Source organism: Aquarana catesbeiana, linkage group LG02, assembly GCF_042186555.1.
Source record: "Aquarana catesbeiana isolate 2022-GZ linkage group LG02, ASM4218655v1, whole genome shotgun sequence".
In the NCBI taxonomy this organism is placed as follows: domain Eukaryota; kingdom Metazoa; phylum Chordata; class Amphibia; order Anura; family Ranidae; genus Aquarana; species Aquarana catesbeiana.
In genome coordinates this window covers 38,049,038-38,121,126 of record NC_133325.1, presented here as the reverse complement: position 1 = coordinate 38,121,126, position 72,089 = coordinate 38,049,038, and the positions used below count along the sequence as shown (strand labels likewise).

General features: G+C 45.5%; 2 protein-coding genes across 2 annotated transcripts; both read left to right on the top strand.

Moving 5' to 3' along the window:
* Positions 1–656: 656 nt before the first annotated feature.
* Positions 657–1,580, top strand: LOC141126519 (odorant receptor 131-2-like). Its single transcript, XM_073612456.1, has one exon. The coding sequence runs from the start codon at positions 657–659 to the stop codon at positions 1,578–1,580; it is 924 nt and encodes a 307-aa protein (XP_073468557.1).
* A 47,794-nt stretch (positions 1,581–49,374) lies between these two features.
* Positions 49,375–50,298, top strand: LOC141129732 (odorant receptor 131-2-like). The gene has a single exon (XM_073617821.1). It carries the CDS (start codon positions 49,375–49,377, stop codon positions 50,296–50,298), a length of 924 nt encoding a protein of 307 aa, XP_073473922.1.
* Positions 50,299–72,089: the final 21,791 nt, after the last annotated feature.

The following is a 72,089-nucleotide window of genomic DNA, read 5'->3' as shown; positions in this document are numbered from 1 at the left end:
CAATACAGGTTTTTCTATTCAGGATGTAGTTGCTTTTGAAAGAAAACAAACTGTTATGCTACACACGATCGGACTTTCCGACAACAGAACCGTGGATTTTTGTTCGAAGGGTGTTGGCTCCAAATTGTCTTGCATACACACGGTCACACAAATGTTGGCCAACAATTACGAACGTAGTGACGTACAAGAGGTACGTGATATCTCCATTATGAACGCTTAGTTTTACAGGACCGAGCGCTTCCGGCTCGTACTTGATTCCAAGCATGCGTGGACTTTTCTGGGGCGGACTTGTGTACACACGATCGGAAAGCCGACAGCAAACAATTGTTGACGGAAAATTTGAGAATCTGCTAGCCAACATTTCTTGGCGGAAAGTCCGACAACAAATGTCCGATGGAGCGTACACACGGTCGGACTTAAAGCCAACAAGCTCACATCCAACATTTCCCATCTGAAAATCCGATCGTGTGGACACGGCATAAGACTTTGTCCACCTTTGGGTTTGATGCACCAGGAAGGAATTTAGCTGATTTAAACAGAGAGTTCAACTGGGCTTTAAATGATGTTCATGCTCACTCTAATTAGAATTTCTTTCTTTATTTTTTGCATAGAGTTGTGGGATTCCAAAAAACAAGGCAAGTGCAATACTTTCTTCCATGGCGAGCGCTTCTCTTCTTCAAAGCAACATGCTTCAGCTGACCTTCGCTAACAACAAAATTGCCACTTACATTCACTTGACTTTTATATCCTTGATCACTATTTGCCTCTGCTTCTTCTTGTACTTCCTTGTGGTGGTGCTCAGCATCTTCTTCACCAGTCCACCTCTCCGGGAGAATGCTCGTTATGTCCTCTTTGTCTACATGCTTGTGAATGACACGTTTTTTCTCCTGTCTGGTTTCACTTTGATGCTAGGTGCAATATTTTTTCTGTACATGCCGGTACCAGTTTGCTTCATTTTGTCCACAGTTTCATCAATGGCTTTTCGAGTGACCCCAACCACCCTGGCAGCCATGGCACTAGAAAAATATATAGCCATATGTCATCCATTACGACATAAGGAACTGTGCACCCCGCAAAGAGCCAATGTGGCTTTCACCCTCATATGCACGGCACTGATAATTCCAAATGCTGCTGACTTAGGTCTTATGACTTCGTCATATACAAATATATTCAATATTTCTGTCATATGTAGAAAGGAAAACCTGTATGTGAATCCATTTCAAAATTTTTTAAGGTCCCTTAGTCTTGCATTGTGTTTTGTTTTGGTGGCCATTATCATATTATTCACATACATCAAGCTCACGATGGTTGCTCATAGAGTTAGCTCACAGTCTTCTAGTGCCTCCAAAGCCAGGAAAACCATCTTGCTCCACGGCTTTCAGCTACTCCTATGCACAATGTCTTTACTGTCGACATTCACTGAAGCTTTGCCTGCCAGCCAAGCCATATTTTTACCTGGGTTCAACTTCTTTGTGTTTAGTTGTGTGCCAAGGTTCCTCAGTCCAATCATCTATGGAATCCGGGATGAATATTTGAGGAAACTTATTAAGAAGACTTTAACAAGACCCCTTAAATACTAGATGATAATGAGCTGTGGGTAAAATTGTAAGCTTGTCCTGATTTGGCCTTGATGAGCTATATAAAACAGATAGGCTCCTCCGTAAAATGGTACAAAGAAGAATGCAGATATGAAAAAAAATCTGGCCCTTGGTTTTCATGGACTTAACTTCAGCAAATTGGCTGCTATGGTTCTTTTCATTCTTTCTCGTTTTGCTGTCTAATTGCCTAATATATCAAAAATGTGCTAAACTCCGGGAATGTGAAAGAATCTACCCTTGTTGTGGGGCTTCCCTCAAAATGCAAGGATTAAATGCACGTTTTGCCTAGGGCAGGGGTCTCCAAATTTTCTAAAGAAAGGGCCAATTTGCTGCCCTTCAGACTTTAGGGGTGCCGGACTGTACCCAGGGGGAGTAAACAATGTCAGTCTTTGGTATAAGGGGGAGAAATATTTGGTGCCATTTAGAGGAATAGTGCCCCATTTTTGTTGCCAGTGGAAGGGATTATGCCCCATTGTTGGTGTCAGTGGAAGGAATAGTGCCCCATTGTTGGTGTCAGTGGCAGGAATTATGCCCCATTGTTGGTGTCAGTGGAAGGAAGAGAGCCCAATTGTTGGTGTCAGTGGCAGGAATTATGCCCCATTGTTGGCGTCAGTGCCAGGAATAATGCTTCAAGGCCTGGATAAAGACAAGCAAAGGGCCACACCTGTCCCAGGGCGGCAGGAGACCACTGACCTAGAGTATCTGTAAAAAGTACTTGTACTTACATTATCCCTCACTTAGCAGCAGGTGCTTACCACTCCCCTCCAACATCTTGGGCTGTGGCCCAGCTATTGGCATTCTCACTTACAATGCAAGACTGATGGTCCTACACTGTACATGATAATGCTACAACCACCAGCTGGGGCATTAAAGAAAAGAGGCTTCAGAGGTACCGGTCATATGACAGGAGGGGCTAAGGGATAAGGTAAGTAAATGCACCTTTTATTGGTACCCTAGACAAAAGTGAGCACTTAACCCTTGTAGTGCAAGCTGAGCCCCAATACAAGGGTAGTTTTTTTAATATTGCTGGACTTCAGCTTTAAACGTATACAGTACATACACAAAACAATTATAGGGAATGCACTCTACCTACTGAGTAGCTGTTTATCCCTACATAATCGAGTTATAACAGATAATAAATAATAATTTCGTTTAGAAAAGCACTATGTGCCATAAAAATCGCCGTTGTTTAAGAAAATAGTTTTTTTTTTTTTACCTTTATTCGTCTTTTTGCAGCCACTTCCTGTCTACATGTACTCCAGCGATGGCTGCATGGTAGTTCTCATGGTATTTACTGATGGTAACATGAGTGGATCATGCCTGCATAATACTGTGTGTATGTGGAGATGCCCATTTGAAATGTCCATTGGAAAGGGTAACGACCAAGTGCATATCTCTGTGCAGCCATCTCTGTGCAGCAAAAAACAAAATTATATACTGTATATCTCAATTCCAGGGAGCTAGCCAGCACGGATATGTGTTTTCACAGCCACACAAATAAAGAATACATAAAAATAAATATGTGCAATGTTCCTGGTTACCAAATATTAAGTAAAACTATGTAAAACACCTAAATCCTTCCATATGCATACATACAAAAAATGTATTACATACTCTTACCACCCAAAATGAATAAGTAAAATAAATTACAAAAAAAAAAAATCAATTCAATGAATGTATGCATCAATATACAAACGGTGATCAATATCAATTACTTCTAAAATTGTATCAGTGTTCCCATACTGTGATAAATCACATTATTAACCACTTCAATACCGGGCACTTTCACCCCCTTCCTGCCCAGGCCAATTTTCCGTAAGACTGACAAAAAAGGGGCTTCAGACTGACTGCATCAGAGGTACTTGCCAACACCTGGGTTAAATGAGCAACGCTAGTAAAGTAGATTTAATTATCTATTTGGCCTTTGGCCAGCATATCAATCTAATATATCCTGTTGTGCCTCTTGGAATTTAGGGAATAGATACATTTAGGCAATAAAGATTGTTGTTTGTGTAGCAGTACCCCCGTGAGGGCTGCTGATTGACTCTATACCCCACTGGCTACCCCGACTCTGCAGATTCTCTCTTACCTCTGACACCTTGGGTTCCATTCTGCAATATGATGTTAGCAATGAGAAACTCACACAATGTCACTGAACCACTCAGAAAGTTTACTAGAGTGAATAATGGAACACAATGAACAATATGAATAAACACAAGTGATAACTGACAATTAGTATCAATGGATTCAGATATGCAAAACTTATAACCCTCTAAACACGTCTGAGAGTATATGTGAACAGGGGTACAGAGGGATAAATACCCAATATCTTTGAAACATATATTAGATACCTTCCCACTGAGGCCTCAACACACAGAAAAATTATAATATAATATTCCTTAATTCAAGAACACAGCATGAATTCTAACATGTACTCAATGGCTCCCCCTAAACTGTAATTCAGAGTTCAACCTATACATAGAGCAGCAATGCTTGGTAGAAAAGGAAGATGGTAAAAGTTCTTTAACTCCAGATATCTTCAGCTAGCCTGTTGTTTAAACTGTAGTATTTGTAATCCACAAAGCAAAAGAGAAGAAATGACTGTAGAATAAATGGTATGTTGCTTAACTGAAGAAATATAGCACTTGTAAATTCCTCCTTACAGTGCCTTGCAAAAGTATTCACCCCCCCTGGCATTTTACCTATTTTGTTACATTACAGCCTTTAGTTCAATGATTTTTTTTATCTGAATTATATGTGATGGATCAGAACACAATAGTCTAAGTTGGGGAAGTAAAATTAGAAAAATGTATACATAAAACTATTTTTCTGAAATAAAAAACTGATAATTGGCATGTGCATATGTATTCACCCCCTTTGTTATGAAACCCATAAAAAGCTCTGGTGCAACCAATTACCTTCAGAAGTCACATAATTAGTGAAATGATGTCCACCTGTGTGCAATCTAAATGTCACATGATTTGTCATTACATATAAACACCTTTGTGAAAGGCACCAGAGGCTGCAACGTCTAAGCAAGAGGCACCACTAACCAAACACTGCTATGAAGACCAAGGAACTCTCCAAACAAGTAAGGGACAATGTTGTTGAGAAGTACAAGTCAGGGTTAGGTTATAAAAAAATATCCAAATCTTTGATGATCTCTAGAAGCACCATCAAATCTATCATAACCAAATGACACAACAACAAATCTGCCAAGAGACGGCCGCACACCAAAACTCACGGACCGGGCAAGAAGGGCATTGATCAGAGAGGAGCACAGAGACCTAAGGTAACCCTGGAGGAGCTGCAGAGTTCCACAGCAGAGACTGGAGAATCTGTACATAGGGCTTTATGGCAGAGTGGCCAGAAGAAAGCCATTCCTTTCAGCAAAAAACAAAATGACACGTTTTGAGTTTGCGAAAAGGCATGTGGGAGACTCCCAAAATGTATGGAGGAAGGTGCTTTGGTCTGATGAGACTAAAATTGAACTTTTTGGCCATCAAAGAAAACGCTATGTCTGGCGCAAACCCAACACATCACATCACCGAAAGAACACCATCCCCACTGTGAAACATGGTGGTGGCAGCATCATGCTGTGGGGATGTTTTTCAGCAGTCGGGACTGGGAAACTGGTCAGAGTTGAGGGAATGATGGATGGTGCTAAATACAGGGATATTCTAGAGCAAAACCTGTACCACTCTGTGTGTGATTTAAGGCTAGGACGGAGGTTCACCTTCCAGCAGGACAATGACCCCAAACACACTGCTAAAGCAACACTTGAGTGGTTTAAGGGGAAACATGTAAATGTGTTGGAATGGCCTAGTCAAAGCCCAGACCTCAATCCAATAGAAAATCTGTGGTCAGACTTAAAGATTGCTGTTCACAAGCACAAACCAACTTGAAGGAGCTGGAGCAGTTTTACGAGGAGGAATGGGCAAAAAACCCAGTGGTAAGATGTGGCAAGCTCATAGAGACTTATCCAAAGCGACTTGAAGCTGTGATAGCCGCAAAAGGTGGCTCTACAAAGTATTGACTTTAGGGGGGGTGAATAGTTATGCATATTGACTTTTTCTGTTATTTTATCCTATTTGTTGTTTGCTTTACAATTAAAAAAAACATCTTCAAAGTTGTGGGCATGTTCTGTAAATTAAATGATGCAAATCCTCAAACAATCCATGTTAATTCCAGGTCGTGAGGCAACAAAACACAAAAAATGCCAAGGGGGTGAATACTTTTGCAAGGCACTGTATATGTGAGTGTGAAACACTACTGACCTTACAGCGCAGGGAAAAGACAAGGCCCCAAAGTTCAGCTGTATGATGATTGTGAAGAAGTAGATTCACCTACGTGGAACTACAAGACACACCAGCAGTCTGCAAAATAACTCACTCAGCAATACTGTACTCTCTGCTGGAATGGGCAGGTGCCCTCTCACCCCAATAGACTCAAAAGCTGTGAGGCTCCGTCCATAATCCCCTCCTGATGTCTCCGTCTAGTGAAAATGGCACCGCCACGCTGTGCTGCAACTCCGGATGGGCTGAAGTGCAGGGGCATCCAGTAGTTCTGAAGCGCAGTCCGGTCCGCTTGCTAGAACGGCAAAGATGTACTTTGGGATCCCTCAGAGGTGGGCGATCCGGCTCCACGCTGTATAGGCCACAGTCTCTCACTCCTGGTCACACACAGACCTCCTGCTGGCAGGTGTTAAATGGTGTCCAGAGAGGCTGAAAACAGGGCACGATGGTCCATTTATCACTCCTTCCAGCAGGCAGTGCTGTGCGCTTTGCATGGTCTGTATTGTAGTTCAGGGCTGATCCAGCTAACAGAGTCACTTCCTCCTCCAGACTACATCTCCCACAATACTTTGCTGCACTCCTTCTCAGGAATCAGGAAAAATCCTAACAGAGCCCAACAGTCACTAGAGGGAGCCAAACTCATTTGAAATAACATCAACTGTAATAACTATAGTAGCAAACCCTTGGCTACATATGTATTTTTTGCTTCTCTGCCATTTTTTAAGAAGATTGGGTCGTACAGCTGTGCTGCCTATCTGTGGCCATAAGTGCCACCTATCAGTGCTGCATATCAGTGCCCATCAGTGCTGCATATCAGTTCTGCCTATCATTGCCCATCAGTGCTGCCTATCAGTGATCATCAGTGCTGCATATTAGTGTCTTCTCATCAGTGCCACCTCATCAGTGCTGCCTCATCAGTGCCCATCAGTGCAGCCTACCAGTGCTGCCTATCAGTGCTGCCTATCAGTTAGGGTTGCCACCTGTCCAGGATTCACCCGGACAGTTCGGGTTTGGAATCATGTGTCCGGGTTTCAAACTGTCTGAAACCCGGACACATTATTCAGACTGGACTATTGCTTCCCAGCAGGGTTGCTGTATACAGTTGTATAACCCTAGAGTATTGGTTACACTCAATTTCACTCAGAGCCAGCACTAACAATCCCCCCCCCCCCCCCCACACCCATACACACAGACGGGAGAGGAGAGAGGGCTCTATTTACTCCTCTTCCTCCAGCCCCTACCCCTCTGTGCCTGCCCACACTCCAATCCCCGGCACTGTGCCTCAGAAAAGGAAAGTGGGGGGCCGGAAATTTGAAGTCCAGCAGCCTCCAAGACATCTGGATGAGAGGTGCTGACTGCCAAGGGGTGAGTGAGCTCACCATTCATCCCTATCTGTGACTGAAGTCCCCCCCCCCCTTCTTTCTCCTGCCTCTGAGTTATCTGAGGTAAAGGTAAATCTGAGTTATCAGAGCACCCCTTACATCAGAGTCCTCTCCATACATCAGAGTTCTCAGTGTTCCCCTTAGATCAGGGTTTCCAGAGCATCCTTATGCTAGAGGCCCCAGAGTTCTCCCTTACATCAGAGTCTGCAGAGTCCCCCCTTACAGTGTAAAAGGGGAACTCTGTGGATTCAGATGTAAAGGGGGACTCTTGTGAATAACTTCATATGATTAGAAATGTTGCTTACAGTGCCTTGCAAAAGTATTCGCCCCCCTTGGCTTTTTACCTATTTTATTACATTACGGCCTTTAGTTCAATGTTTTTTTAATCTGATTTATATGTGATGGATCAGAACACAATAGTCTAAGTTGGTGAAGTTAAATTAGAAAAATATATACATATTGGCATGTGCGTATGTATTCTCTCCCTTTGTTATGAATCCCATAAAAAGCTCTGGTGCAACCAATTACCTTCAGAAGTCACATAATTAGTAAAATTATGTCCACCTGTGTACAATCTAAGTGTCACATGATCTGTCATTACATATACACACCTTTCTGAAAGGCTCCAGAGGCTGCAACACCTAAGCAAGAGGCACCACTAACCAAACACTGCCATGAAGACCAAGGAACTCACCACATAAGTAAGGGACAATGTTGTTGAGAAGTACAAGTCAGGGTTAGGTTATAAAAAAATATCCAAATCTTTGATGATCCCTAGGAGCACCATCAAATCTATCATAACCAAATGGAAAGAACATGGCACAACAGCAAACCTGCCAAGAGACGGCCGCACACCAAAACTCACGGACCGGGCAAGGAGGGCATTAATCAGAGAGGAGCACAGAGACCTAAGGTAACCCTGGAGGAGCTGCAGAGTTCCACAGCAGAGACTGGAGTATCTGTACATAGGATGACTATAAGCCGTACGCTCCATAGAGTTGGGCTTCATGGCAGAGTGGCCAGAAGAAAGACATTACTTTCAGCAAAAAACAAAATGGCACGTTTTGAGTTTGCGAAAAGGCATGTGGGAGACTCCCAAAATGTATGGAGGAAGGTGCTCTGGTCTGATGAGACTAAAATTGAACTTTTTGTCTTAGTTAGTCTGGCGCAAACCCAACACATCACTTCCCCCAAAAAACACCATCTCCACCGTGAAACATGGAGGTGGAAGCATCATGTGTGCGGATGTTTTTCAGCAGTCGGGACTGGGAAACTGGTCAGAGTTGAGGGAAAGATGGATGGTGCTAAATACAGGGATATTCTTGAGCAAAATCTGTACCACTCTGTGTGTGATTTGAGGCTAGGACAGAGGTTCACCTTCCAACAGGACAATGACCCCAAACACACTGCTAAAGTAACACTTGAGTGGTTTAAGGGGAAACATGTAAATGTGTTGGAATGGCTTAGTCAAAGCCCAGACCTCAATCCAAAAGAAAATCTGTGGTCAGACTTAAAGATTGCTGTTCATAAGCGCAAACCATCCAAATTGAAGGAGCTGGAGCAGTTTTGCAAGGAGGAATAAGTAAAAATCCTAGTGGTAAGATGTGGCAAACTTATAGAGACTTGGTAGAAAGGAAATTTTTTGGGACTTTGAATGAGATGTGTGTAAGCAAAAAACAAATACATTACATAATCAAAAAAGGTTTATTGAAATGCATTGGACCTGGTACATAGCAAGTATGACGAGCTGATGGGCATATAATGCATATGAACAACATACATTTTGCACAAGTTTTAAAATCCAAGGAACATTGTATTATACAAACATGATAAAGTAAAAAACTGCATTAATAAGCTTGACGCGTTTCGTGGATTTGTTCCACTTCTTCAGAAGCAATTGCAGATTTCATGTCTATAAATAATATATATCCAAGATTATTCCAATGAATTCAAGGACCACCAGAAAGACAAAAGAAAGGAAAGAACCCCCCAAAAGAAATTAGGGGGGGGGAGAAAGAATGGAGAACAGTGTACCTAGTGATCTGTGTGTGAGTGCCATGACTTCCATGTGTGATCCAAGGAGTGTCCAGTGTGGAAGGAAAGAAAGATATCTCCCCCAGGACTGCATAATATACCTGCCAGGGCAGCTGCACAAGACGCCCATAGCATCACGCTGGGTGTTGTTATCTTCCATGTGTATGCAAGATAAGTTTGAGCCAAAATCTGTCGGAAAAAAACATGGATTTTGTTGTCGGAAAATCCTATCGTGTGTACAGGGCATTAGGGTGTCAGCATACCAAGACATTTTGGACAATTTCATGCTCCCAACTTTGTGGGAACAGTTTTGGGATGGTCCCTTCCTGTTCCAACATGACTGTGCACCAGTGCACAAAGCAAGGTCCATAAAGATATGAATGGTTTTACCCCCCCGCTAGCGGGCGAGAAAGGGTTAAAAACCACCGCAAAACGCTTTGCCGGCAGTATAGCCGCGCTGTCCCATTGATTTCAATGGGCAGGTGCGGTGACGGAGCGGTATACACTCCGCTCCCTCACCGCTCCGAAGATGCTGCTAGCAGGACTTTTTTTCCCGTCCTGCTAGCGCACCACTCCAGTGTGAAAGCCCTCGGGGTTTTCACACTGGAGACACAGCAGCGGCTGTTTCGGGTCGGTTTGCAGGCGCTATTATTAGTGCAATAGCGCCTGCAAACCGCCCCAGTGTGAAAGGGCCCTAAAGCAGTTTTTTTAGCTTTCTTGTGTGCATGAAGCCCTATCTCTTTTCAGGTGGTATATAAAACTCAAGTCCAAGGATTGGTCTCAAAGGCAGTCCTACCTCAATCCACAGGCTGCACAGGGTCTTAAATTCCAAAAATGATCTATTTTATACTAGTGAATAATAGTGATGTAGAGCCACCCCCAAAGGAGCCATTGGTTAAGTCTGGTCCTCCATGGCTCCCAACTGTCCCGGATTTCGAGGGACTGTCCCTGATTTGGAGCAATGTCCCTCTGTCCCTCATTCCTCCTCATTCGTCCCTCATTTTGGTCTGATCTATATAGTTGTATATAAAATGTACTTTTTATCTTTCAAAAAGTGTTTCCCAGCGCTAAACCTTCCATCTAAATTCAAAATTGCTGCATTTGTAAATGTTAAAATCCATAATAAAGGAATAGGAGTGGCAAAAAAGAAGTCCTTGTGGGTTTAATTAACCTTTTTTGGGGTTAATTCTCCTTTAAGGGGGTGTGTCGGGGGGCGTGTCCTGTGCCTACATACATTTGCAAGTAGGTGTCCCTCATTCCCTTCTCAAAATGTTGGGAGGTATGGACTGTGCTCCTGTCTCAACCCTATTTGATGCAGGGGTGCTCAACCTGTGGCCCCCCCAGCTGTTGCAGAAAGTGGGAAGTGGTAGTAAATAGGGGTAATGCCTCATACACACGAGCGGAATTTCCGACAGGAAGAGTCAGATGGGAGCTTTTCATCGTATATTCCGTCCGTGTGTATGCCCCATCGGACTTTTTCTGTTGAAAATTCAGACAGACTTAGATAGAGAACATGTGCTATATTTTTCCGACGGAACAAATTACTATTGGAAAAACCGCTTGTCTGTATGCTGTTCCGACGGACCAAAAACGACGCATGCTCTGAAGCAAGTACGAGACGGAAGCTATTGGCTACTGGCTATTGAACTTCCGTTTTCTAGTCCCGTCATAGGTGTTGTACGTCACCGCGTTCTGGACGGTCGGAATATGGTGTGACCGTGTGTATGCAAGACAGCTTGAGCAGAATTCCGTCAAAACCGGTGTACAGGGCATTATTATTTACAGGTACTAACAACTTACATATAAAGCCCTCAAGGAGCTTACAATCTAAACTCCCTCTCACGCAGATATACTTAGACCAATTTGTTCAGGAGTCAGTTAACCTATCAGCAGGTCTGTCCTAATGCATGGACACCCGTGGGCACTGCCCAGGGGCCCCAGGTGCACGGGGGCCCCATTAATATCTTGCACTGCATCATACTTGCCAACTGTCCCGGATCTGCTGGGATAGCCACGCTTTTTACTAAGCTTTACCGGGATGGCCAGTGTCCCGCAACCTGTACTTTGCCCTCCTGATTTCAGTATCTTGCCCTCCGGACCACCCCCCCACCCTGTACTTTGCCCTTCTGCCTCCCCCCCGTACTGTGTTCTTTGTGTTGATTTAGTCTTCGATTTATGGCATGTTTTCTTATTGTTAAAAAATCGGTTTTATTGAAAGTACTAATGAATGTTTAATTCTATCAACCATTTGTACTTTAATTCTTGAGATTGGGTGTGTAAATTTGGGGCATCCTAATGGCTGTAAAGGCAGAAGGTTTTTTTATCTTATTGCACTCTATGCATTAAGATAAAAAAAAAACTTCTGTGTGCAGCAGCCCCCCTAATACTTACTTGAGTCCCCGACTCAATACAGTGATGTTGCATGAGAGACTGGCCTGTCCGGGACTCTCCCTCCTTTGGAGACAGCAGTGAAGCACCATTGGCACTCGCTGCTGTCAATCAAAGTCAGTGAGCCAATGAGGAGAGAGAGGGGGCCAGGCCGTGGCTCTGTGTCTGCATCGACACAGGAAGCTGCTGCTCGGCTCAGGTGCCACCATAGCAAGCTGCTTGCTGTGGGGGCACTCAACAGGAGGGGAGGGGCCAGGAGCGCCAGAGAGGGACCGGAGAAGAGGAGGATCCGGGCTGCTCTGTGCAAAACCACAACACAGAGCAGATAAGTATAACATGTTTGTTATTTTTAACAAAAAAAAAAAAAACAAAAAAACTAGACTTTAGTATCACTTTAAAAAAGAGAAAACTAACTAATTGGGACTTTAGATGAGGACATTTAAAGAAATGTACCTCCATCCCCAAAATGTATACAAAAAAAGGGAAAAAGGGGTTTAGGACTTTGTATGAGGCATGCAGCTGGGAAGGTAAGACAACATAATACTGGTGAGAATATCTAGTGAATGCACCATGTATGCGACCACATCGTATTGCATAGTAACAAATTGTAAACAGTAAAGTGTAGTAAATCAGGGAAACTTTATTTCATAGTAAGATACATAATAATAAAACGTCATAAAACAGCGTGATGGCATAGCAGCATATTGTAGTCATAATGGTATCATAATAAAAAATCATCAGACTGTTTATTGCATGTAACTGCATCATAGTATTAGTAATGTCTGGTGAATAGACCACATTTGTGACCAAATAGCCTGCATATTACCAAATGTATACAGGATAATATAGTAGAGCATATGAATACACGTTCCATAAAACTGATCCACAATAACAGTGTGGCCTAGCAGCATAGCAGCACGATGTGAATCGCAATGGTGAGGTAAAAAACAAACTCAAACTTATAGTTGTGTGTCTTCACAGTAACATAATGGCAGTTGGTGGGGTCCAAACGGCATAATATGATAGAAGTATACAAAGGTTATTAGTGTGAATAGCATCTAAAAGCTCGACGCGTTTCATGGATCTTTCCAATCTTCAGGAGCAGATGCAATGTAGCTATCTATAAAAAATGTATAGGGAGGTTTTCAGGGGCTGACCACAGGACAGGCAAGAAAATATTATAATTAGATCTTAAAGTAGCAATGCTAACTTAGGACCATAATAAATTACTTACAAGGAACCTGTGTAGATGGGTGGAGGGCACCGAGGGTGTGCAATCCCGGGAGCTGAGGTGGTACCTAGAGGGGCAGCTGATGGAAACCCCAAAGGGGAACAGGTGTTTGTGAGAAGCTTAAGACGTGGTGACCACATATTCATAACCTATAAAAATAAGAGTACTAAAAGTGACTATAAAGTAATAGGTAGATGAAATAGAATAGTTGTCATTATAAATGAATGTGTGTGGATACAAAAATGAACCAAAAAGTATGGCAATAATAATATTTAGTAATTTAGGAGAAAAGGAGGGAGTGTACAAGTATGTGATAACGTACTGACCAATCAGGGGGAATGTAGTAGAGAAAGGTGAAGCTCCAGTGTATATGCCTGTACCAAAGGGGGGGAGTGTAACAGCAATGGTGAGGGCAAAAAGTAGCCATGATATTACCTGTGATTCCCAAGAACCCAAATGCCATCTGAATAGCCACCGGTAGGAAATATTTACGGGGAATATGTATCCAACTAGGGGGGAGTATAAATACTAAAGTGCCACCAATAGGTAACCACCAACACCACGTGGGCGGCTAAAACAGAGGAAGAGACCAGCTGCCAGAGCGGAAATGAGCCGCCCCGCAGCTGGCGCTTCCTATAGACGCTTGGATGTACGACGCACAGTGTCGGCGTGATGGCGTCGAGGGCGACGTCACACGTAAGACACTGGGTACGTGGCGTCAATGCGTAATGGGATGTCCGCCCCAGCCCCCGCATCACAAGGACGAAGGGGGGAAGGGGAGGGCTCCCAGTGCGCATCGCAGCTCCCGGGATTGCGAACCCCAGCAAGGAAAAACATCCCAGAGGCTGACCACGCCCCCTCCACAGGGTAATGTCCGCAAAGGTGTGAAACCGAATCAGGGTTATAGATAATAGTAATGACCATAAATAGATGCCTGTCCTTGGAAGGGGACCCAAAAAGAGGGAAAACTATAACAAAAATGTTTTAAATCATACAGGTACTAATGTTGGAAGATACCAAAATGATAAAAATTGTAATAAAAAACATATGATCCTATCCACAGTATAATAAAAAACCTTAGTAAAAAAGTACAAGCCTAACTAGCGCTTACACTGGATACCACCATTGTATGTAATATATATAAGGTAGCATGCATGTCTCCATCCCTGGTAATTTGAAAAATCACAGGCAATCTTGGGAATCACAGGTAATCACTGGTCTCAGGGTCTTGGAAGGCAGTGACGGTTTAAAGTTTAGAAAAGGAGGGGTGGGGCCCATCTCAGGTATGGCTGTTCCTACCCTGGTAAATTGAGCCAGTAATGACTTCAAGGGGTTATTTGACTGTATCGCAGGTGTCTGAATAGTGGTAGTCCTCGAGCTGGTGTAATTGTGGCTGAGGGCCTGGAAGTCTATTTTGATGGTGTTGCAGCCAGTCAAGGGAATATACATTGCCTTCCAGGATCCTGGACTTTAATAAACGTATCTTCTGTGCAGAGTTTGGGTTATTAGTGTTCAGATGTAAAGGAAGAAAAGTATATATTTTATAAATAAAGTCATATTTTGTTTAATAAAATGTCTGCTATGGCCTTTAAAAAACCCATAAAGGGAAAATGTGGTTGTCTGTTATTTATGGGGAAGTTGAAGGGTTTGGGTTGGTGGTTTATGCAGCCGTAATATCTGCAAATACCTCAGTCATGCCCATGTTGAGGGTTAGGCCCAAAAAAGTTTTAAACTGTCATTATTACGAAACCATAATATGTTTCCAATATGATTTGGAACGTATTTGGGTTGGCGGCGATAAAGTGTTCGGCATAAAAATTGCTTTCCTTCACAATCTATCAATACAGATTTTCTGTGAAAAATATCTAAAAAAATCAAGGGGGGTAGTAAAATTTGCTGTTTCCACCTGAATTCTGGGTTGGGAAGTGAATGGAGTAATTATGGGTGCTGCAGAATCTGTGGGCTGCCAATCAGGATTTACGGGCCTGCTTTCGAATTCTTGTTGGCTGCGAGATGCTACGTGTGTTAACCACCTCACCAGCTTGGACTGCACTTATGGGACTTGCCACGTCACCAAGTGATACTGCAGTGCTGGTGTGTATAAGACCAGGATGTACTAGGCCGCTGGTGCTCGCCAGTTCACCAAAAGGTAGTGCAGCTCTAGTACTGGCACTCTGCTGCATACGAGTGTAGCGGTACCCCTGTAGGGGCTGCTGAGTGATTGTGGCCCACCCTGCCCATTCACTTCCAGACACTCCAAGACAATGAACAAGTCCATCAGCTTTGTTTTTGTATTTTATTGAGGGATTAGAACTTGGATGAGCTTAAGGAATTCATGGGATGCCCACAAAATGGATTCTTGCATGGTTTGGGACAATTTAGATACTCTCCTCCTGCACAACACTTGCTGCAGACTATCTCTCCTTCTCCCTCCAGCACAATTCTTCAGGTGCAGCTAGCACATGGTTAGGCCTGACTTTGGCTTCAGCCAGGCCTTAGCAATAGTACCTTATTTCAGGCCGGGACCACGGACCTCTATGGTGTAGCAAAGAAAGTCCTGGTGCTAGTTGCCCTCTTTAGTGGAGTACTGCTCCCAGTCAGTCCTCTCCAGACCCTGACAGCCCCCCTGGCTGCAGCTGCCTGTCTCCACTGCCCATGACACCACAATCTCTCCCGCTGGCTCTACATCCATCTCAGATTGCACACTCCCAGTCCACTCCAGCATACCTCTCAGCTCTCCCAACTGTGCCTGCCACTCACCGACACCTGGAGGATCCCTCCTGGAGACTTGCCCGGCAGTATTCCCCTCTGTCCTCTCCTGCTCCTGTTCAGGACACCCCTTGGGTTGTGTGGGGCTCCTGTACAGTTCCGAGCCCCTGGCCCAAGGTCACCCCCCCAGACTGGGGAGCTTCCTCAAAGGCCCTGACAGCCTAATACTCCATCTCCAGTTCTTGCACCTGAACAACTCCTCCCCAGCTGGGCTGACACTAGGTATTTAACCACTTGACAACTGGACACTTAAACCCCCTTCCTAACCAGACCAATTTTCAGCTTTTGGTGCTCTCACATTTTGAATGACAATTACTCAGTCATGCAACACTGTATCTTTATGAAATTTTTGTCCTTTTTTTCACACAAATAGAGCTTTCTTTTGGTGGTATTTAATCACTGCTGGGTTCTTTATTTTTTGCGCCGTAAAAGAAAAAAGACCGAAAAATCTGTAAAAAAAATACATTTTTCTTCATTTCTGTTATAATATTTTGCAAATTAGTAATTTTTCTTCATATATTTTGGCCAAAATTTATACCGCTACATATCTTTGGTAAAAATAACCCAAATCGGTGGATATTATTTGGTCTTTTTGAAAGTTATAGAGTCCAAAAGCTATGGTGCGAATATCTGAAAATTGATCACACCTGAAGTACTGACGGCCTATCTCATTTCTTGAGACCCTAACATGCCAGAAAAGTAAAAATACCCCCCAAATGACCCCTTTTCGGAAAGAAGACATTCCAAGGTATTTAGAAAGATGCATGGTGAGTTTTTTGAAGTGGTCATTTTTTCCCACAATTCTTTGCAAAATCAAGGTTTTTTTTTTACTTTTTTTTTTTTCCACAAAATTGTCATATTAGCAGGGTATTTCTCACACACCGCATATGCATACCACAAATTACACCCCAAAACACATTCTGCTATTACTCCCGAGTACGGCGATACCACTTTTGTGAGATTTTTACACAGCGTGGCCACATACAGAGGCCCAACATGCAGGGGAGCACCTTCAGGCGTTCTGGAGCACCCAGGCCAATTCTGACATTTCTCTCCTACATGTAAAAATCATCATTTATTAGCTAGAAAATTACTTAGAACCCCAAAACATTATATATTTTTTTTAGCAAAGACCCTAGAGAATACAATGGCGGTCGTTTCAACTTTTTATCTCGCACGGTATTTGCGCAGCAATTTTTTTAACGCTTTTTTTTGGAAAAAAAACTGTTTTGTGCTTTACAAAAACCAAAACAGTAAAGTTAGCCCAATGTTTTTGCATAATGTGAAAGATGAAGTTACGCCGAGTAAATAGATACCCAACATGTCACCTTTCAAAATTGCACGCGCTTGTGGAATGGCGCCAAACTTTGCTACTCAAAAATCCCCATAGGCGACGCTTTAAAATTTTTTACTGGTTACATGTTTTGAGTTACAGAGGAGGTCTAGAGCCAAAATTATTGCTCTTGTTCTACCGATCGCAGCGATACCTCACATGTGTGGTTTGAACACCGTTTTCATATGTGGGCGGGACTTACATATGCGTTCGCTTCTGCATGCGAGCACACAGGGACAGGGGCACTTTAAAAATTTTTTTTTTTTTTTTATTGTTCAGTTTACTTTATTTATTTTAGTTTGATGCTTTTTTCCAAAAAAAAAAAATTCTTGACCACTTTTATTCCTATTACAAGGAATATAAACATCCTTGTAATAGGAATATGGCATGACAGGTCCTCTTTACAGTGAGATATGGGGTCAATAAGACCCCACATCTCACCTCTAGGCTGGGAAGCCTGAAATTTAAAAAAAAAAAAAAAAAAAGATCCTGGCTTCGATCGTAGCGGTGAGTCGGTAGAAGCACCGCAAGGCGGCGGGAAGGGGGGACGTCCCCTCTCACCTCCAATAAGAACGATCAAGCAGTGGAACAGCTGCTATGATCGTTCTCATGGTGTAGGGAATCGCCGGCTGAAAAAGCTGATATCTGAATGATGCCTGTAGCTGCACCCATCATTCAGATATCCCCGCACAAATTCAAGGACGTTGTATGACGGCCGGCGGGCGGGAAGTGGTTAAAACGCTTTTTTTTTTTTAACACAAAGTTGTCCATTTATACAATATTTCTACCACATAACATGTACATGCCAAAAATGACACCCCAAAATAGATTCTCCTACTCCTCCTGAGTACGGCGATACCACATGTGTGAGACTTCCACAGCCTGGCCACATACAGAGGGCGAGTACAGCTGAGCATGGCTCAGCATGGCAGGGTATGGCGGGGTATTGCGGAGTATGGCGGGGTATTGCGGAGTATGGCGGGGTATGGCAGGGTATTGCGGGGTATGGCGGAGTATGGCGGAGTATGGCGGGGTATGGCGAGGTATGGCGGAGTATGGCGGAGTATGGCGGGTAGGGATGAGCTTCGTGTTCGAGTCGAACCCATGTTCGACTCGAACATCGGCTGTTCGATCGTTCGCCGAATTGCGAACGTTATGGGCCGTTCGCGCTAAATTCGTGTGGCGCGTCACGGCCCATAATTCACTGCGGCATCGCAGTGCATTGCTGACTGATGATTGGCCAAGCATGCACTATGACCCGCATGCTTGGCCAATCACAGCGCCGTCAGTAGAGAGAGCTGTAATTGGCCAAAGCCAGGGTGGCTTTGGCCAATTATGGCTCAGGGGATTTAGTACACACCCCACACTATATAAGGCCGCCTGCACGGCGGCCCTGTGTAGTGTGTGTTCCGGTGTGCTGAGAGATAGAGAGAGAGAGAGAGACAGTGTCATTTGATTTGAGTTAGATAGATTAGGCAGAACAGTCAGTCAGTTAGCTGCACTTACAGTGTATTGTGTATATATATGCATCCCAGGTGTTGCATATATATATATACACTGTATTCAGTTTAGCTAGATCCGTTCCTGTTATCTTCTATCTAGACTATTTACATTTAATGCAGTGCGTCCTGCTCACAGTGTTCAGCTAGATCCGTTCCTGCTATTTACATTTAGTGCAGTGCGTCCTGCTCACAGTGTTCAGCTAGATCCGTTCCTGTTATCTTCTAGACTATTTACATTTAGTGCAGTGCGTCCTGCTCACAGTGTTCAGCTAGATCCGTTCCTGCAATTTACATTTAGTGCAGTGCGTCCTGCTCACAGTGTTCAGCTAGATCCGTTCCTGCTATTTACATTTAGTGCAGTGCGTCCTGCTCACAGTGTTCAGCTAGATCCGTTCCTGCTATTTACATTTAGTGCAGTGCGTCCTGCTCACAGTGTTCAGCTAGATCCGTTCCTGTTATTTACATTTAGTGCAGTGCGTCCTGCTCACAGTGTTCAGCTAGATCCGTTCCTGCTATTTACATTTAGTGCAGTGCGTCCTGCTCACGGTGTTCAGCTAGATCCGTTCCTGTTATCTTCTAGACTATTTACATTTAGTGCAGTGCATCCTGCTCACAGTGTTCAGCTAGATCCGTTCCTGCTATTTACATTTAGTGCAGTGCGTCCTGCTCACAGTGTTCAGCTAGAGCCGTTCCTGCTATTTACATTTAGTGCAGTGCGTCTTGCTCACAGTGTTCAGCTAGATCCGTTCCTGTTATCTTCTAGACTATTTACATTTAGTGCAGTGCGTCCTGCTCACAGTGTTCAGCTAGATCCGTTCCTGCTATTTACATTTAGTGCAGTGCGTCCTGCTCACAGTGTTCAGCTAGATCCGTTCCTGTTATCTTCTAGACTATTTACATTTAGTGCAGTGCGTCCTGCTCACAGTGTTCAGCTAGATCCGTTCCTGTTATCTTCTAGACTATTTACATTTAGTGCAGTGCGTCCTGCTCACAGTGTTCAGCTAGATCCGTTCCTGTTATCTTCTAGACTATTTACATTTAGTGCAGTGCGTCCTGCTCACAGTGTTCAGCTAGATCCGTTCCTGTTAAATTCCTACTGACAGGCAGGCTTGTCTGGTTACAGTATATAAAGCTACCTGAAGAAAATTACAGGTGTTCTATTTGATCCTATTAGTACCACGGTCAGGCAGCTAGACTATTTACATTTAGTACAGTGCGTCCTGCTCACAGTGTTCAGCTAGATCCGTTCCTGTTATCTTCCTACTGACAGGCAGGCTTGTCTGGTTACAGTATATAAAGCTACCTGAAGAAAATTACAGGTGTTCTATTTGATCCTATTAGTACCACGGTCAGGCAGCTAGACTATTTACATTTAGTGCAGTGCGTCCTGCTCACAGTGTACAGCTAGATCCGTTCCTGTTATCTTCCTACTGACAGGCAGGCTTGTCTGGTTACAGTATATAAAGCTACCTGAAGAAAATTACAGGTGTTCTATTTGATCCTATTAGTACCACGGTCAGGCAGCTAGACTATTTACATTTAGTACAGTGCGTCCTGCTCACAGTGTTCAGCTAGATCCGTTCCTGTTATCTTCCTACTGACAGGCAGGCTTGTCTGGTTACAGTATATAAAGCTACTTGAAGAAAATTACAGGTGTTCTATCCCAGCTTAGTGCAGCTACAGGCCATTAGTATGTCTGGAAGGCCAAGAAGGAGAGGCAGACAGTCACAAGCCAATAAGAGAGGGCAAGCAGGCTCTGTGTCTAGTGCTGGTCGTGGAGACGGTGCATCCTCATCAGCACGTGGCCATGGGACACGCTTGGCCTTTTTTTCGGCAGCTGGCCGTGTTGAGCCGCAACATGCGGAAGACTTGGTCGAGTGGATGACCAAGCCGTCCTCATCCTCCTCATCCTCTCTCACCCATGCCCAGGGTGCTTTGTCTGGCAAAGCAGCGGCCTCTTCCCTCAGCTCAATGTCATCAGTGACTCCTTCCCTAGCTCCACCATGTCCTCATGAGGATTCCCTCGAACTGTTTGACCACAGTGTTGGGTACAAGCTCCAGGAGGATGCCCAGCGTTTGGAAGGCTCTGATGACGATACTGAGCTCGATGAAGGCAGTAACATGAGCACGGACAGAGGGGGTGCCCAAGAAGGACAGCAATCTGGCAGTCATGCTCCCCCTGCTGCAGCATACTGCCAGGTTTGCTCCAGTGATGAGGAGGGAGGGGATGATGAGGTCACTGACTCAACGTGGGTGCCTGATAGGAGAGAGGAGGAGGAGGAGGAGGAGGAGGAGGCGGCGGCACATCACCAACAAGGCAGGATGCCCTCCAGGGGCCAGCCTAAGGGCAGCACATTGACTGCATCACACCCCAAAGCTCCACATGTGCAGGGCGCTGCAGTCTCTGCGCGTTATTCAAAAAGTTCTTTGGTGTGGGCCTTTTTTGAGACGAGTGCATCAGATCGCACCGCTGCTATTTGCAACATATGTCTCAAGCGTATCTCGCGTGGCCAAAACATCTCCCGCTTGGGTACCACATGCTTGACCAGACATATGTTGACCTGCCATGCAGTTCGTTGGCAAGCGTATCTAAAAGACCCACACCAAAGAACAAAGAGGATCTCTCCTTGCTCCTCATCAGCTGAGATTTCCAACCCCACTAGACCTTCAGTCCTCTCTGAGACCTGCAGTGAGAGGAATGAAGGTGTAGAATTAGGTGTGTCACAGCCAAGTACTTGTGGGCAATCTGCTTTTGGTACACCGACGTCAGATTGTACCAGGCAAATTTCCCTGCCCCAGCTGCTGCACCGCCGAAAGAAGTTTGCTCCCAGCCATCCACATGCCCAGCGGTTGAATGCTAGCTTGGCAAAATTGCTAGCACTTCAACTGCTGCCTTTTCAGTTGGTAGACTCTGCCCCCTTCCGTGAGTTTGTGGAATGTGCGGTTCCTCAGTGGCAGGTACCCAAACGCCACTTTTTCTCACGGAAGGCGATTCCGGCTCTCTACCGGCATGTGGAAGGCAATGTCCATGCCTCGCTGGACAGGGCGGTCATCGGTAAGGTGCATATTACCGCTGACTCATGGTCCAGCAGGCATGGACAGGGACGTTACCTAAGTTTCACGGCGGTATTGGGTGACTCTGCTGGCAGCTGGGAAGGATGCAGGACAAGGTGCAGTAGTGTTGGAGGTTGTTCCGCCACCACGCCTCCAAAATGCTGATTGTGACACACCTCTCTCCTCCACCCCCTCCTCTTCTTCTTCCTCCATGGCCTCTTCCTCGGAACCAGCGGTGCTCCGTAGGCGTTCAAGGGGCTACGCAAGTACGCAGGCCAAAAGATGCCATGCGGTGCTTGAGCTGGTGTGCTTGGGGGACAGGAGCCACACTGGGGCAGAGGTTCTGTCAGCTCTGCAGGGGCAGGTTCAGAGGTGGTTGACGCCACGCCAACTTAAGGCAGGAATGGTGGTTTGCGACAATGGCACCAACCTCCTCTCTGCCCTCCGACAGGGACAAATGACCCATGTGCCCTGTTTGGCTCACGTCCTTAACTTGGTGGTGCAGCGGTTCTTGGGCAGGTACCCGGGCTTACAGGATGTCCTGAGGCAGGCCAGGAAAGTCTGTGTGCATTTCCGCCGGTCATATAATGCCAGTGCTCGGCTGACGGACCTCCAAAAGGAGTTTAACCTGCCCAAGAACCGCCTAATCTGTGACATGCCCACCAGGTGGAACTCAACGTTGGCCATGCTGCAGCAGCTGCACACGCAGCAGAGGGCCATCAATGAGTACCTGTGCGACTATGGCACCAGGACAGGGTCAGGGGAGCTTGGTTTTTTTTCCCCACGCCAGTGGGCCATGATCAGGGATGCATGCACTGTCCTGTCACCATTCGAGGAGGCCACGAGGATGGTGAGCACTGACAGTGCATGCATCAGTGACACTGTCCCCCTTGTCCACCTGTTGGAGCACACGCTACGTGGAATAATGGACAGGGCACTTGAGGCAGAACAGAGGCAGGAAGAGGAGGACTTCCTTAGCTCTCAAGGCCCCCTTTATCCAGACAGTGTTCCTGCGTGCCCGCCGATCACACAGGAAGAGGAGGAGGAGGAAGAGGAGGAGGAGGAAGATTGTGTCAGTATGGAGGTGGAGCCTGGCACTCAGCATCAGCAGCAGTCTTTAAGGGATCAGTCCCAAGAAACACATGGACTTGTACGTGGCTGGGAGGAGGTGGCTGCGGACCATGTCGTTCTTAGTGACCCAGAGGACTCCGGACCGAATGCCTCAGCAAACCTACGCTGCATGGCCTCCCTGATCCTGCAAAGCCTGCGTAAGGATCCTCGTATTCGTGGTATCAAGGAGAAGGACCAATACTGGCTGGCAACCCTCCTTGATCCACGTTACAAGGGTAAGGTTGCGGACCTTATCTTGCCATCGCAGAGGGAGCAGAGGATGAAACATCTTCGGGAGGCCTTGCAGAAAGGTCTGTGCAACGCGTTCCCAGAGACTGGGAGGTTACAAACTCCTGTTTCTGGACAACGTGTTGCTGAGGCTTCGGTCAGTCAAAGAAGGAGCGGTGGAGAAGGTGGCCGTCTGACCGATGCGTTCAGACAATTTTTTGGTCCGCAGCCCCAAGGTATGATCGGTTCCAGCAACCATCGCCAGCGTCTGTTTTACATGGTGCAGGAATACCTAGGGGCAAGATCAGACTTGGACACCTTTCCCACCGAAAATCCTCTGGGTTACTGGGTCTTGAGGATGGATCACTGGCCAGAGCTTGCACAGTATGCAATTGAGCTACTGGCCTGTCCTGCATCCAGCGTTCTTTCGGAACGCACATTCAGTGCTGCTGGAGGCGTGGTAACCGATCACAGGGTGCGTCTGTCCACCGACTCGGTCGATCGGCTGACCTTCATAAAAATGAATGAGTCTTGGATCACCACCAGCTACCAAGCACCTGATGCTGATGTAACCGAATAATTTTTTTTTAAATCTCAGATCCCTTCAAAGACTGCCTATGCTGATGCTGAGTGACTATCCCTGAGTAATTATCCTCTTCCTCCTCAATCATCACGCTGATAGGTTGTAAGAACATTTTTGGTTCTGGGCGCCACCACCAGTGCCTAAGGCACAATTTTTCAGCCCCTGTTTAACAGGGGCGTGTAATTACAATTTTTGATGTAATACTTTGCAGCAGGGCTCGTTCCTGCATTCCAACTAGAGTGTCTGTGAGGGGTTGCAGTGTTGTGGCACCAGCACCAGTGCCTAAGGCCCAATTTTTCTGCCCCTGTCTAACAGGGGCGTGTAATTACAATTTTTGATGCAATACTTTGCAGCAGGGCTCGTTCCTGCGTTCCAACTAGAGTGTCTGTGAAGGGTTGCAGTGTTGTGGCACCAGCACCAGTGCCTAAGGCCCAATTTTTCTGCCCCTGTCTAACAGGGGCGTGTAATTACAATTTTTGAAGCAATACTTTGCAGCAGGGCTCGTTCCTGCGTTCCAACTAGAGTGTCTGTGAGGGGTTGCAGTGTTGTGGCACCAGCACCAGTGCCTAAGGCCTAATTTTTCAGCTCCTGTTCAACAGGGGCATGTAATTACAATTCTTGATCTAATATTTCACAGCAGGGCCCTGTGAGGGCTTACAGTGTTGTGGCCACAGCAACACCTAAGGCCCAAATTTCTGCTGAGTATATAGGGCAGGACCCTACTTTCAAACATCTAACTTACAAACGACTCCTACTTGCAAACGGAAGGAGACAACAGGAAGTGAGATGAAATCTACCCCTAGGAAGGGAAATTCTCTCCTGTAAGAGTTAATATGGGAAAACAATTTCTCCTTTCCACTGATGCTTTCCAATCCTTGTTCCACAAAAAAACCCAAATTTTCAAAAAACATTTTTCATTGGGACAAAAAAGTGAGGTGAAATCTTCTGAAGAGGAGGAAAGACAGCAAAACAAATGTCACAGGGGTGATAACCCTTCCCTATGTTTTCCAAAAAGCTTAGAAAAGATTTTTTGGCTGGAGCTAAACACGTTAAAAATGTTCAAAATTACAAACAGATTCTACTTAACAACAAACCTACAGTCCCTGTCTTGTTTGCACCGCCTGTATACTGCTGTTCAGAGTATATAGGGCCTGGTGGCCCCACACCTTTCCTTATTTTAATTTGGGTGCGGGGTTCCCCTTAATATCCATACAAGACCCAAAGGGCCTGGTAATGGACTGGGGGGTACCCATGCCGTTTGTCTCACTGATTTTCATCCATATTGCCATGACCCGACATGACATTAAACCCGCAAGCAGTTTTAAATGAGATTTTTTCCTTTAAAAATGACATTTGGTGCAGGGACTGTTCTAAACATGGGAAACACGCGTCACTTTACAGGCATACTATAGACACCCCCCAGGTACGATATTTAAAGGAATATTTCACTTTTTTTTTTTTACTTTAAGCATCATTAAAATCACTGCTCCCGAAAAAACGGCCGTTTTTAAAAGTTTTTTTTGCATTGATACATGTCCCCTGGGGTAGGACCCGGGTCCCCAAACCCTTTTTAGGACAATACCATGCAAATTAGCCTTTAAAATGAGCACTTTTGATTTCGAACGTTCGAGTCCCATAGACGTCAATGGGGTTCTAACGTTCGTGCGAACTTTCGGTCCGTTCGCGGGTTCTGGTGCGAACCGAACCGGGGGGTGTTCGGCTCATCCCTAATGGCGGGGTATGGCGGGGTATGGCAGGGTATTGCGGAGTATGGCGGGGTATTGCGGGGTATGGCGGAGTATGGCGGGGTATGGCGGAGTATGGCGGGGTATGGCAGGGTATTGCGGAGTATGGCGGGGTATTGCGGGGTATGGCGGAGTATGGCGGGGTATGGCGGAGTCTGGCGGGGTATGGCGGGTATTGCGGAGTATGGCGGGGTATGGCGGGGGCATGGCAGAGTATGGCGGGGGCATGGCAGAGTATGGCGGGGGGCATTCCAGAGTATGGCGGGGGCATTGCAGAGTATTGTGGGGGCATTGCAGAGTATTGCACAGCATTGCAGAGTATTGTGGGGGCATTGCAGAGTATTGCACAGCATTGCAGAGTATTGTGGGGGCATTGCAGAGTATTGTGGGGGCATTGCAGAGTATTGCACAGCATTGCAGAGTATTGTGGGGGCATTGCAGAGTATTGCACAGCATTGCAGAGTATTGTGGGGGGCATTGCAGAGTATTGTGGGGGTATTGCAGAGTATTGTGGGGGTATTGCACAGTATTGTGGGGGTATTGCAGAGTATTGCACAGCATTGCATAGTAGTGAGGGATGGCTGAGCATGGATGGATGGATGTCTCTGTGCAGCGCTGTGGGCACTACACATACAGCCCACAGCGCTGCAGACATCCATCCATCCCCCTCTCCGCTCACAGTGTACCGATCGGTGCACAGGAGGGGAGGAGAGGAACCGGCATCATCAGATGACGCCGGTCTGTTTACATGTGATCGCGCCGACATGGTAAACGGCCGCGATCAGCGGCCATTTACCGGGATCCATGATGCGCCGGGTCCCCTGGACCCGGCGGTCACGGATGTGTTCGGGTGCGCGCCCCAGGGGGCGCGCGAGAGGGGAATTCTGGGAGGACGTCGTAGTACGTCCTCCCAGAGTTATCCAACCGCCCTGCAGCCGTCATTCGGCTATGGGCCGGTTGGTAACTGGTTAAGGAGGCCTGCCCCCTGCCAATCCAGGTTAGGGATTGGTCAGGGCTCCTTAGAACACCCCAGACAGCTCCACTTTTCTTCCTCACATTCCTTCTAGAAGCCTCTAGAAGCAGAAGGGAGGTAACCGAAAGATGAAACTAGCTATGAGTCACCAGCCTACTATAAGCCACTCCCAGCCCCACAGATCAAAACAAACAGGCCTAGCTTTCAGCTAAGTCTGCCAAAATTTACCTGCTCTACAAAAAAATCTCACTCTAGCACCTACACTAGGTAGAGGGTGCTACACTCACCCCCCACCAGAAATCAGCTGGTCCCTCAGCTGACAAATTTAGAAAAATAAAAGCTTCTGGGCCCAGGAGCAAGGGCATCCCATTAACTTGGATAGGGGAACACATGTACAAATAAATATCGGTAAAAAAATTGAGACATTTGTTTTTGTACAACATATACATTCCTGACTACAGGTCCCTGTAGCTAACAAACTTCACACAATGGACATATAGAACAGAGAATTTCTCCCTAGGGAGAGATACTCTGTCCCCAGAAAATCTTGACTCCAGCCGGAGGGAATGGACAGCCGTCCCATCCCAGGGGAACCTAAGAGAAAAAAAAGTACATCTTACGCTCAGACCTAACTATACACTGTACACAGCTTCTATTAGGAGGGGGTTATAACCTGGCAACAGCATAGTTGCCAACATTGTAAAAAAAATGTTAGGGACACTTTTTTGGCCGTAGGCGGATTCTTATTATAATTAGGGGGTGGGGCATGTGTTTGTAAGCGTGGCACAGGGGGAAAGTAAAAATGTGTCACGCGAAGCGCGCCGCGGCGAATAATGGGCGCGGTTTACGTGAAATAGTGGGCGTGCCTTAAATGGGCGTGTCTCAAAGGGGTTATGGTTAGAGTCTGAGATGAATGAGGGATAGAGAGGGAAGGGGGGGGGGGGGGGGGATGGAGTGACAGCAGCCCCAGATCCTACACAACAATAGAAATATGTGTATTCTAGAAAGTTTAACAATCAGCAGATAAAGATACTTCAAACACCTGCTGTTAGCACTTCAATCATCCCAGCACCGTGGTTGTTATGGTGTCAGGATGATTGAAGTGCATTATTTCTATTATTACATTGTAATATTAATTATTATACGAGATTTATATAGCGCCAACAGTTTACGCAGCACTTTACAATGTATAAGGGGGACAACACAATTACAGTACAGTTCAATACAAAAGGTACAGGAGGGCCCTGCTCGTAGAGCTTACATTCTAAAGGGAGGGGGTGGTGGTACAAAAGGTAATAGCTGCAAAGAATGATTTGATGGGGGTGGCTCAGGGACAGTTATGTGGGTGTGGGATAGGCTTCCCTGAATAAATGAGTTTTCAGGGATCTCCTAAAGGTGGACAGGGTAGGGGCTGATCGGACATACTGGGGCAGAGAATTCCAGAGGATGGGAGAGGCTCTGGAGAAGTCCTGAAGGCGAGCATGGGAGGAGGTAACAAGGGAGCTAGAGAGCAGGAGGTCCTGGGAGGATCGGAGGGGGCGATTTGGGCGATATCTGCAGATGAGGTTGGTGATGTAAATGGGGGCGATGTTGTGAATGGCCTTGTATGTTATGGTTAGCATTTTGAATTTTACACGGTGGGGTAGGGGAAACCAGTGAGGGGATTGGCAGAGAGGAGCAGCAGTCACAGATCGATTAGTGAGGTGTATTAGTCTAGCAGCAGCATTCATAATAGACTGAAGGGGGGATAGCCTGCTTAAGGGTAGGCCATTAAGGAGAGAGTTGCAGTAGTCGAGGCGGGAAATAATCAAGGAGTGAATAAGTTGCTTTGTGGTGTCATTAGTCAGGAAGGGTCGAATTCTGGAGATGTTGCAGAGGTTAAGGCGGCAGGATTTAGCCAGTGATTGGATATGGGGGCTGAAGGAGAGGTCAGAGTCAAGGATTACACCCAGGACCCTGGCATGTGTGGAGGGACCAATGGTTGTGTTGTTGATATTAATAGTGAAGTCACAGGAGGGGGACCGTGAAGGAGGAAATATAACAAGCTCAGTTTTAGAAAGATTAAGTTTGAGGAAGTGGTGTGACATCCATACCGATATGTCATTCAGTAAGTTTGAGATCCGTGAGGAGATAGTGGGGGTGAGTTGAGGAGTGGAGAGATAGATCTGTGTGTCATCGGCAAAGAGGTGGTATTGGAAGCCATGGGAGGTTATCAACTGGCCCAGGGAAGAGGTATAGAGTGAGAAAAGGAGAGGCCCAAGGATGGAGCCTTGGGGTACCCCAACAGAAAGAGGAAGGGGAGCGTGGGAATCATTCAACTCACCATAATGCCAAATCAGTGGGATCCCTGAGCGTGTCATGGCCACGTCGCCTGCCACCAGCCGTCCATTCTTGCATCAGGTGCCCCCAGCAGAGTCCGTCCTTGCATCAGGTGCCCCCAGCAGAGTCCGTACTTGCATCAGGTGCCGTCAGCGGTGCCTCCCCTTACATCAGATGTCATCAGCGGAGCCCCCCTTACATCAGGTGTCCCCAGTGGTGCCCCCCTTACATCAGGTGTCCCCAGAGGAGCCCCCCTTACATCAGGTGTCCCCAGTGGTGCCCCCCCTTACATCAGGTGTCCCCAGAGGAGCCCCCCTTACATCAGGTGTCCTCAGCGGAGCCCCCCCTCACATCAGATGTCCCCAGCAGAGTCCGTACTTGCATCAGGTGGCGCCAGTGGAGCTTCCTTACATCAGGTGTCCCCAGCGGAGCCCCCCTCACATCAGGTGTCCCCAGCGGAGCCCCCTTACATCAGGTGTCCCCAGCGGAGCCCCCTTACATCAGATGTCCCCAGCAGAGCCTCCCCTTACATCAGATGTCACCAGCGGAGCCTCCCCTTACATCAGATGTCCCCAGCGGAGCCCCCCTTACATCAGATGTCCCCAGCGGAGCCCCCCTTACATCAGATGTCCCCAGCGGTGCCCCCCTTACATCAGGTGTCCCCAGCGGTGCCCCCCCTTACATCAGATGTCCCCAGCGGAGCCCCCCCTTACATCAGGTGTTCCCAGCGGAGCCCCCCTTACATCAGGTGTCCCCAGCGGAGCCCCCCTTACATCAGATGTCCCCAGTGGAGCCCCTCTTACATCAGATGTCCCCAGTGGAGCCCCCCTTAAATCAGATGTCCCCAGCGGAGCCCCTCTTACATCAGATGTCCCCAGCGGTGCCCCATTACATCAGATGTCCCCAGCGGTGCCCCCCTTACATCAGATGTCCCCAGCGGTGCCCCCCCTTACATCAGGTGTCCCCAGCGGAGCCCCCTTACATCAGGTGTCCCCAGCAGAGCCCCCTTACATCAGATGTCCCCAGCGGAGCCCCCTTACATCAGGTGTCCCCAGTGGAGCCCTCCTTACATCAGGTGTCCCCAGCGGAGCCCCCCCTTACATCAGATGTCCCCAGCGGAGCCCCCTCTTACATCAGATGTCCCCTGCGGAGCCCCCCTTACATCAGGTGTCCCCAGCGGAGCCCCCCTTACATCAGGTGTCCCCAGCGGTGCCCCCCTTACATCAGATGTCCCCAGCGGAGCCCCCCTTACATCAGATGTCCCCAGCGGAGCCCCCCTTAAATCAGATGTCCCCAGCGGAGCCCCCCTTAAATTAGATGTCCCCAGTGGAGCCCCTCTTACATCAGATGTCCCCAGCGGTGCCCCATTACATCAGATGTCCCCAGCTGTGCCCCCCTTACATCAGATGTCCCCAGCGGTGCCCCCCTTACATCAGATGTCCCCAGCGGTGCCCCCCCTTACATCAGGTTTCCCCAGCGGAGCCCCCTTACATCAGGTGTCCCCAGCGGTGCCCCCCCTTACATCAGGTGTCCCCAGCAGAGTCCCCTTACATCAGGTGTCCCCAGCGGAGCCCCCTTACATCAGATGTCCCCAGCGGAGCCCCCCTTACATCAGGTGTCCCCAGTGGAGCCCCCCTCACATCAGGTGTCCCCAGCGGAGCCCCCCTTACATCAGATGTCCCCAGCAGAGCCCCCCCTTACATCAGATGTCCCCAGCAGAGCCCCCCTTACATCAGGTGTCCCCAGCAGAGCCCCCCTTACATCAGGTGTCCCCAGCGGAGCCCCCTTACATCAGATGTCCCCAGCGGAGCCCCCCCTTACATCAGATGTCCCAGCGGAGCCCCCCCTTACATCAGGTGTCCCCAGCGGTGCCCCCCCTTACATCAGATGTCCCCAGCGATGCCCCCTTACATCAGGTGTCCCCAGCGGTGCCCCTCCTTACATCAGATGTCCCCAGCGGAGCCCCCCCTTACATCAATGTCTCCGCCAACCGCTGACCTCTAGCGGCGGCAGGCGGCTGCAGGCGGCGGTGAAAAACAGTGAAGAAACTGATTTCTCTGGACATTTCCCGGGAAACAATAAAATCGGGAAAGGAGTCTAAACCCCGGGTATGTCTCGGGAAATTCGGGACAGTTGGTAAGTATGCAACAGAAATATAAACAAAAGGCACACACATTTTAATAAAAAATTGCAACAATCGTCATTTTATTCCCTAGGGTCTCTGTTTAAAAAAGTATAATGTTTGGGGGGTTTTAAGTAAGTTTCTAGCAAAAAATACTGATTTAAATTTGTAAACAAAACATGCCAGAAAAAGCCTGGTCGCCAAGAGGTAGAAAGGTATCTGCGATGTTAAAACTGAACTTATCACACATGTATCCCGTAGCTGAAAGCCAGCTGGAGAAGTGGGCTGTGCATGCTTGTGCCTGCTCTCCTCCTTCCTCCTGCCACTGTGATGCTGACCGAGAGGAGTGCCGGGTTGTGTGATCTTCGACTGGCTCTTTCCCCTCACTTGCCTGCCACTACACAGCATTAGAGCAGCTGTGTGCTCAATCCCCCGCTCACCCCCTCCACTGCTGGCTGTGTACTGGAGGCTGTGTATTTGCCCACCTGGATGTGCCTCCTGCAGTGGACTATGGGAAATGTAGCCCATGTTGAACACTGTACAATGGAAATGGATAGGCTGTGGACTACAAGGGGCATAAAGCTTTCCACCTCAGAGGAGGAGAGACCAAAACTTTTCCCGGGCAAATTGCAAGAGATTGAGGAAGTCAGTTATGGGAAGCCAGTGTGTGTTGACCTGCTGCTGTGCATACCTTCTCTGGGAAAGAGCCTGGTGGAGACCAGAGCTGTGTGCTACATCCATAGAGGCTGAGGACTGAAGCACTGATACCCATTTGAGGTGCATAATGTAGGGCACATCACATGTCTGACGAAGGGGTCCTACGTGACCCCGAAACGTTGCACTACTCTTGTGATGTAATCATGCATTAAACAATTCGATTCGGACGATTTCTTGTTGATCCATGGTGTGCTGGCGAACATTTTCCTTGTGACTTCTGAATCAGTTCCCAGCTGGTTGTTGCTGCAGCCCCCAAACCCTTAAGAGCTTTTCCAGGAATGTGTGCGATGGGAATATGGAGTACTTCTCTGGGAAAGAGCCTGGTGGAGACCAGAGCTGTGTGTTGCACCCATAGAGGCTGAGGACTGAGGCACTGAAACCCTCTTGAGCTGCATGTGGGGCACAGACCTGCTGCTCCTACCTGTTTAAATGCTGGGACTAAGCCTTGTGAGAGGCTTGGTCATGAGGACTGAGACTTCTGGGACAAATGTCCGCCAAGCATATGGGACCGGACCTGTTGCATGCCAGGAGTGGGGAGCGGAACTACAGGACCTAAAGTGTCATTAAACCCACAATATGACTCTCATTACATGCTATATAACATTGTGTTCATACTTACAAAGCCAACAAAGTGTTTGCTTTGTGTACAGTGAAAAAATACCTGGTTGATCTTGCCTTCAGCTATCCCTCCCATCTTCTGTTTCCCGCACTGCAGGTTGAGATTGTGTAGACTGACTGGTGTCCTCTATGGAGCATGCTCTGTTTCAGTTCCTTTCTAGGCTTTTCATTTCCTCCTTTTTCTTATCTGTGCATCCCATGTAACTAGGGCCACACGTGTGGGTGTGGTAAATGACTGTCCCTCCCTCCCACCCTCCTCCTTCATGTCCTCCTATTACTAAACATGATGGGGGGCAGGATATATGATGCTAATTGATTACATTTACTAAGAAATTCACAAAAAAGCATAGTTTTAATATAAATCCATATTAAATATTTCTAATGTAATTGCTAATACCTGTAAAGTAAAAAAGAGGGCCTTGGATGCAGATGCCGTCTGAACAGAATAAAAGCTAGTGTTAATCATCTTTAACTCAACCTATACCACATTAATGCACAAAAAATACATATTTGATGTTCAATAAAGATTTATTGGGAAATGTAAAACAGTTATTTGATATTTTTTAATCTAATGTGAAATGCTCTCCTAAAATTTTATTTTATATTGTAACCCTTTTAGTGATAATGGGCTGCAGGGGGGCACAGTGACAGTTGGGTGCAGTAATGGGGGGGCACAGTGACAGGAAGCATAGTGAAAGGGGATTTGACAATGCTTTAACACGGTGGCAAGCGGCACACAGTGATGGGGGAGCAGAGGGATATGGGGACACAGTGATGGAGGGGGAGAGAGATACAGGTAACAAAGATTTTTGGGAGATAAGAGGATATGTGCTGGGGAGCGATTTGGGACAGGAGAGGAATTGTACTAAAAGGGGGGGTTGGGGGAAGGTTTGTACTAGAAAGTGAAGAAGATTTGAGTTTAGGGGGATGACAGTAGGGGGATTTGGAAGGGAGAAATTGGAGGGGTTGTGCTGAGAGGTGAGATTTGGGGGGTGGAAACAGATTTTTGTTGGGAGGACTTTGAGAGAAAAAAAAGTGTCTCAAAATGGGGATTGGGTGGGCTTGTGCTTGAAGGAGGGCAGAGAGATTTGTTTGGAAGGAGGAGATGGGGGGGATTATGATGCTGGGATGCAGGACTGGGGGAAGGCAGCAATCACATGGCAGCAACTCAATTAATTTAGGTATTTAGACATGGTGAAGGCGACTTGCTGAAGTTGGCTTTGAACGTGGCATGGTTGTTGGTGCCGGACGGACTTGTCTGAGTATTTCAAAATCTGCTGATCTACTGGGATTATCACGCACAACCATCTCTCGGGGGTTACAGAGAATGGCCTAAAAAAGAGAAAATATCCAATGAGCGGCAGTTGTGTGGAGGAAAATGCCTTGCTGAGGTCAGAGGAGAATGGGCAGACTGGTTCGAGATGATAGAAAGGCACCAGTAACTCAAATAACCACTCGTTACATCCAAGGTATGCAGAATACCATCTCTGAATGCACAACACATCGAACCTTGAAGCAGATGGGCTTCAGTATCAGAAGACCAAACCGAGTGCCACTCCTGTCAGATAAAAACAGGAAACTGAGGCTACAATTCGCACAGGCTCACCAAAATTGGACAATATAAGACTGGAACAATGTTGCCTGGTCTGATGAGTCTCAATTTCAGCTGCAACATTCAGATGGTGAGGTCAGGATTTGGCGTAAACAACGTAAAAATATGGATCCATCCTGCCTTGTATCAATGGTTCATGCTGGCGGTGGTGGTGTAATGGTGTGGGCGATATTTTCTTGGCACACTTTGGGCCCCTTAGTACCAATTGAGCATCATTTAAACGCTACAGCCTACTTGAGTATTGTTGCTGACCATGTCCATCCCTTTATGACTACAGTATCCCCATCTTCTGATGGCTCCTTCCAGCAGGATAATGCACCATGTCACAAAGCTCAAATCATCTCACCACTGGTTTCTCGAACATGATAATGAGTTCACTGTACTCCAATGGTCTCCACATTCACCAGATCCCAATCCAATAGAGCACCTTTGGAATGTGGTGGAATGGGAGATTCGCTTCATGGATGTGCAGCCGACAAATCGGCAGCAACTGCATGATGCTATCATGTCACTATGGACCAAAATCTCTGAGGAATGTTTACAACACCTTGTTGAATCTATGCCACGAAGAGTGAAGACAGGTCTAAAGGCAAAAGGGGGTCCAACCCAGTACTAGCAAGGTATGCCTAATAAAGTGGCCAGTGAGTGTATATATGATATATATACATCCACACACACACACACGTGTGTTTGAGCTTTGGGGTGTACACCCTAATGCAAGAGGCTGCACACACCTATGATCCTTTGTGGCTATTGAGGAATATATTGAAATGAAAGTTGTGTGCCCTGAGTTCACGTTTAAACTGCAAGACACACTGTATACTATATACATCTTGCCACCCAGTAGGTTCACAGATCCTCCTAGGAGTGAGTTTGAAGTGGGCACTGACTTCTATGGAATCTAAAGGACAGGGGTTTTCATAAACCTTGTCTAAAATACTTCCTCCAAAGCTTGATAAGGAACCATAACTAGAAGGTTGAAGCTTCACAAATTTAAAAAAAAAAAAAAAAAAGTTTAATTTGTTGAGATTGATATATCCTGGGAAAACTCAGTGAGAAGGTAACATCTGGTGCACAGTGAATGTGACACAAGGGAGACCTGAGATTTATATCCCCAGCTTGACTCCTACAGCTCTCAACCCAAACCAAGACTCTTCTGAACATCCTATTGGTTATTGATGTATAAGACTCCAAGGATTAGAGAGCCAATTAATACTCAACTCGTATATAAGACTGCCAAAAAAGGGCTTCAGGCTAACAACATCAAGGGTAAATGAGCAACACTAAGGTGAGTAACACAGATTTACTTATATGGCCTTTTTCACCAGGATATCAACCTAAAATATACCGTGATATCTTTCAGAATTTAGAGAGCGGTTGTATTTCGGTAGTAATGATCTGCCTTTGTATTTTGTACTTCACTGCACTTCTACTTTACATTTCCGAAGAAGGTTGGGTCATATATCTGTAATAGTTATAGTGTTCCTGAGCTACTAATCTCCATCCAAGGAGGTAACGAAAGCCAGAGTGGACCTTTTTAGCTGCTAACAAAATGGAAATATGGGGGTCTACTCAGATGGTTCACTAAGGTTCAGATAAGGATGGTGGACAGCTGGTCCCCCCACAGACAGGTCAGACTACCCAAATCCCCGACACTGCTCCAAATCTCCTCCTCTTAACATTCATGGACCATCAGGGTGTTGGCTGCTGTAGCCTGTCTTCACACTAACATAAGAATATAATAGAGTAAGAGCCACACTTACATGCAGTCCCCACTCAAAAAAAAAAAATTCTCTAGATGTGTTTTACCCCAATGAGCCTGCTCACAAGGTTAGAGTAGATGATCTCTGTCTACTCTGTCCTTGTGAGCACCTACTCTAACCTTGTGAGCAGGCTCATTGGGGTAAAACACATCTAGAGAGTTTTTTTTGGGTGGGGACTGCAAGTAAACAGAATAGAGTATAAAGACAAGCCAACTACAGAGTGTGGCTCTTACCTTATATTCTTATGTAAGTTTGAAGACGGGCTACAGCAGCCAACACCCAGATGGTCCATGAATGTTAAGAGGAGGAGATTTGGAGCAGTGTCGGGGATTTGGGTAGTCTGACCTGTCTGTGGGGCGACCAGCTGTCCACCATCCTTATCTGAACCTTATTGAACCATCTGAGTAGACCCCCATATTTCCATTTTGTTAGCAGCTAAAAAGGTCCACTCTGGCTTTCGTTACCTCCTTGGATGGAGGTTAGTAGCTCAGGAAAACTATAACTATTACAGATATATGACCCAACCTTCTTCAGAAATGTAAAGTAGAAGTGCAGTGAAGTACAAAATACAAAGGCAGATCATTAGAGTGCATCTCTCTTCCTTTTTTTTCATTTTTAGGTCAGGCTACCCGCTGCATTTCTACAGCCTAGTGACCAGCAAGACCCTAAAATTGGTCCCATTCACTTTCTTTGCACTGCCAGACATTATATATAATACTACATATGTCTCTGTTTCAGGTTTTTAATGACATTTCCTTTATGTGTTTTTTTTTTTTTTCCTTATTATTTAACCACTTCTCTAAAGCAAGTTTTTTGACACAGATAAGCATATTTGCCTATAAAATGACTTAAAAATCCCAGAACATTATATATTTTTTGAACACAGAGACCTTGTAGCATAAAAATACGGTAGTTGCAATTTTTTGTCGCGTGATATTTGTGTAACTGTTTATCAAATCTATATTTTCAGGAAAACAATATACACTAAAATGAATTTTTTATGAAGTACAAACATAATTTAATCCTCAAATTTTTGTATGTAATTAAAAAAAAGGGGTAGTGTTGAGTAAATAGGTACCAAATATGTTCAATCTCAAAATTGCATGTGCCTGCAAAATGGTGAATAATTATGATATCATAATATCAATAGGTATTACCTTTACAGCTCAGATTTAGAGCTGAACGTAAATGAGGGACCTGGAATTCTTGCTCTCATTCTGGCAAGCTTGCAATTTATCACATGCATGGCACAATTATTTACATACACAAACGCACTGTATATGTGCGTTTACATTCTTATGTGTGTGTGCTGGGCAACAGGAATGCTTTTATTTATTTATGTTTTATTATATTTTAACTGCTTAAGAGATCAGGCTTTTTCTGACACTTCTCACATACATGTAAAATCAGTATTTGTTGCTAGAAAATTACTTAGAACCCCCAAACTTTTTTTTTTTTTTAAAGCAGAGGCCCTAGAGCAGGGATTCTCAGCCAAGGTCCCTCCAAAGGTTGCCAGGGGTTCCTTAACCACTTGAAGACTAAGCTTTTTTTTCTGACACTTGTTGCTTATATGTTAAAGTCAGTATTTTTTGCTAAAAATGACCCCAAACATTCTATATATTTTTTTAGCAGAGACCCTAGAGAATAAAATGACGGTCATTGCAATATTCTATTTCACATTGTATTTGGCAGTGGTCCTTCAAACGTGATTTTTTTTTAAAAAAGACACTTTCATTAAATTAAAAAAAACAAAATAGTAAAGTTTTTTTTTTTTTTTTTGTGTGTATAATGTGAAAGATGATATTACACCGAGTAAATAGATATCTAACATGTGATGCTTTAAAATTGCGTACACTCGTGAAATGGCGACAAACTACGGTACTTAAAAATCTCTATAGGCAACGCTTTAAAAAAATGTTAACAGTTATGGTTTGAGTTACAGAGGAGGTCTAGTGCTAGCATTATTGCTCTTGCTCTAACAATCGCAGTGATACCTCACATGTGTGATTTGAATAGAGTTTACATATGCGTGCGCAACTTACCTATGGGATGGGGGCGATTTAAATTATTTTTTTTTTAATTATTATTTATTTTACTTTTATTTTTTTTATTTTTACACTGCCCCTTTAATTTTATTTTTTTTCTTTGTAAATATCCCTTGTAAGAGAAATAAGGATGACAGGTCCTCTTTATGAGGCGCTTTAAATTATTTTATTTATTTATTTTTTCTTTTCGTTTTTTTTTTTTTGTTTACACTGTCCCTTTCATTTTTTTCTTTATTTTTTGATCACCTTTTATTGCTGTCACAAGGAATGTAAACATCCCTTGTGACAGCAATAGTCAAGACTCAGGTATTTTTTTGGAGGGATCTGGGGTCTATAAGACCACAAATACCTCCTTTGCACTTAAAAGCATTTAAAACGCCAAGTTTGGCAGTTTTGAATACTGGCATTTTTTAAAATCTGGAGCCTCTAAGGCTTCAGAAGTGATGTCATGACGTCGCTTCTGGGTTACTAGATCCAAGACCCGATCAAAGCTGATTCCGGCACCATTGGACTCTTTAGCGATCTGTAAGGGGGTAATTCTTGCCAATGACCACAAGTGTAAGGGGCATTCTTCCCAATGACCATCACACTAATGTATCATGAGTTATAGATATAGTCATGATTTTTAGCAGGGGTTCCCTGAGAACGGAAAAAAGTTATTTCAAGGGCTCCTCTGTGTTGAAAAGGTTGAGAAAGGCTGTCCTAGAGAATAAAATGGCGGGTGCTGCAAGTTTTTATGTCACACGGTATTTGCGCAGAGATTTTTCAAACACAATTTTTTTGGGGGGGATAAAATACACCTTAATACATTTTAATGCACAACAATACAATATAGTACCCAATTGTTTGGTCAAATATACAAGATGTTGTAACGCAGAGTAAAGACATACCAAAAAGTCACGATTTAAAACTGCACATGCCCATGGAGCGAGGACACACTATGAAAATGATATTATCCAAAGGCGACGCTTTAAAAGTCTTTACAGGTTACAAGTTTACATTTACAGAGGAGATCTGGTGCTAGAATCATTGCTCTCAATCTGATACTTCACATGTGTGGTGCAATCAATGTTTACGTACGGACGAGGGACCAACACGTGTGTTTTTGCCTTTGCACAGGGAAATGGGGGCGCTTTAAATTTTTTTTATTTATTTTATTTTTTATTTTTACACTGTACCTTTAATTTTTTTTTTTTTTGTTTAATCACTTTGATTGTTATCACAAGGAATGTAAACATCACCTGTGATAGTAATAGACAGCTAAGTACTCCAGGTTTCGCACTGCACAGAGGAGATTGGGAAACAGAGGTTACGTCACCCGAGAGACACACCCCTTTTGTTTTTCTTTAACGATGGAGATTGGGAAATGTTATTCATATGAGTGAAGGAACAGGAATAGATCGGCAGTTGGCGGGTTTATTTTTCTTATGGCGGGTCGGCAGGCGTCAAGATTAGGGTGGATCTGCATTATTGGATAAAGTGATGTTTTTTTGTTAAAGGACTTGTCAGAAACTGTGAATCCATTACATAGAGCAGGGGTCTTCAAACTATGGCCCTTCAGTTGTTCAGGAACTACAATTCCCATCATGCCTAGTCATGTCTGTGAATGTCAGAGCTTTACAATGCCTCATGGGACATGTAGTATCTGCAACAGCTGGAGGGCCGTAGTTTGACGATCCCTGACATAGAGGGTGCAGTATCTGAGCCCCCCTTATTGTTAAACAGGGCTTCCACATTCTGATAAGCCCTCACCTGCTGACCCTCACAATCACAGAGCCAGAATTTTGGGTTAGAAGCTTTTGTCCTCATCAACGTGGGGGTGAGGTGGATGTCCCTCTATATTGAGGGCTTACGGCATGGTACAGTAAGGGTCATGGAGAGGGGTAGCGCTCATCTGACCTTTTGCCTCATGTTTGGATCAAGGTCAAGTGTGATGGCAGCTGCTGGCTTCCTGACAACCAGTCCGGGGTCAAGCTGTCATATTTAGCAGTGGTAGTCATTGTATCACTTTTCACTGCCGCCAGAGGGGTGTACTCACTTTTGTGAGATACTATATATAGAAGAGATTACAGTGTGTGGGAGCAATGAAAAACAAATTAGTGGCCGATAACTTTATAGGCCGATATAGGGTAAGGAAAAGTGTTTTAGGGCTCTTGATTTATGTTGGAGACCAGGGCCGCTGATAAGGCAGTACAGCCAGCCCTCCTGTACTGGGCCTGGGCCCCATCAGTTCAAAAGGCTGAGCAGGAGGGCCGGCTGTAATGTGTTATTGTAGACACTGATCCTCTTCTGCCTCCCTGTATAGTGCTGTCAGCTTCTCCTTCTCTCCCTCCCTCTGACCGCATTGCATCAGCCTTCCATCAGCTGTTTGGGCCCACCTTGTGTGTCCCTTTCCCCCCATAGCACTGCCAGCTTTCCTCCTCTCCTGCTGGCATCTGCTGCGGGTACAGAGGGAGGTGTAATTTACTGGCCCCTTCCTTTCTTGAATGAACACAGTGAGCGATCAGTACTGGTCACTCCTGCGTCCATTCATCACTGAAGCATAGTAAACTGTGTTCCCTTTGCTCCAGTTTGTGAATGAGCAGAAATCCTCAGACGGCTTTCGATTCATGTATCTGTGTACCTGAGGCTGTAGAGAAAGGGTCTGATAAACCAATGTCCTCAGTCACTTTCGACCGGGAGGGGGGCCCTGCCAGGTAGGCTGTATGGGGCCCTGTGATTTCTAACAGCAGCCCTTTTAGAGACACTGTACACCAACTATGTATGCCCCTAGATCCTGTTTCCTTTCTATCAGCTCCCATTCCTTACCAGTGGCGGCTGGTGCTCAAAATTTTTTGGGGGGGTGCAAAGAAACTGAAAAATACTGAACCCAACTGAATCAATTGCAGCCTCAATATGCCCATCAAATGCAGCCATTGTGCCCATTAAATGCAGCCACTTGTGCCCCATCATATGCAGCCACTCGTGCCCATCATATGCAGTCACTTGTGCCAATCATATGCAACCACTTGTGCCCATCAAATGCAGCCACTTGTGCCCATCATATGCAACCACTTGTGCCCATCAAATGCAGCCACTGTGACCCCCACCTGCCCGCTGTCTACCCGGCACTTACCCCATCTTGGTGGTGGGTCAGGCAGCGGGTGATGGCCACGAGCTGTGGGAAGGCTCCTGTGTCCTCCATGCTTCCCCCTTCTTCCGTTCTGCTAGGCGTCCAATTGGGGCGCCTGTGCCTTCAGCCAATCAAGTGTCAGGTATTAGACCCACACTTCCTGATTGTCAGAGAGGCGGTTCAGTGTTAGAAAAGCAAATATTAATTTGCTTTTCTAACATATCTGGGTGGACCATCAAATGCAGCCACTTGTGCCCATCAACGGCAGCCACTTCTACCCATCATATGCAGCCACTTGTGCCCATCATATGCAGCCATTTGTGCCCTTCAAATGCAGCCACTTGTGCCTGTCAAATGCAGCCACTTCTGCCCATTATATGCAGCCACTTGTGCCTAGTATATGCAGCCACTTGTGCAAATCAAATGCAGCCACTTGTGCCCATCATATGCAGCCACTTGTGCCCATCATATGCAGTCATTTGTGCCCGTCAAATGCAGCCACTTGTGCCTGTCAAATGCAGCCACTTATACCCATCATTTGCAGCCACTTGTGCCCAGTATATGCAGCCACTTGTGCCAATCATATGCAGCCACTTGTGCCCATCAAATGCAGCCAATTGTACCAGTCAAATGCAGCCAATTGTGCCAGTCAAATGCAGCCACTTATGCCCATCATATGCAGCCACTTGTGCCCATCAATTGCAGTCACTTGTGCCCATCATATGCAGCCACTTGTGCCCATCAAATGCAGCCACTTGTGCCCGTCAAATGCAGCCACTTACCCTGGCAATAAACACACCCCCCTGCTTGGGGCTCTCAGCTGCTAGCACTTGCACACCCCCCTTGCAGCTCTTGGGCCACCCCCACCCCCATGAAACGTCCGGCACTTACCTGAAGCGCATCCTCTGTGTCTCCGTCAATTCTCCTCCTCTCCTCCACACTCGAGCAGCAGCAGCGGCGGAGGTGCCCGCTCCTCTCATGCTTCCTCCCCGTGCCAAAGCGCCACTAGGCATCCAATAGGTTTGCCTGGCACTTTGGCCAATCGGGAAACAGGTCTCACCGACCTGCCTCCTGATTGGCGGGGAGGCACTGTAGTGTGAAGATAGTGAAAATTCATTCGCTATAGTCACACAATTGGGTGGGATCAGGGCGCACTCTCTGCGCCTCGAGCCCACCCTTTTTTGAAGCCAATTAGATCCTCTGGTTCTAATCACGTGCTTCAAAAAAAAAGACCCTCCCACCCCCACCATAGGAATCCATGTGTCCGGCGTCCTGAAACGGGCCAGGCGCATGGATGGGGAGGCGGCGGCAGGGAAAGGGGGGGCGGCGCCCGTGCGCCCTCAATGCACGGGCCGCCACTGTTCTTTACAGACTCTTATGAAGAGATTCTACTTTTTAAGAATAGATGGGAGAATCAGCCCAGGTTTGATTCACTGAGGGTTTGGAAAATTTTGTTCAGAGTTCAGCCAACCTGAAATTAGTGGTGAATTCCATTGAAGTCTGGGGGGGGATTTGTTAAATTATTGACATTCTTAAGGCTAATAGGCATAGCTATTGTTAAAAAAGGGCATGATGAGCTGGACTTGGCATGAAGGACATATGGGAAAGCACACATAAAAAAAAAAAAAAATCTACCGTACAGCATAATTTATTGCAGGGTGACAGAAAAAAATACTAATGTTTTAGGATGCATGCTTAAGGTATTTGTGGTGTTACGGAACATTTAAACAGGCATTGTCAGCAACACCTTTATGTGGCAGCACATATTGCGGATGTGTAATTTATTTATTGTTTACATTCAGCCCTCGTTCACGGCTTTGAAATCGTGCAAGTTCATCTGAAGCCGCATTTCAGTCTGACTTCGGGGGCTTATTGAAAGACATCTAGGCAGGTTCATGCACAGATTACTATTGAAATCGCCCCGAAGTCGCCAAAAGTAGTTCAGGAACTACTTTTGGAAATCGGTGACAGGACACCAATATTTACAAATGGCAGACGTTTTTTACTGGCCAAAATCGTTACATTTACTGACAGAGCCATATTTTTTTTACTGACACTGCAAAAAGTACCTAAAATGGCAGTTTTCAGTGCTAAACAGTGCAAATATCAATATCTAAACTACACTGAGCAAAATTATAAACACAACACTTTTGTGTTTGCCCTTATTTATCATGAGCTGAACTCAAAGATCTACGACTTTTTCTATGTACACAAAAGGCCTATTTCTCTCAAATATTCTTCACAAATCTGTCTAAGGATGGGTTCACACTAGTGTGACAAACGCTCCGACATTGGAAGCTCACAACGCATGACGTGTGAAAATCAATGTTTCCATATGGGAGCCGTCCTAACTGGTCCTACACAAGTCAATCCGCCTTTGAAAATACTCCCTGTACTACTTTGGTCCGACTTTGATCCTACTTCAGCCCATTGACTATGATTGAAGTCGGATCAAAGTCGGATCGCTGTCTCGCATGATCCGACATTGGCAGGCGATTTGTGCTCAGATGATCTTGAGGGGGAACTCCGCGCCAAATTTTAAATAAAAAACCAGCATGGGTTCCCCCTCCAAGAGCATACCAGGCCCTTGGGTCTGGTATGGATCTTAAGGGGAACCCCCTATGCCGAAAAAACGGCGTGGGGTCCCCCCTAAATCCATACCAGACCCTTATCCAAGCACGCAGCCCGGCCGGTTAGGAAAGGGGGTGGGGACGAGTGAGTGACCCCCCCTCCTGAACCGTACCAGGCCGCATGCCCTCAACATGGGGGGTGGGTGCTTTGGGGCGGGGGGGCGCCCTGCGTCCCCCCACCCCAAAGCACCTTGTCCCCATGTTGATGAGGACAAGGGCCTCTTCCCGACAACCCTGGCTGTGTGTTGTCGGGGTCTGCGGGCGGGGGGGCTTATCGGAATAAGGGGGCCCCCAGATCCCGACCCCCACCCTATGTGAATGAGTATGGGGTACCCCTACCCATTCACCTTGGAAAAAAAGTGTCAATAAAAAAACACACTAGACAGGTTTTTAAAATAATTTATTAGCCAGCTCCAGGGGTCTTCTTCCGACTTCAGGGTCTCTTCCTTCTTCTCTGCGGTCTCTTCCTTCTTCTCCGCGCTCTCTGGCCCACGCTTTCCGGTTCTTCTCCCGCTCTCCGGTATCTTCTGCCGGGCTCCTATACTATCTTCTGCTCTTTTGCCCACTCTTTTTGCTAGCGGTGGCCTGGTCAGGTTTCTGTGATGTAAAAAAAATGAGACAAAGATAAATCATTTCAGAACTTTTTCCACCTTTAATGTGACCTATAAACAATCAATTAAAAACAAACTGAAATCTTTTAGTTGTAGGGAAGTAAAAATAAAAAAATTAAATATTATGGTTGCACAAGTGTGCACACCCTTAAACTAGTACTTTGTTGAAGCACCTTTTGATTTTATTACAGCACTCAGTCTTTTTGGGTATGAGTCTATCAGCATGACACATCTTGACTTGGCAATATTTCCCCACTCTTCTTTGCAAAAACCCTCCAAATCCGTCAGATTGTGAGGGCATCTCCTGGGCACAGCCCTCTTCAGATCACCCCACAGATTTCCAATGTGATTCAGGTCTGGGCTCTGGCTAGGCCATTCCAAAACTTGAATCTTCTTCTGGTGAAGCCATTCCTTTGTTGATTTGGATGAATGCTTTGGGTCGTTGTCATGCTAAAAGATGAAGTCCCTCTTCATGTTCAGCTTTCTAGCAGAAGCCTGAAGGTTTTGTGCCAATATTAACTGGTATTTGGAACTGTTCATAATTGCCTCTACCTTTGACTAAGGCCCCTGTTCCAGCTGAAGAAAAACAGCCCCAAAGCATGATGCTGCCACCACCATGCTTCACTGGGTGGGTATGGTGTTCTTTTGGTGATGTGCAGTGTTGTTTTTGCGCCAAACATATCTTTTGGAATTATGACCAAAATGTTCAACCTTGGTTTCATCAGACCATAATACATTTTCTCACATGCTTTTAGAAGACTTCAGATGTGTTTTTGCTAAATTTAGCCGGGCTTGGACGTTTTTCTTCGTAATAAAAGGCTTCCATCTGGCCACTCTACCCCTTAGTCCAGACAGATGAAGAATACGGGAGATTGTTGTCACATGTACCACACAGCCAGTACTTGCTACATATTCCTGCAGCTCCTTCAATGTTGCTGTAGGCCTTTTGGCAGCCTCTCTAACCAGTTTTCTTCTCATCTTTTCATCAATTTTGGAGGGACGTCCAGTCCTTAGTACTGTCACCGTTGTGCCATTATTTCTCCATTTGATGATGACTGTCTTCACTGTGTTCCATGGTATATCTAATACCTTAAAAAATGTTTTGTACCCTTCACCTCACTGATACTTTTTTTACAATGAGATCCCTCTGATGCTTTGGAAGCTCTATGCGGACCATGGCTTTTGCTGAAGGATGCGACTAAGAAAATGTCAGGAAAGACCTACTAGAACAGCTAAACTTTATTTGAGGTTAATCAGAGGGACTTAAATGATGGCAGGTGTGTACTGACTCCTATTTAACATGCTTTTGAATGTGATTGCTTAATTCTGCACACAGCTACATGCCCAGTTATAAGAGGGTGTGCACACTTATGCAACCACATTTTTTATTTTTACTTCCCCCTAAAAGATTTAAGTTTGTATTTCAATTGAGTTGTACAGTTGATAGGTCACAATAAAGGTGGAAAAAGCTGAAATTATTTATTTTTGTCTAATTTTTTTACATTACAGAAACCTGAAATTTTAACAGGGGTGTGTAGACTTTTTATATCCACTGTAGATACCAGCCAAGCCATGGATAGATGAATAGTCTCCAGCAGCAGTCTCCAGCAGCCAAGGATCATCATGGATGGTGCAGGGGTACGTTACAGTACAGTGTGGTGGCGGTGGCGGGAGTCCCCACAGGCTCCTCCAGGAATCGTGCGGTCCAGACTTGTACTCGCTGGTGTTGGTGAGGCACCGCCGCCGAAACCGAATGCCTAACATTTACGTCACTGCGCATGCGCCCGCCCGGTCAAAAATGGCCGAGCGTGTATGAGTTTTCCTAAACCTGGCAGCCATATTTTTTACGGGCACCGCTCCCTGTAATGAACATTTACAGGCAGCCCGTTAGTTAACGAGTGGTTGGCAACACTGATCCAAATTTACATGTTTTCAGCTTTTAAAATATAGACTTTCTTAGTAGTTTTGACTGTGACACAAGCTTTTCCATCAAGCAGTAACAAAACCTGATTTGACTGATGGAAATAGCAGCCAACAAAAGATCTAAAAGCTATAGGAAGATATCCTACAAAAAAATAAAGCTAAAGCCCTCAACCTGTTACAAATTGGGCAGAGGGAGAACACTGATAATTTATTTTGTGAGCTTTTTTTTGGCAGTACCACATTATATTATCTTAAAAGTTTAATAAATGTCAAAACAGAGTGCCCAAAGGCAATTCAGATCCGCAACCCCATATTTCCTTTACCCCTCCCATAACTGTAACCCAATTTTTTCATAAATATTTAAAATATAGATAGATTTTTTTTGCAATAAAAAAGTAAAAGTATATTATCTGCAAGACAATAGCCTAAAAAGTTCCTGGACAGTATGTAAACCGCTTGGTTGGGCTACAATATAAAAGTGAGATACAAGCAAGGTTTTATTTTGCAATAAATTTTACAGTATAATATCTGTGAGACAATTGCAAGACAGTATGTAGCAGCTTGGTTAAGCCGCAATTTAGGACGGGGAGACAAGGCAGATTTTTATTTTGAAATACAAATTACAGAAAAATATTTTATAGTGACTGGACATTGAACAGGAAGCTTGATTAGTCTAGAGTTTAAGAGGAAGAAATGAACAAGTTTTATCATAAAAACACAAATTATAGTTTATTAACAGACATATATTAGCCAAGGATTAACCAAGGATATAGTGGCAGGAAAAAATGTAGGCAGCTTGGTTAACCAATTCAGCCCTGGAAGGATTTAACCCTTTAATGACCAGGCCATTTTTTGCGATACGGCACTGCATTACTTTAACTGACAATTGCGTGGTCATGCGACACTGTACCCAAACAAAATTGATATCCTTTTTTCCCCACAAATAAAGCTTTCTTTTGGTGGTATTTGATCACCTCTGCGGTTTTTATTTATTGCGCTATAAACAAAAAAAAGCAACGGTTTTGAAAACCCTTTTTACTGCTAGGCGAAAGTGCTAATCACTACACCACTGTGCCGACCCAATAGGCAGACCGCCGTTCTGTCATTCCCCCGAATGATCGTGGGTGGCCATCGCAGCCGCTGGACCCGCTGATTGGCTCCCGATGTGTCCAATCACAGCGGGAGCAGGCCACCGGCGCACCAGACCAGGGAGCGCGAACAACGTACAGGTATGTTATTTCGCGCAGCCGGGCCGCCCGGACACAGTATATGTACGGTAGGCGGTTCAGAAGTAGTTAAACTGCAAATTTAGAAGGAAACGAGACAGGTTTTTTATTGAAATTCAAATTAGACCGTATTATATGGGAGAAAATTGCCTAATTTTTTTTTAGGGGCTGGACAGTGTGTAAGCAGGTTGGTTAGGCCACAATTTAGGGAGAGATAAGGCAGGCTATATTCTGAAACACAATTTAGAGTGTGAATTGAGAAACAATAGCCAAAATCATTTTTTTAGTGGCATAAAATAGCCAGAGCACTGGAAGAGATTGCAAATTTTAAGATTTAAGACAATGCAAGATTTACCTCTGCAGCAAACATTTGAAATTTTGCAACTGAAATTGAACTTCAGAAACATTATGCTACATCTTTACAGTGCAATGGGAACACAGGAATAGGTCAGGATAGGTGGTAAGTGCCGGTAACGGTGACAGGCATCCAATTTTGTTTTGCATGTTTGACAATTAAAATATTATTCTGTAGCAGACGTTGTGTAGTCATTGGTAATAAATGATTTGTTCATTTTAACAAATGTGATCCAGTCTATGTTGTAAGGGGACAGGTAGATTTGCCTCTCCATTTCAAAACCTCACGCTGCTCTGAAGCTCATCTAAGACATTATTATTATTATTATTCAGGATTTATACAGCGCCGACAGTTTACACAGGGCTTTACAACATTAGGGCAGACAGTACAATTACAATACAATTCAATACAGGGGGAATCAGAGAGCCCTGCTCGTTAGAGCTTACAATCTAGGAAGGAGGGTCAAGTTATACAAAAGGATAATAGCTGTGGGGGATGAGCTAATGGAGAAAATAGTGCAGTTGTTAGATGGAGGCAGGATAGGCTTCTCTGAAGAGGAAAGTTTTCAGGGATCGCCTAAAAGTGGATAAATTTGGAGACAGTCTGACAGATTGGGGTAGGGAATTCCAGAGGATGGGTGAGGCTCGGGAGAGGTCCTGGAGGCGGATATGGGAGGAGGTGATGAGGGAGCTAGAGAGCAGGAGGTCTTGGGAAGAACAAAGAGGGCGATTAGGTTGGTATTTCGAGACTAGACTAGTGATGTAGCTGGGGGCAGAGTTCTGGATGGCTTTGTAACTTAATGTTACTATTTTGAATTTAATTCGTTGGTCAAGTGGCAGCCAATGGAGGGATTGGCAGAGAGGGGTAGCAGACACTGTGCAGTTTGTAAGGTAGACGAGTCTGGCAGCAGCATTCATGATGGACTGACGGGGGGATAGTCTATTTAAAGGTAAGCCAATGAGGAGGGAGTTGCAGTAGTCAAGGCGAGAGATACCCAGTTAGTGAATCAGGAGCTTTGTGGTTTCCTTGGTTAGAAAGGGACGTAGTTTGGAAATGTTTCAGAGGTTGAGTCGGCAAGCTTTGGAAAGTGATTGGATGTGGGGCCGAAAGGAGAGTTCAGAGTCCAGGATAACACCTAGTACCCTGACATGTGGGGACGGGTGGATGGTTGTGCCATTGCTCTTGACAGACAAGTCAGGGAAAGACATCTCAGACAGAACTGTAATTGCAAGGAAAGCCAAAAGCTACAGCTCATGGTGAGAAAGCTCCGTCCAGTGGTCCAGCCAGTAGTCCATGGGGGTCCTCTCTTCAATAGCGATCACATAAGCCTTAGACCCAAAATGGTTTGTAGGTCTGGCTCAGCAAGGAGCATGTCAGACCTCTACAGAGAGACCATTTCTTTACCACAGAGAGCAAAACTCCCACTCTGCTGCTTGCAGCCAATACAGTTTTTTTTTATTCAGTATGTAGTTGCTTTTGAAAGAAAACAAACTGTTATTCTCCCATACACATGATCGGACTTTCCCAGGACCATGGATTTTTGTTCGAAGGGTGTTGGCTCCAACTTATCTTGCATATACACGGTCACACAAATGTTGGCCAACAATTATGAATGTAGTGACGTACAAGACGTACGTGATATCTCCATTACGAACGCTAGTTTTACAAGACCGATCGCTTCTGGCTCGTACTTGATTCCAAGAATGCGTGGACTTTTGTGCGACGGATTTGTGTATACACTATCGGAAAGCCGACAGCAAACATTTCTTGGCGGAAAATTTGAGAACATGCTAGCCAACATCTGTTGGTGGAAAGTCCGACAACAAATGTCTCCAATGGAGCATACACACGGTCGGACTTACCACCAACAAGCTCACATCCAACATTTCCCGTCGGAAAATCCGATCGTGTGTACGCGGCATAAGACTTTGTCCACCTTTGGTTTTGATGCACCAGGAATGAATTTAGCTGATTTGAACAGAGAGTTCAACTGGGCTTTAAATGATGTCCATGCTCACTCTAATTAGAATCTCTTTTTTATTTCTGCATAGAGTTGTGGGATTCCAAAAGTGAAGGCAAGCTCAACACTTTCTTCCATGGACAGCGCTTCGCTTCTTCAAAGCAGCATACTTCAGCTGACCATCGCTAACAACAAAATTGCCACTTACATTCACTTTACTTTTATATCCTTGATCACTATTTGCCTCTGCTTCTTCTTGTACTTCCTTGTGGTGGTGCTCAGCATCTTTTTCACCAGTCCACCTCTCCGGGAGAATGCTCGTTATGTCCTCTTTGTCTACATGCTTGTGAATGACACGTTTTTTCTCCTGTCTGGTTTCACTTTGATGCTAGGTGCAATATTTTTTCTGTACATGCCAGTACCAGTTTGCTACATTTTGTCTACAGTTTCATCAATGGCTTTTCGAGTGACCCCAACCACCCTGGCAGCCATGGCACTAGAAAAATATATAGCCATATGTCATCCATTACGACATAAGGAACTGTGCACCCCGCAAAGAGCCAATGTGGCTTTTACCCTCATATGCACGGCACTGATAATTCCAAATGTTGCTGACTTAGGTCTTATGACTTCGTCATATACAAATATATTCAATATTTCTGTCATATGTAGAATGGAAAACCTGTATGTGAATCCATTTCAAAATGTTTTAAGGTCCCTTGGTCTTGCATTGTGTTTTGTTTTGGTGGCCATTATCATATTATTCACATACATCAAGATCACGATGGTTGCTCATAGAGTTAGCTCACAGTCTTCTAGTGCCTCCAAAGCCAGGAAAACCATCTTGCTCCACGGTTTTCAGCTACTCCTATGCACAATGTCTTTATTGTCGACATTCAGTATAGCTTTGTCTGCCAGTCAAGCCATATTTTTACCTGGGTTCAACTTCTTTTTGTTTAGTTGTGTGCCAAGGTTCCTCAGTCCAGTCATCTATGGAATCCGGGATGAACATTTGAGAAAACTTATTAAGAAGTCTTTAACAAGACCCCTTAAAAACTAGATGATAATGAGATGTGGGTAAAATTGTAAGCTTGTCCTGATTTGGCCTTGATAAGCAAAAACAGACAGGCTCATCCGTAAAATGGTACAAAGAACAATGCAGATCTGAAAAAAAATCTGGCCCTTGGTTTTCATGGACTTAACTTCAGCAAATTGGCTGCTATGGTTCTTTTCATTCTTTCTCGTTTTGCGGTCTAATTGCCTAATATATCAAAAATGTGCTAAACTCCGGGAATGTGAAAGAAACTACCTGTATTGTGGGGCCTCCCTCAAAATGCAAGGATTAAATGCATGTTTTGCCTAGGGCAGGGGTCTCCAAATTTTCTAAAGAAAGGGCCAATTTGCTGCCCTTCAGACTTCACTGCTACCCAGTGGGAGTAAACAACGCTCAGTCTTTGGTATAAGGGGGAGAAATAGTTTTTGCCATTTAGAGGAATAGTGCCCCATTTTTGTTGTAAGTGGAAGGAATTATGCCCCATTGTTGGTGTCAGTGGAAGGAATAGTGCCCCATTGTCGGTGTCAGTGGAAGGAATAGTGCCCCATTGTTGGTGTCAGTGGCAGGAATTATGCCCCATTGTTGGTGTCAGTGGAAGGAATAGTGCCCCATTGTTGGTGTCAGTGGAAGGAATAGTGCCCCATTGTTGGTGTCAGTGGCAGGAATTATGCCCCATTGTTGGTGTCAGTGGAAGGAATAGAGCCCAATTGTTGGTGTCAGTGGCAGGTATTATGCCCCATTGTGGGCGTCAGTGGCAGGAATAATGCTTCAAGGGCTGGATAAAGACAAGCAAAGGGCCACACCTGCCCCAGGGCTGCAGGAGACCACTGGCCTATGGTATCTGTAAAAAAGTACTTGTACTTACATTATCCCTCACTTAGCAGCAGGTGCTTACCACTTCTCTCCAACATCCTGGGCTGTGGCCCAGCTATTGGCATTCTCACTTACAATGCAAGACTGATGGTCCTGCACTGTACATGATAACGCTGCAACCACCAACTGGGGCATTAAAGAAAAGAGGCTTCAGAGGTACCGGTTGTATGACAGGAGAGGCTAAGGGATAAGCTAAGTAAATGCACCTTTTATTGGTACCCTAGACAAAAGTGAGCACTTAATCCTTGTAGTGCAAGCTGAGCCCCAATACAAGGGTAGTTTTTTTAATATTGCTGGACTTCAGCTTTAAACGTATACAGTACATACACAAAACAATTATAGGGAATGCACTCTACTTACTGAGTAGCTGTTTATTCCTACATAATTGAGTTATAACAGATAATAAATAATAATTTTGTTTAGAAAAGCACTATGTGCCATAAAAATCGCCGTTGTTTAAAAAAATTGTTTGTTTTTTTTACCTTTATTCGTCTTTTTGCAGCCACTTCCTGTCTACATGTACTCCAGCGATGGCTGCATGGTAGTTCTCATGGTATTTACTGATGGTAACATGAGTGAATCATGCCTGCATAATACTGTGTGTCTGGAGATGCCCATTTGTAATGTCCATTGGAAAGAGTAACGACCAAGTGCATATCTCTGTGCAGTCATCTCTGTGCAGTAAAAAACAAAATGATATACTGTATATCTCAATGCCAGGGAGCTAGCCAGCACGGATATGTGTTTTCACAGCCACACAAATAAAGAATACATAGAAATAAATATGTGCAATGTTCCTGGTTAACAAATATTAAGTAAAACTATATAAAACACCTAAATCCTTCCATATGCATGCATACAAAAACCAAAAATGTATTACATACTCTTACCACCCAAAACGAATAAGTAAAATAAAGTACATAAAAAAAAAAAAAAAAATCAGTCCAATGAATGTATGCATCAATATACAAATGGTAACAATAGCAATTAATTCTAAAATTGTATAATTGTTCCCATACTGTGATAAATCACATTATTAACCACTTCAATACCGGGCACTTTCACCCCCTTCCTGCCCAGGCCAATTTTCAGCTTTTAGCGCTGTCACGCTTTGAATGACAATTGCGCCGTCATGCAACACTGTACCCCTATGAAAATTTTATCACACAAATAAAGCTTTCTTTTGGTGATATTCAATCGCTAATGGGTTTTTTTTTTTTGGTTTTTTTTTCTAAAAAAAGCCCCAAAAATTTGAAAAAAAAAGGTTTTCTTAGTTTCTGTCAGTAAATTTTATAAATAAGTAATTTTTCTCCTTCACCGATGTGCACTGATGAGGCAATACTGATGGGCACTGATAGGCTGCACTGATGAGGTGACACTTATGGGCTCTGATGAGGTGGCACTGACGGGCACTGATTAGGTAGCACTGATGAGGAGGCACTAATATGGGCTCTGATGAGGTGGCACTGATGGGCTCTGATAGGTGGCACTGATATGCGGCACTGATAGGTGTCACTGATGGGCACTGATAGGTGGCACTGATGGGCACTTATAGGCAGCACTGGTGGGCACTGATAGGTGACACGGATAGGCGACACTGACGGGCACTGAAAGGAAGCACTGATTGTCAACACTAGGGATGAGCTTCGTGTTCGAGTCGAACCCATGTTCGACTCGAACATCGGCTGTTCGATCGTTCGCCGAATTGCGAACGTTATGGGCCGTTCGCGCTAAATTCGTGTGGCGCGTCACGGCCCATAATTCACTGCGGCATCGCAGTGCATTGCTGGCTGATGATTGGCCAAGCATGCACTATGACCCGCATGCTTGGCCAATCACAGCGCCGTCAGTAGAGAGAGCTGTAATTGGCCAAAGCCAGGGTGGCTTTGGCCAATTATGGCTCAGGGGATTTAGTACACACCCCACACTATATAAGGCCGCCTGCACGGCGGCCCTGTGTAGTGTGTGTTCCGGTGTGCTGAGAGATAGAGAGAGAGAGAGACAGTGTCATTTGATTTGAGTTAGATAGATTAGGCAGAACAGTCAGTCAGTTAGCTGCACTTACAGTGTATTGTGTATATATATGCATCCCAGGTGTTGCATATATATATATACACTGTATTCAGTTTAGCTAGATCCGTTCCTGTTATCTTCTATCTAGACTATTTACATTTAATGCAGTGCGTCCTGCTCACAGTGTTCAGCTAGATCCGTTCCTGCTATTTACATTTAGTGCAGTGCGTCCTGCTCACAGTGTTCAGCTAGATCCGTTCCTGTTATCTTCTAGACTATTTACATTTAGTGCAGTGCGTCCTGCTCACAGTGTTCAGCTAGATCCGTTCCTGCAATTTACATTTAGTGCAGTGCGTCCTGCTCACAGTGTTCAGCTAGATCCGTTCCTGCTATTTACATTTAGTGCAGTGCGTCCTGCTCACAGTGTTCAGCTAGATCCGTTCCTGCTATTTACATTTAGTGCAGTGCGTCCTGCTCACAGTGTTCAGCTAGATCCGTTCCTGCTATTTACATTTAGTGCAGTGCGTCCTGCTCACAGTGTTCAGCTAGATCCGTTCCTGCTATTTACATTTAGTGCAGTGCGTCCTGCTCACAGTGTTCAGCTAGATCCGTTCCTGCTATTTACATTTAGTGCAGTGCGTCCTGCTCACAGTGTTCAGCTAGATCCGTTCCTGCTATTTACATTTAGTGCAGTGCGTCCTGCTCACAGTGTTCAGCTAGAGCCGTTCCTGTTATCTTCTAGACTATTTACATTTAGTGCAGTGCGTCCTGCTCACAGTGTTCAGCTAGATCCATTCCTGTTATCTTCTAGACTATTTACATTTAGTGCAGTGCGTCCTGCTCACAGTGTTCAGCTAGATCCGTTCCTGCTATTTACATTTAGTGCAGTGCGTCCTGCTCACAGTGTTCAGCTAGATCCGTTCCTGTTATCTTCTAGACTATTTACATTTAGTGCAGTGCGTCCTGCTCACAGTGTTCAGCTAGATCCGTTCCTGCTATTTACATTTAGTGCAGTGCGTCCTGCTCACAGTGTTCAGCTAGATCCGTTCCTGTTATCTTCTAGACTATTTACATTTAGTGCAGTGCGTCCTGCTCACAGTGTTCAGCTAGATCCGTTCCTGTTATCTTCTAGACTATTTACATTTAGTGCAGTGCGTCCTGCTCACAGTGTTCAGCTAGATCCGTTCCTGTTAAATTCCTACTGACAGGCAGGCTTGTCTGGTTACAGTATATAAAGCTACCTGAAGAAAATTACAGGTGTTCTATTTGATCCTATTAGTACCACGGTCAGGCAGCTAGACTATTTACATTTAGTACAGTGCGTCCTGCTCACAGTGTTCAGCTAGATCCGTTCCTGTTATCTTCTAGACTATTTACATTTAGTGCAGTGCGTCCTGCTCACAGTGTTCAGCTAGATCCGTTCCTGTTATCTTCCTACTGACAGGCAGGCTTGTCTGGTTACAGTATATAAAGCTACCTGAAGAAAATTACAGGTGTTCTATTTGATCCTATTAGTACCACGGTCAGGCAGCTAGACTATTTACATTTAGTACAGTGCGTCCTGCTCACAGTGTACAGCTAGATCCGTTCCTGTTATCTTCCTACTGACAGGCAGGCTTGTCTGGTTACAGTATATAAAGCTACCTGAAGAAAATTACAGGTGTTCTATTTGATCCTATTAGTACCACGGTCAGGCAGCTAGACTATTTACATTTAGTACAGTGCGTCCTGCTCACAGTGTACAGCTAGATCCGTTCCTGTTATCTTCCTACTGACAGGCAGGCTTGTCTGGTTACAGTATATAAAGCTACCTGAAGAAAATTACAGGTGTTCTATTTGATCCTATTAGTACCACGGTCAGGCAGCTAGACTATTTACATTTAGTACAGTGCGTCCTGCTCACAGTGTTCAGCTAGATCCGTTCCTGTTATCTTCCTACTGACAGGCAGGCTTGTCTGGTTACAGTATATAAAGCTACTTGAAGAAAATTACAGGTGTTCTATCCCAGCTTAGTGCAGCTACAGGCCATTAGTATGTCTGGAAGGCCAAGAAGGAGAGGCAGACAGTCACAAGCCAATAAGAGAGGGCAAGCAGGCTCTGTGTCTAGTGCTGGTCGTGGAGACGGTGCATCCTCATCAGCACGTGGCCATGGGACACGCTTGGCCTTTTTTTCGGCAGCTGGCCGTGTTGAGCCGCAACATGCGGAAGACTTGGTCGAGTGGATGACCAAGCCGTCCTCATTCTCCTCATCCTCTCTCACCCATGCCCAATTACAATTTTTGATGCAATACTTTGCAGCAGGGCTCGTTCCTGCGTTCCAACTAGAGTGTCTGTGAGGGGTTGCAGTGTTGTGGCACCAGCACCAGTGCCTAAGGCCCAATTTTTCTGCCCCTGTCTAACAGGGGCGTGTAATTACAATTTTTGAAGCAATAATTTGCAGCAGGGCTCGTTCCTGCGTTCCAACTAGAGTGTCTGTGAGGGGTTGCAGTGTTGTGGCACCAGCACCAGTGCCTAAGGCCTAATTTTTCAGCTCCTGTTCAACAGGGGCATGTAATTACAATTCTTGATTTAATATTTCACAGCAGGGCCCTGTGAGGGCTTACAGTGTTGTGGCCACAGCAACACCTAAGGCCCAAATTTCTGCTGAGTATATAGGGCAGGACCCTACTTTCAAACATCTAACTTACAAACGACTCCTACTTGCAAACGGAAGGAGACAACAGGAAGTGAGATGAAATCTACCCCTAGGAAGGGAAATTCTCTCCTGTAAGAGTTAATATGGGAAAACAATTTCTCCTTTCCACTGATGCTTTCCAATCCTTGTTCCACAAAAAAACCCAAATTTTCAAAAAACATTTTTCATTGGGACAAAAAAGTGAGGTGAAATCTTCTGAAGAGGAGGAAAGACAGCAAAACAAATGTCACAGGGGTGATAACCCTTCCCTATGTTTTCCAAAAAGCTTAGAAAAGATTTTTTGGCTGGAGCTAAACACGTTAAAAATGTTCAAAATTACAAACAGATTCTACTTAACAACAAACCTACAGTCCCTGTCTTGTTTGCACCGCCTGTATACTGCTGTTCAGAGTATATAGGGCCTGGTGGCCCCACACCTTTCCTTATTTTAATTTGGGTGCGGGGTTCCCCTTAATATCCATACAAGACCCAAAGGGCCTGGTAATGGACTGGGGGGGTACCCATGCCGTTTGTCTCACTGATTTTCATCCATATTGCCATGACCCGACATGACATTAAACCCGCAAGCAGTTTTAAATGAGATTTTTTCCTTTAAAAATGACATTTGGTGCAGGGACTGTTCTAAACATGGGAAACACGCGTCACTTTACAGGCATACTATAGACACCCCTCAGGTACGATATTTAAAGGAATATTTCACTTTTTTTTTTTTACTTTAAGCATCATTAAAATCACTGCTCCCGAAAAAACGGCCGTTTTTAAAAGTTTTCTTTGCATTGATACATGTCCCCTGGGGTAGGACCCGGGTCCCCAAACCCTTTTTAGGACAATACCATGCAAATTAGCCTTTAAAATGAGCACTTTTGATTTCGAACGTTCGAGTCCCATAGACGTCAATGGGGTTCTAACGTTCGTGCGAACTTTCGGTCCGTTCGCGGGTTCTGGTGCGAACCGAACCGGGGGGTGTTCGGCTCATCCCTAGTCAACACTAATGGGCACTGATTGGTGTCACTGATGGGCACTGATTAGTGTCACTGATGGGCACTGATTGGTGTCACTAATGGACACTGCTGGGGCTGTACTGTAATCAGGGCACGGATGATCGGTTTGAACTTCAGCAAGTCGTCTAGATACCTAAATGCATTGAGTTGCTGCCATGTGATTGGCTGATTAGAAATTTGTGTTACCAAGTGTAGCAAGGTCCCCGGCCTCCTTCGGTCTAATAAGAACCTCCAGGGCCAGAGATAGCTGACATCCTTCTGTGTATAGTGGGTTGTGAGGCATGGTGGGTGCAAGATGATTAAAGTCATTGGGCACCAGATCTGTGGCCAGATGCCACATCTGCATGTGTAGGAATGCTGTCTCCTATGGCAACAGTCTTTAACAGTTCCTAACACAAAGCGTAACAGTTCCTTCACTTTCACTACAATCACTCCTTGTAGTTCTTCAGCCCACTGAGCTCCCGGTCTCTCACTAGACCCATTGATTCACTGCCACTGAATCCCTTGAGCTCCTCCAATCTTCACTGAGTATCTTCCTCAAGCATCACCCCCACCTCTCTGCTGGGTCCTTAGCTTGGCACTTAAGATACCTCTCAAGCTTCACCTCCACTGGCCTCCTCGGTCCCTGGCTTGATACCCTTGAAGTTTCCGGATTCTTCACCATCCCCAGTTGGTGAGAATACTGCTCTGGTACTTGCTCCAGTTACTCACTGTGGTCCCTGGTAATAAGGTGGTTGGTCCCTTACTGGCGACAGCTTCCCCTCTACCTCCGACCACAACAAGTTCTCCGGCCGGCAGAACCGTCACTTCTGGTTGGACTGCAAGCCGCAATCCCAACCCTGCACTGCTTTCTTACTTCTGGATAGGCCCTCAGACAGCCTAGCAGCCAGATGTGCCCGGGATAGGCCCAATCTCCGGCCTAGCAGCCTGGGCAGTACAACACACATCCACCCAGACAGCCGTCCAGGTGGCACAAAACACAGATTACCTGACTCCACCTGAATATATAGGCTCTCCCAGCAGGCCAAGGGATCCAAGAAAAACCCTGCCCATTGGCTGAGACGCCCCACCAGTGTTGGCTGGTGCTCAAAATTTTTTGGGGGGCGCAAACAAACTGAAAAAAGAAAACATCAGTTGCAGCCACTGTGCCTATCAAATGCAGACCCTGTGCCCATCAAATGCAGCCACTGTGCCCATCAAACGCAGCCACTGTACCCATAAATTGCTGCCACTGTGCCAAACGCAGCTACTGTACCCATCAATTGCTGCCAGTGTGCCCATCAATTGCTGCCAGTGTGCCCCATCAATTGCTGCCAGTGTGCCCCATCAATTGCTGCCAGTGTGCCCATCAATTGAGCCAGTGTGCCCATCAATTGCTGCCAGTGTGCCCCATCAATTGCTGCCAGTGTGCCCTATCAATTGCTGCCAGTGTGCCCATCAATTGCTGCCAGTGTGCCCATCAATTGCTGCCAGTGTGCCCCATCAATTGCTGCCAGTGTGCCCCATCAATTGCTGCCAGTGTGCCAATCAATTGCCGTTACTGTGCCCCATCAAATGCTGCCAGTGTGCATCGCCCAGGAGTCGGGACTTACCTGTCTCACCTGTCTCCGGTCCTCTCTATCAGGCATCCAATCACAGCGCCTGTTGTTTCAGCCATCAGGTGACAGGTTACCAGACCCGAGCACCTGATTGGCTGAGAGGCGGGTCAGTGTTCCTAACACAACACTGAGTGAACAGTGAACGCACAGCATTGCGCCCCCTGTTTACCATTTTGGAAGCCTATTAGAGCCTACGGCTCTAATCAGGCACTTCAAAAAAAAAACCCTGCCGCTGTAATTCAGGTGCCCGGTGCCCGACAAAGGGCCGGACACCTGAATAGGGGGCAGCAGCGGCGACCATAGATAGAATCATGCAATGCAATGTGAGTTGCCCTTCTCATATCTAGTACCACCAAGTACCCGCCACCGAGTGATAGAAGAGAAAAGTGCAACAATGCCAAACTTAGGGAGGAATCAATAGATCTCTAACAATCATCCAGGATAATACTTCCTGGCAAGTAAATTTGTTAGGAGCAACCCTGCCTAAACTCCAGGGTGCTTCACAAGTAGGGATGAGCCGAACACCCCCCTGTTCGGTTCGCACCAGAACATGCGAACAGGAAAAAAGTTCGTTCGAACACCGTTAAAGTCTATGGGACACAAACATGAATAATCAAAAGTGCTAATTTTAAAGGCTAATATGCAAGTTATTGTCATAAAAAGTGTTTGGGGACCTGGGTCCTGCCCCAGGGGACATGGATCAATGCAAAAAAAAGTTTTAAAAACGGCCGTTTTTTCAGGAGCAGTGATTTTAATAATGCTTAAAGTCAAACAATAAAAGTGTAATATCCCTTTAAATTTCGTACCTGGGGGGTGTCTATAGTATGCCTGTAAAGGGGCGCATGTTTCCTGTGTTTAGAACAGTCTGACAGCAAAATGACAGTTTGAAGGAAAAAACTCATTTAAAACTACCCGCGGCTATTGCATTGCCGACAATACACATCAAGTTCATTGATAAAAACGGCATGGGAATTCCCCAAAGGGGAACCCCGAACCAAAATTAAAAAAAAAAAAATGACGTGGGAGTCCCCCTAAATTCCATACCAGGCCCTTCAGGTCTGATATGGATATTAAGGGGAACCCCGGCCAAAATTTTAAAAAAAAATGACGTGGGGTTCCCCCTAAATTCCATACCAGACCCTTCAGGTCTGGTATGGATTTTAAGGGGAACCCTGTGCCAAAAAAAAAAAAAAAAAAACGGCGTGGGGTCCCCCCAAAAATCCATACCAGACCCTTATCCGAGCACGCAACCTGGCAGGCCGCAGGAAAAGAGGGGGGGACGAGACATAGACTTTTAAAGGGTGTTCCGCGGCATTCGAATTTGCCGCGAACACCAGAAAATTGTTCGCTGTTCAGCGAACTTGCGAACAGCCAATGTTCGAGTCGAACATGAGTTTGACTCGAACTCGAAGCTCATCCCTATTCACAAGCAATTGAACAGGTGTACCTAATAAGGTGGCCTTTAAGTGTAGGTTGTGGCTGTACAGTGTTTTACACCTGCAGTAATAATTTAGGAAAGCCTAAAAGGTAAGGCAGGTCCTCTCTGGATGCTATATAAGCACTAGGAATGAGTTTAAGGCTTGGTCTGAACACAATTTCTGATCAAACCTTGGCAGTTCCGGTGGTCGGACGAACACCCAAACATTTACTAGTTCAACAAGAGCAGCGGTAATACTTCCGCTATTATACATGACAGCTTCCTGCTGAATTTTCAGGTTAAAGCATTCTATGCACAGATGGGAAGGAAAAGTTCAGGCATAAAGTTATAACATTAACAAAAGAAAGTGATGGACAGATGAACAACATGAATCAGTGCTGTTAAATTCTGGCCATTTATTGGGCTAAAAGTCAAACTACTGTCAAAAAAGGCATGAGAAGCTAGGCACTGCCATGGGGAGGATCTACCAAAGCAAACAAAAAATAATAAAAAAAGCATTCTTATTTAACCCCTTATTAATGCTGGATGTAGCTGGATGTAGCACCCAGTTGCACCCTCCTGGTTAGGCCGGTAGGTAAATTTAGTTTTTGCCTCCTTCTGTAATTTTACTGGCAGGGAGTTTGATTCCTTTCCCCCGCACCTAGAAGAAGTTTCAAGAGCATAGAGCGAGAGAATTCAAATAACCAGGCCTAATAGTGATTAAGGCCTAGCCAATCCCTGGGGAGGTGTGCCCAGATGGTGGCTGGGGAAGCACATATGTAGTCTGAAGCCCTGAAGAGATGGTCTTTCTCCAAGAAGGAGTGTTCCCAGCCTTAGTTTAAATTGCCCCACTAAGGCAAGCTTTAGATTGTGCTGCTGTTCTCTGAGGTCTCATGGCTGGAACTGGAACTACCTACAGCACTTCACCAAAGGGATATGATCTTGAGACAGATTTTTCTCATTCACTGGGAGGTGTCAGGGGGAAACTGGAAGGCTGAGGACTTAGGACTTTTGAGCCAGGAGCCTATATGGATTCCTGGTGACTGCGCTTCTGGGGTATAGGCACCAGACGTTGCTCTGACTGAGAATGCTCTCTTCGGGTCTCAGATACTGGCCATTCCCATGTCCTCTGGACTGTGAACTTTATGAAGAGTGCTTTCCTGTACTGTGCAGTGTTCCCAAAGTTGCACTGACTACCTGCAGCTGTGCAATACTGCAGGGTAACCGGGTGCCACAGAGACTCGCCTCATGGTCCTCACTGTGAGGATTTAAGATTGTTCAGAAAGATACCTCATGGTCCACAGCTGCGAGGCATTAAGACTGTTCAGAAAGATACCTCATGGTCCCCCCAGCGGTGAGTGTTTAAGACTGTTCAGAAAGTCAGAAAGATACCTCATGGTCCCCCCAGTTGTGAGGCTTTAAGACTGTTCAGAAAGCTACCTCATGGTCCATAGCTGTGAGGGTTTAGACTGTCCTGTCATTGATGTTGTTAGCCATTTTGAAGTGTCCCATACCCTAATCCCTTTCCTGTTACAAGTTCTGCAAGCAATAAATCTCAAAAAGATGAATCCCTAGACTGTTTATTGGAGCTGGAGTGAATGGACTGTTGCTTGGGTGGATGGTGGCCTCTCTACTGTTTCAGAGAAGAAAAGTTAAAACCAGAGGCCCCTGCGGGGGTAGCACTACATTAGTTAACCCTAATCAGCCCCACAAAGCCACATGCAAAGTCACACAAAGTGGATTTATACCCTTTGTTGCTATTAAATAATATTTTTAAATGGCAGTTGCGCACCTTTCTTTTAGCTACAAGAACCTTATGCAACCTTTGGATTTCTTTAAACTACAAGACATGCTCTGTATTCTATAAAAATCTTGCCATCTGGTAGCTCCACAGCCCCTCATGTGAGTGAATTAGACGTGATGACCGTCTGCTATGGAATTTCTAGAGTAGGAGTTTCCATAAACCTTTTCCAACATATTTCCCCCAGGGCTTGATAAGGGACTCTCTCCTATGAGCAGCGAGCTCGTTCTGTGTCCAGCAGTGTGAAAAAGCCTATTCCGTTCCTATGAGTGACGTCACCGATCACGTGACTTCTTCAGGGGTTCACGTGATCGGTGACGTCACGCGTAGGGACGGAATAGGCTTTTTCACACTGCTGGAGAGACTGCAAGGAGAGAGGCTTGCTCTGCACAGTTTTTTATGTGAGTACATCTGCTTAAGATTCTTAATAAAGCACTATCTGGTTATAACATACTTCACTAACAAGTACTTTTGTCCTGCATATTCTTGTATATATACACCTGAGATGTGGAGGCTGAGCTAGGACCCCAGCTAGGACCATAGCCACTTGTAACCAGCTGCCATTAGGATTACTCAACACCGGCAAGTGTGGATATAGGGACGCGATTGAGGCTTAGGACCTGGCGGTTTAGCTACAATTCTTGCAGTTGACCTAGCACCGCTAGGTAAGGGGCCACTACTTACATTAGTGTTCTATGCACGAAGAGGACACAGAGTGAATTGCATCCCAGACACCCCACTGTTGTCTTATTGAAAACACCAGAACCTGTTTTTGCACCTTAAATTACTTTTACAGTGGCACTTTAAGTTTGCTGCACCTACTGGCATGTCATTTACCATTTTATCGCAGGCCAGCACAGTTTTCTAAAATCACCATTGTTGGGACATTTTACTATGTTATTTACTTATATTATTTATTATTTATATAGCTTTGGATTGATTTGTTTGAATAGAGATATCTAGATCACCTTAAAGCACTGGCACTCTATACGTTTTGCACTATTTATAAGGATACGTTTCTGATTTCTATTTTCCACTTAATTTTATATGTATTTAATGTATTTTAGAGGTATTCACATGAAGATGCTTTTACACATTTCTTTTCACTAACACATGATGTTGATTATCACGATTTCAATAGTTTTTTAGTGTTAACACAAACTTATGCGATTTATTTATTTATTATGCGATTTTATGTGTTATGGGTATTCAGTATATATGAATTGATCACATACGGAGATTTACAGCATTCTGGTTAGCGCAGCACCCCCCCCCCTTACATTTCAGTTTAACTTTGGGTTTATGTTTGGCCCTTTTTCGGTGCGTGCAGCTGTCCAGTCGCATACGTGCGCTCCATCATTTTTTTCCCTGCGTTTTTTCTTCTTTTATTTTTCCAGTTGGGTAGCGCAGGAATATTCTTACTACATAGAGTCTGAGATGAATGAGAGTTGGAGAAAGAAAGGGGAAAAGAGGGAGGGAGGGAAGGAGGGAGGGAGAGAGGGAGAGAGAGAGGGAGGGAGGGAGAGAGGGAGGGAGAGAGGGAGTGAGGGAGGGAGAGAGAAAGAAGGAAAGAAGGAGGGAAGGAGAGAGAGAAGGAAGGAAAGAGGAATGGAGGGACAGCAGCCCCAGATCCTACACCACAATAGAAATGTGTATTCCAAATTTTAACAAAGCAGCAGATAAAGATACTCCAAACACCTGGTGCTAGCACTTCAATCATCCCGGCACTATGGTTGTTGTGGTGTTAGGATGATTGAAGCGCATTATTACAATTATTACATTGTAATATAAAATGAAATCATTCAACTCACCATAATCCAGAATCAGTGGGACCCTTGAGCGTGTCACCTGCCACGTCGCCTGCCACCAGATGCCATCAGGTGCCCCCAGCGGATCCCTCCCTACATCAGGTGTCCCCAGCGGAGCCCCCCTTACATCAGATGTCCCCAGCGGAGCCCACCTTACATCAGATGTCCCCAGTGGAGCCCCCCCCTTACATCAGATTCCCAAGCGGTGCCCCCCCTTACATCAGGTGTCCCCAGTGGAGCCCGCCTTACATCAGATGTCCCAGCGGAGCCCCTCCTTACATCAGATGTCCCAGCGGAGCCCCTCCTTACATCAGATGTCCCAGCGGAGCCCCCCTTACATCAGGTGTCCCCAGCGGAGCCCCTCCTTACATCTGGTGTCCCCAGCGGAGCCCCTCCTTACATCAGATGTCCCCAGCAGTGCCCCCCTTACATCAGGTGTCCCCAGTGGAGCCCTCCCTTACATCAGATGTCCCAGCGGAGCCCCTTCTTACATCACATGTCCCCAGCGGAGCCCCTCCTTGCATCAGGTGTCACCAGCGGAGCTCCCCCTTACATCAGGTGTCTCCAGCAGAGCCCCTCCTTACATCAGGTGTCCCCAGCGGTGCCCCCCTTACATCAGATGTCCCAGCGGAGCCCCCTTACAACAGGTGTCCCCAGCGGAGCTCCCCCTTACATCAGGTGCCCCCCTTACATCAGATGTCCCCAGCGGAGCCCCCCTTACATCAGATGTCCCAGCGGAGCCCCCCCTTACATCAGATGTCCCAGTGGAGCCCCTCCTTACATCAGATGTCCCCAGCGGTGGCCCCCTTACATCAGGTGTCCCCAGCGGAGCCCCTCCTTACAACAGATGTCCCCAGCGGAGCCCCCCTTACATCAGGTGTCCCCAGCGGAGCCCCCCCTTACATCAGGTGTCCCCAGCTGAGCCCCTCCTTACATCAGATGTCCCCAGCGGAGCCCCCCCTTACATCAGGTGTCCCCAGCGGAGCTCCCCCTTACATCAGATGTCCAAGCGTAGCCCCCTTACATCAGATGTCCCAGCGGAGCCCCCCCTTACATCAGGTTTCCCAGCGGTGTCTCTGCCGCCATTGCAGAAGGCTAAGGGGGAATTAAATAGTGTCTGCACCGGCTGCATGGTTACAATAGAACCACCGCCCACCCCCTTTCCATAACAGACCTGCAGACCAGCAGCGGGGCAGAGTGGGGCGGGGTGGGGGTGGGCGGAGCAGGGCGGAGCGGGGGTTGGCAGGGCAGAGCGGGGTGGGCGGATCGAGGGGTGGGCGGCGCCGCAGCAGCTCCATTTCTATTGTAGCCACCCAGCTCCACTCCACTTCTTCTGGTCTTCTTAAAAATGGCGGCCGGCCGTGGACCTCTAGCGGCGGCAAAAAATCGTGAAAAAACGGATTTCTTGGGAAAAGAGTCTAAATCCCGGGAATGTCCCGGGAAATTCGGGACAGTTGGTAAGTATGTACTTGCCAACACCTGGGTTAAATGAGCAACGCTAGTAAAGTAGATTTAATTATCTATTTGGTCTTTGGACAGCATATCAATCTAATATATCCTGGTGTGTCTCTTGGAATTTAGGGAATGGATACGTTTAGGCAATAAAGTTTGTTGTTTGTGGAGCGGTACCCCCATGAAGGCTGTAGATTGACTCTATACCCCACTGGCTACCCCGATTCAGCAGATTCTCTCTTACCTCTGACACCTTGGGTTCCATTCTGCAATATGATGTTAGCAGTGAGAAACTCACACAATAACACTGAACCGCTCAGAAAGTTTACTTCAGTGAATAATGGAACACAATGAACAATATGAATAAACACAAGCAATAATTGACAATTAGTATCAATGGATTCAGATATGCAAAACTAATAACCCTCTAAACACGTCTGAGAGTATACGTGAACAGGGGTACAGTGGGATAAATACCCAATATCTTTGAAACATATATTAGATACCTTCCCACTGAGGCCTCAACACACAGACAAATTGTAATATAATATTCCTTAATTCAAGAATACAGCATGGAATCTAACATGTACTCAATGGCTCCCCCTAAACTGTAATTCAGAGTTCAACCTATACATAGAGCAGCAATGCTGGGTAGAAAAGGAAGATGGTAAAAGTCCACTTTAACTCCAGATATCTTCAGCTAGCCTGTTCTTTGAACTGCAGTATTTGTAACCCACAAAGCAAAAGAGAAGAAATGACTGTAGAATAAATGATATGTTGCTTAACTGAAGAAATATTGCACTTGTAGATTCCTCCTTACAGTGCCTTTCAAAAGTATTCACCCCCCTTGGCTTTTTACCTATTTTGCTACATTACAGCCTTTAGTTCAATGTTTTTTTAATCTGAATTATATGTGATGGATCAGAACACAAAAGTCTAAGTTGGTGAAGTAAAATTAGAAAAATATATACATAAAACTATTTTTCAGAAATAAAAAACTGATAATTGGCACGTACGTATGTATTCACCCCCTTTATTATGAAGCCCATAAAAAGCTCCGGTGCAACCAATTACCTTCAGAAGTCACATAATTAGTGAAATGATGTCCACCTGTGTGCAATCTAAGTGTCACATGATCTGTCATTACATATACACACCTTTCTGAAAGGGCCCAGAGGCTGCAACAAAAGCAAGAGGCACCACTAACCAAACACTGCCATGAAGACCAAGGAACTCTCCAAACAAGTAAGGGACAATGTTGTTGAGAAGTACAAGTCAGAGTTAGGTTATAAAAAAATATCCAAATCTTTGATGATCTCTAGGAGCACCATCAAATCTATCATAACCAAATGAAACAACAGCAAACCTGCCAAGAGACGGCCTCACACCAAAATTCATGGACCGGGCAAGGAGGGCATTAATCAGAGAGGAGCACAGAGACCTACGGTAACCCTGGAGGAGCTGCAGAGTTCCACAGCAGAGAATGGAGTATCTGTACATAGGACGAAAATAAGCCGTACACTCCATAGAGTTGGGCTTTATGGCAGAGTGGCCAGAAGAAAGCCATTACTTTCAGCAAAAAACAAAATGGCACGTTTTGAGTTTGCAAAAAGGCATGTGGGAGACTCCCAAAATGTATGGAGGAAGGTGCTCTGGTCTGATGAGACTAAAATTTAACTTTTTGGCCATCAAAGTAAACGCTATGTCTGGCACAAACCCAACACATCACATCACCCAAAGAACACCATAGTGAAACATGGTGGTGGCAGCATCATGCTGTGGGGATGTTTTTCAGCACACCTTGTGTGGGGTTCTTTTCATTACCCCACCCCTGTTTCATGTCTGCAATTAATAGACTATTCTTACACCAAATCTTTTATTCTAGACGTTACACGCGCTTGCTCCTGATGTGTGGCAGTCCAGCCACGAAACTCGTAGAGCTACCAAATGTCGTGTTCTCCATAAATTCTACCCAAGTTTCTACAGCTATCATATAAATTTTACCCCACAGGATACTAAGGTTACTTGTCATGCAGGCATTACCCCATGTTTTATGGTTTTATACTAACTTCAATTTGGTGTATTGTGGAATATTGTAATGTTCATATTATCATTTATTTATGTTGTCATCATGTTCATTGTCAGTATCTCTCATCACTTGTAACTGATATTATTATTATATGCATTTTATACTTCTTATGAACTCATTAAATCTTCCCAATTGTTCACCAATTTATCTCATTGCAATCTCGCACTTCATTTAAAGTCCCACCCCCGTTGCTCTCCCCACTTTGATCATTACAGGGATGGAAACACATAACCTTACCAGGCCATGGTTTCATTTAAAGTCCCAAGGGATGGAAATAGGTGGCCTTACCAGGCCAAAATTTCACGTAAAGTCCCTAAATCTTCCTCCAATTTATTGTCCAGCAGGACAATGACCCCATACTGCTAAAGCAACACTTGAGTGGTTTAAGGGAAAACATGTAAATGTGTTGGAATGGCCTAGTCAAAGCCCAGACCTCAATCCAATAGAAAATCTGTGGTCAGACTTAAAGATTGCTGTTCACAAGCGCAAACTATCCAACTTGAAGGAGCTGGAGCAGTTTTGCAAGTAGGAATGGGCAAAAATCCCAGTGGTAAGATGTGACAAGCTCATAGAGACTTATCCAAAGCGACTTGGAGCTGTGATAGCCGCAAAAGGTGGCTCTACAAAGTATTGACTTTAGGGGGGTGAATAGTTATGCACATTGACTTTTTCTGTTAGTTTGTCCTATTTGTTGTTTGCTTCACAATAAAAAAAAAAACATCTTCAAAGTTGTGGGCATGTTCTGTAAATTAAATGATGCAAATCCTCAAACAATCCATGTTAATTTCAGGTTGTGAGGCGACAAAACACGAAAAATGCCAAGGGGGGGTGAATACTTTTGCAAGGCACTGTATATGTGAGTGTGATACAGTACTGACCTTACAGCGCAGGGAAAAGACAAGGCCCCAAAGTTCAGCTCTATGATGCTTGTGAAGAAGTAGATTCACCTCCGTGGAAGTCTCACCAGCAGTCTGTAAAAGAACTCACTCAGCAATACTGTACTCTCTATTGAAATGGGCAGGTGCCCTCTCACCACAATAGACTCAAAAGCTGTCAGGCTCCGTCCGTAATCCCCTCCTGATGTCTCCGTCTGGTGAAAATGGCGCCGTCGCGCTGTGCTGCAACTCTGGATGGGCTGAAGTGCAGGGGCTTCCAGTAGTTCTGAAGCGCAGTCCGGTCCGCTTGCTAGAACAGCAAAGATGTACTCTGAGATCCCTCAGAGGTGGGCGATCCGGCTCCATGCTGTATAGGCTGCAGTCTCTCACTCCTGGTCACACACAGACCTCCTGCTGGCAGGTGTTGAATGGTGTCCAGATTGGCTAAAAACAGGCTGCGGCTACATTTGTATTTTTTACTTCTCTGCCATTTTTTAAGAAGATTGGGTCATACATCCGTGCTGCCTATCTGTGGCCATAAGTGCCGCCTACCAGTGCTGCATATCAGTTCTGCCTATCAGCGCCCATCAGTGATGCCTATCAGTGATCATCAGTGCTGCATATTAGTGCCTCCTCATCAGTGCCACCTCATCAGTGCTGCCTCATCAGTGCCCATCAGTGCAGCCTACCAGTGCTGCCTATCAGTTAGGGTTGCCACCTGTCCGGGATTCACCCGGACAGTTCGGGTTTGGAATCATGTGTCCGGGTTTCAAACTGTCTGAAACCCGGACACATTATTCAGACTCAAAGCCAGCACTAACAATCCCCCCCCGCCCATACACAGACACACAGACGGGAGAGGAGAGAGGGCTCTATTTGCTCCTCTTCCTCTAGCCCCTACCCCTCTGTGTCTCACTCTCCAATCCCCGGCGCTATGCATCAGAAAAGGAAAGTGGGGGGCCGGAAATTTGAAGTCCAGCAGCCTCCGATACATCTGGGCGAGAGGTGCTGACACCCTCCCTCTTGTCAATCATCTGGGACACGTGACCGGTCCCAGATGATTGCAGGGCCAGTGAGGGGGCGCGACGGGGCACGGCTCGCGCATGCGCAGTGGGTGCCCAGCTGTGAAGCCACAGCCGGGCGCCCACAGTTGAAATGCCGGCGCCGACGAGTGGAGGGGGGGATGAGCGGGGCTTTGATCCCCCACATCGCTGGACCCATGGACAGGTAAGTGTCCGATTAAAAGTCAGCAGCTGCAGTATTTGTAGCTGCTGACTTTTAATTGTTTTGTTTTTTTTTTTGTTTAATGGGAACCCCGCTTTAATTGCAAAATATATGTATAGTTTATACTATAAAAAAAGATTGCAGTGTGCCGCTAAAGTGTTCGGGTTTGACTTGAAGAAAAGGTTTCAACCCCACTATCAGTCCCTATTAGTGCCTCCTCATCAGTGCCCATCAGTGCTGCCTCATCAGTGCCCACCAGTGCTGCATATTAGTGCCTCCTCATCAGTGCCCATCAGTGCCTCCTCATCAGTGCCCATCAGTGCTGCCTCATCAGTGCCCACCAGTGCTGCATATTAGTGCCTCCTTATCAGTGCCCTTCAGTGCTGTCTCATTAGTGCCCACCAGTGCTGCTTCATCAGTGAAGGAGAAAAATTACTTACTACAAAATTTCATAACAGAAACTAAGAAAAGCTTTTTTCTTTTTTTCAAAATTTTTTTACTTTTTTTTATTTTTTAAGCAAAAAAAACAGTGGGGGATCTATTGTCACTGGTGGGGATCTGTTTTTGTGTAAGGGTCTATTGTTGATGGGGGGGTCTTATGATGCTAGTAGGGATCTACTATTGAGGGAGAGGTCTATTGTTGATGGCTGCTGGGAGATCTGTTGTTGCTGCTGGGAGGTCTAATACTGCTGGGTGGATATTCTGTTGCTGAGGGTGGTATTTTGGTGTGGTTGGTCCATTGTTGCTATGTGGGGGGGTCTATTATTGTATGGGGGAACTATTGTTGCTGGGTGGGGTCTGTTCTTGCAGGGTTGACTCTATTGTTGCTGGGGCGAGGTTCATTGTTGCTGGTGGGGTCCATTGTTGTGTGAGGGATCTGTTGTTGCTGGGGTGGGGTCTATTGTTGCTGTGGGGATCTATTGTTGCTGAAATGAGGTTCAGTGTTGCTGGGGGAGCCTTTTGTTGTGTGAGGGATCTATTGTCGCTGGGGTGGAGACTATTGTTGCTGGATGGATCTATTGTTGCTGTGGGGGTAGTGTTGCTGGGGTGGGGTCCATTTTTGCTGGGGGAGTCTTTTGTTGCTGCGGGGATCTATTGTTGCTGAAGTAAGGTATATTGTTGTTGGGGGAGTCTATTGTTGTGTGAGGGATCTATTGTTGCTGAGGTGGGGACTATTGTTACTGGGGGATCTGATGTTGCTGGGGAGGCTTTTGTTGTTGGGACGACGTCCATTGTTGCTGGGTGAATCTATTGTTGTGTGAGGGATCTATTGTTGCAGGGTTGGGGTCTATCGTGGCAGGGTTGGGGTCTATTGTTGCTGGGGTGAGATCCATTGTTTATCCGGCCCTTGGGACACTATTTCATTCATTGACACCAACAAAGGGGCACAATTCCTAACAATGACACCGGCAATGGGGCACAATTCTTCCCAATGACATCAATGATGCGGCACAGTTCCTCTCAGTGTCACCAATGATGGGGCACAATTCCTTCTAATGACATCAATGATGCGGCACAGTTCCTCTCAGTGTCACCAATGATGGGGCACAATTCCTCCCAATGACACCAATGATGGGGCACAATTCCTCTCAGTGACACCAATGATGGGGCACAATTCCTCTCAGTGACACCAATGATGGGGCACAATTCCTACCAATGACATTAACAATGGGGCATAGATCCTCCCAATGACACCAACAGTGGGGCACAATTCTTTCCAATAACACCAACAATGGGGCGCAATTCTTCCCAATGACATCAACGATGGGGCACAGTTCCTTTCAATTACACCAACAATAGGGCACAAATCTTCCCAATGACACCAATGATGGGGCACAATTCCTCTCAGTGACACCAACGATGGGGCACAATTCCTACCAATGACATTAACAATGGGGCATAGATCCTCCCAATGACACCAACAGTGGGGCACAATTCTTTCCAATAACACCAACAATGGGGCGCAATTCTTCCCAATGACATCAACGATGGGGCACAGTTCCTTTCAATTACACCAACAATAGGGCACAAATCTTCCCAATGACACCAACGATGGGGCACAATTCCTACTAATGACATCAATGAGGGGGCACAGTTTCTCCCAATGACACCAACAATGGGGCACAATTCTTTCCAATAACACCAATGATGGGGCACAATTCCTCTCAGTGACACCAACGATAGGGCACAATTCCTACCAATGATAGCAAAGATGGGGCACAGTTCGCCCACTGACACCAAAGATGGGGTTATGTTTACTCCAACTGATGCTATGACATTTTCTACTCCCAATGGCCACACTCCGGCCCCCCTAAAATCTGAAGGACAGTAAACTGGCCCTTTGTTTAGAAAGTGTGGAGAATCCTGTATTAAAGAAAACAACAAAAAAAAATTACCCCTAATCGTCCACTAGATGGCGATGAAGGCCTTTCACAATTCATCACTGTTATTTGTCAGGAGTCAGAGGTGAAGGTTTGAGTTCCTCTCTGCAGGAAATCTTTTGACCACCAGAGGAAAGGTCATCAGAACCTCCAGGTCACAGGTCACATCGCTCAGCAAACAAAAGTATTCATTTTCAGGGCAGGCTGAGAAAATAAAACGTACTTTATTTTATTGAGGAAGAACCTTTTTGTCACCATAATACAATAATAAATGCTCAGGGTTGCTGCACAGCCATTCAACTGGTCTGACTGGTGGAAATATTATCGCTATTGACAAGCAATAAAAAATGTGATCGAAAGTCGAATTCTAGCCTATGCTATGCAAAAGTCAAGAACACAAAATACTTTTGGTCTGGAGTACTACTTGCTGACCGGGCCTTTTCTGGAACTTTTCGTTTGTAAGCTTAAATTTGTATTTTTTGCTAGAAAATTACTTAGAAACCCCAAACGCTATATATTTTTATCAGCAGAGACCCTAGAGAATAAAATGGCGATTGTTGCAATATTTTA

Coding starts and splice junctions, on each gene's coding strand:
- LOC141129732 (XM_073617821.1), top strand. CDS start 49,375: ATGGACAGCGCTTCGCTTCTTCAAAGCAGCATACTTCAGCTGACCATC.
- LOC141126519 (XM_073612456.1), top strand. CDS start 657: ATGGCGAGCGCTTCTCTTCTTCAAAGCAACATGCTTCAGCTGACCTTC.